This window comes from Salvia hispanica, chromosome 6 (genome assembly GCF_023119035.1).
Source record: "Salvia hispanica cultivar TCC Black 2014 chromosome 6, UniMelb_Shisp_WGS_1.0, whole genome shotgun sequence".
Taxonomy (NCBI): domain Eukaryota; kingdom Viridiplantae; phylum Streptophyta; class Magnoliopsida; order Lamiales; family Lamiaceae; genus Salvia; species Salvia hispanica.
In genome coordinates, this window is record NC_062970.1 from 15,457,303 (window position 1) to 15,520,750 (window position 63,448).

General features: G+C 41.4%; 3 protein-coding genes, 1 long non-coding RNA gene and 1 pseudogene across 4 annotated transcripts; 4 read left to right on the forward strand and 1 right to left on the reverse strand.

Moving 5' to 3' along the window:
• Nucleotides 1-22,876: 22,876 nt before the first annotated feature.
• LOC125192228 lies at nucleotides 22,877-24,013 on the forward strand (annotated as a pseudogene).
• A 4,179-nt stretch (nucleotides 24,014-28,192) lies between these two features.
• LOC125194774 lies at nucleotides 28,193-28,783 on the forward strand. Its single transcript, XM_048092999.1, has one exon. The coding sequence runs from the start codon at nucleotides 28,193-28,195 to the stop codon at nucleotides 28,781-28,783; it is 591 nt and encodes a 196-aa protein (XP_047948956.1).
• Nucleotides 28,784-35,939: 7,156 nt separating this feature from the next.
• On the reverse strand, nucleotides 35,940-36,533 carry LOC125194775 (microtubule-associated protein RP/EB family member 1-like). The gene has a single exon (XM_048093000.1). The coding sequence runs from the start codon at nucleotides 36,531-36,533 to the stop codon at nucleotides 35,940-35,942; it is 594 nt and encodes a 197-aa protein (XP_047948957.1).
• An 11,989-nt stretch (nucleotides 36,534-48,522) lies between these two features.
• On the forward strand, nucleotides 48,523-49,539 carry LOC125193868. The gene is made up of 3 exons (XR_007171651.1): nucleotides 48,523-48,554; nucleotides 48,945-49,013; nucleotides 49,508-49,539. It is a non-coding gene; the product is annotated as an uncharacterized LOC125193868 (long non-coding RNA).
• Nucleotides 49,540-54,874: 5,335 nt separating this feature from the next.
• LOC125192703 (2-oxoglutarate-dependent dioxygenase 19-like) lies at nucleotides 54,875-61,929 on the forward strand. The gene is made up of 6 exons (XM_048090332.1): nucleotides 54,875-55,111; nucleotides 55,191-55,354; nucleotides 60,946-61,023; nucleotides 61,102-61,308; nucleotides 61,493-61,613; nucleotides 61,861-61,929. The coding sequence occupies exons 1-6, from the start codon at nucleotides 54,875-54,877 to the stop codon at nucleotides 61,927-61,929; spliced, it is 876 nt and encodes a 291-aa protein (XP_047946289.1).
• The last annotated feature ends 1,519 nt before the right edge of the window (nucleotides 61,930-63,448 follow it).

The window sequence follows — 63,448 nt, forward strand, 5'->3', positions numbered from 1 at the left end:
AGCTGGGGTAAACTTAACTAGAAAGGTTTTCCTAATTTGGATACAGACAAGCATAAAGCAAAAAGCAGAGACAAGTTTCCTTAAACTACCGGCGTGCTGGAAAAGCATGCAGAAAAGTGAAAGAGACGAAATGGATTCGTGCTGACAGGGTCTAGGAGGATATGCAGAAAAAGTAAAGTACATGCTTTGAAAAGTACTGACATAAAGCGGATCTGGTTCTAACTACCAACAACTTCATCTTCTTCGGAAATCAGACGAGAATAGCAGATAAAACAGAGTTTTAAACACCATGAAAACAGAAGCAGGAAACTTTAGATCTAGACTTAAAACGAGAAATTAAAGCCTAAACTAGCAGATCTACGCTACTAGACCGAAAGGATGCAAAAAAAACAGAAAGTAAATAGCCACACTCATGCACAACGTAAACATCAAACACCAAATATACGAAACTTCACCTCCGAAACACCAAGATTCAACAAATCTAAACATCTCCATATATAAATCCCCGACCTCCAACAACAAACCAACGGATTTCAGCTCCAAACGTCCAACAACAAACAAAGAACGAAAGCTAAAAGAAAGAGATGATCATAACCTCAGAAATATCCAACCAAAGGCAAACATAAACTTCCATAATAACTAGAAATAAGTCTGAATCCAGTAGATCAAAGCGAGAAACTAGAGTTGCGAAACTTAAAAAGAACACAAAGTACTAAACGAAAGCAAATAATATTGTTTCTTCGCCACCACAAGGCGGTATTACACAGCAAAATAACAACGATGACGATGAGAACCACGGTGGCCAGAATCCTCCATGTCCAAGTGCGCAGCAACACGAAATGAAAATTTGAGGTATGGAACTAGAACTAGAGCTAGGAGAGCGTAGAAGTGGCTGTTCACGGTCTGAGCGTCCTCTTTGTTCTTCAAGGTTGAGCTCCTTATATATGTGAGGCTCTGATCCCTAGGGTATCCCTCTGGTGATTTTACGCTCTTGCCCTTGAGTAAGACTCTTTAAAATAATCTGCTCTCGCTCCGTTCTCGCTCTGTCGCCAACTTTTGATTCTCCCGGGTCCGAACGACGACTTCGATTTTTGCTTCAATTCTATCTCTTTTGCATCTACCAGGTCAGGTAACAACAATTCCTGGGTCCGGCAGATTTACTACGCACCTGAACTCAATAACGCACATTAGCGCCCCAAATGCACAGAATTTTAACAATAAACCGATGCATGAAACGAGCCTTATCAAACTGCTCACACTTTAACCATACTTGTTCTCAAGTATAAAGACAAGAAAATGAAATAAGGCAAGTTTCAATGCATGGCTTCCCCTTAACCGACTCTACTAACAAAGAAAAAGACTCAAATTACTAGACCTAGACACTACAAGACTTAGACAAAGAAAACAAATAAAAACACATATTAACACATAGACATTTAAGTGCATAAACTGGTTCATTTTCTAGTAGCCATCCCCACAAGATTAAGGTCAATTCAAGAACCTACAGTCTCCGAATCTTCCCCTTCCCTTCTTCTATCTAATCGGCTTGTCAGTTTGTCAAGATAGCCCCTAACTTCACTAACCGTTGGATTCGCTCGATCACTCATTCCTCACCAGGGATGTTAGGATCGTTCGCTCTTATAGTGCTATACCACTGATGCCTCGGGTCAGTGAGTTCCCCCTGTCTTAGCTCTTATTATAATTTTTTTTTTCTCCTTCTTCCCTGGACTCAGCTTATTCCTCTCTGGACTTCGTCCAGCTTATACCTCCAAATTTTATTTTTATTTATTTTTATTTTTTATTTTTTATTTTTTATATCCGGACCTTGTCCAGTTTATTCTTCCTTTTTAGACCCTAGACTTCGTCCAGCTTATACCTCCAGTACCCTTCCCCTAGGCCCGAGAGGTTACTTCTATCACCAAAAATTTTTCTCCTTCTAAGTTCTTTCCCTAAGCATCAAGTGGCAGCCCTCTCATTTTGTGTTAGTATGAAGTGTTTAAGGCTTATAACTCACTTTTATGGAGGGCTTCACAACTAGAATTAGTCGAGGCATATTCTATCGTCCTTACTTCATCCAAACCGACTTTGATTTATTAAGGAAAAGGGCATCAAAGTTGACATGCATTCTCTCTTCAATCACTCTCACTAAGGGGCTTTGCTTTCTATTCACCAGTTATGCATAAACACATAATTTCCTACTAACTGACTACTACTAACTCCTAGACCTAGTAAACAGACACACATAATTGACACTAACTCCCTCCCCCCTCCCACTTCACCATGCTTGTCCCCAAGCATTTTTTGGTGAAGTGGAAAATAGGGCTAAGTTAGTGCGACACTTAACAGACTCACAAAACACATATTATGTAAAAACAAACTTCTCACACTTAGACCGAGAATCGGGCTAAGTGGGAGAAGATGCACAATTAAACAGACACCAAAGCATGCTTAAAAAAAATAAACTTCTCACACTTAGACCGAGCATCGGGCTAAGTGGGAGAAGATAGCTAACACATATATATAAAAAGATAACACAAATATTCACAGACACATAAAAACGGGCATGCTTTGTAAAAAAGAACTAAAACATAAAAAGACATGAAAAAAAACTGAAATTTAAAATTACTTGGTTATGGGGGGGGGGTGTCAATTCTGGCTCTGGTCCCCCGTGGGACCAGACTTCTTGGGCACCATCTTTGCTTTCTTCTGGCTGGGCTTTGGTTCATCATCCTTCTTGGCCTTCTGTTCCCCTGTCCTAGGGGTATCCTTCTTCACTGGTACGCTGGTGGTGGTCTCGCTGTCCTTCCTCTTCTTTTCTGGTACACTGGTGGTGGTCTCGCTGTCCTTTCTCTTCTTCTCTGGTGGCATTCCCTGGGCGTCGGAGGCTGGCTTCTCTGGGGTGACTCCTGGGGTCAGCTGCCTAGAGTCTGTGGGCAACTTAGGAGGCATGCGTTGCTGCTGGGCCCGGAGGATCTTTTGGTCTACCAAAGTGACCATCTTCATCATTGTCTCCACGGCCTGGGCCATCTTGTCAGCTTGCGCGGCCATCATCTCCCTCTGAGCTACCGCCTCTTGGTGCAGCTTCAGCAAGATCTCCTGTTGCTGCACCGTATTTGCTATCAGCTTCAACATTGTCTCCTCCATTCTCATCTGCCACCCTTCGTTTGCCACCTTCTCATCACCTTCTTCATCCTCTTTCTCGGTCTTTATCCTCACTCCATCAGCTTTCCCCACTTCGTAAAATCTCAACACGCCATCCTTCATTATCGTTAATCCCTTGTAGAAGAAGAACGGGAGATCGAAGTATCCTGGGTCGCTACACATTGGCAGGTTGGCTACCGAGTTGGCTATCTTCATTGACACATTCCTCTGGAGATATGCTCCCAGCAAGTTGCACGTATAGAGATGGCGGTCGGAGTGAGTTCTGACTCTCTGGCATGCATAGGCAGTCCAGAGGTGGACTTTCACGTTGTTCAGCATGCACCACATGAAATACAACTCTGGAGTAGTGAGGGTTGCACCCACTTGACCCAAGAGATTGTACCCGATATATACTTGTGCCAATTGGAGTACAGGGTCAGTGATGTTCATCCCCTTTGATGTGCTTGTCTTGAACTTGGCCACCTTCTTGTGGGCAACCTTCCTCCAGGCCTCCTCAGCATCGAAGCCAGCTGTATACTTGGGTGCGCCGATCTCTCTCGTTAGTCCCAGTCTCAACGACCACTCTCTCATACTCATCTCCATCTCCTCGTTGAATATCCTGAAAGAGATTGTGTCTGCATCGAGATCCGTAGATTGTTTGAAATTGAATGATGTGAAGAACTCCTTTGCCAGAGCCACCGGCACCTCCGCATTGCTGTGGTTGAGAAGCCACTCAAACCCTATGCTTTTGAAGTAGGAGATGAACTTTTTCTCCACTCCCAGTTCCTCTAGGTCCGAGAGGCACAGCTTCTTTCCGGATTTTGCCGACTTTCCATTCGTGGCTCGGCCATCGCACGCCTTCTGCAGCTTTGGGTCCTCAAACGGGACCATGGCTTCCAACAATCTTTTGGTCACAAGGACCTCCATCGTCTCGAACGGGCTCTCCTCCATGGCTGGTATCTCAGCCTCTTCTTCTTCATTTGGATGGGCAAACGGCACACGGATCGCCTCCGGCTCGCTAATCACCACAGTGGTGTTTGCGGGGTGAGATTTCTTCTGTTGGGGCTTAGCAGCATGCTTACCCTTCCTCTTTCTTTCCGCCTCATATCTCGTCTCCAGGGCCTCCGGAGAGATCTCCTCCTCGGCTGGTAGCGTTTCTTGGACCAGGGGGATATCATCCCCAGTCTCCTCTATATCTTCCAGCCTCAGGCGCTTGGACCTGCCTGCCTCTGCTTCATCCACTTGCTTTCTGTTCAGACGGGATTGCCTCCTCGTCATCCTCTCGTCCGTCGGAGTTACTTGGTCATCAGTAGTCGTATCGTCCACCACGACGATGTCAGTCTCGATCTCTTCACAAACTTTCTCGGCATCTTGCTTATCGCCGTCTCTTTCTTCCTCCTTCTCAACATCCACTCCTTTAGCATTCTCTTCCTCCTCTGTCTCCTTCTCAATAACTCCCTCATCAACACTCTCACCATGCTTCTCAACCTCCTTGTCAACAACTGCCTCACCTTCTTCACCTACGCTACCCTCATTACCCTTTTCATCATCCTCAGTCTCCTCAACACCCTGTTCCTCCGTCTCTTCCACATCCCCTGTTTCCTCTTGCTCCACTTCCTCTACTTTGTCCTCTACTTTGGGGGTTTTCGGGGTGTGTGGGTAAGGCTTGTGCAGTGGGTGTTTCGATTAATGTTTGGGGTCTTGGTGGAATTGTAAGTGGGGTTAGGGCAGGAATTACCTCTTCTTGTTTCCGGCATGCCTCCGACATTTGTGTGAAGAATTTGCTCGCCTTCGGCCCTTTCCCGTACTTTCTCATGAATTCTTGTATGATTTCCTCGGGATCTCCGCTTCGTCGGATTTCGCCTCGGCGGGGTTGTCTTGTCCGATGTTTTGCTTTGGTTGCACTTCGGTCGGTATGGGCTGCGGTGGAACTTCCGGCGGAGTGGGGTTTTCTTCTGGTGGTGGCGTGGGTATTTTCTCGGCCGTGGGAGCTGAACTCATCGCCTCCGTTACCTTTTTCGTGGTGTTTCCTTTCGGTGGGTTCTTCCCGCGGGTTGAGCGTGAACCCGGATTTTTTTGCATCTTTGTCTACGGCGGTGTTTTACGGCGGTGGTTGATGGTGGTGGGTTTGAAGGTTCTCCGATCTGCAGAGAGAAAGAAAAGTTTGGGAATGGTAAGTTATGAGAAAATAATTTTAGGTGGGGGAAGTTAATTAATTTTCTTAGGGAAGTTATTTTAGGAAAAAGAAAATAAAAGGAAAATAAAATAAATAAAAGGAAAAGAAAAAGAAAAGGAAATAAAATAAGAAAAGGAATATCATGATTGGCTGCAGGCGAACGGTCGCATCTCTGACGCAAGCAACCGTACGCCTCGCCAGCTTTTTGAAATTCAAAATTCAAACTTCCCCCTAATATTTCTCACTTCCCTCTGACCTGGTAATCCGAAACACTTAGTAAAAATAACGAAATTTGCTGAACGTCTGGGTCAAAGAGATGAGCCTTTCACACTTGTGCATTTCCTCAGACGATCAGAATTTCCAAAAATCTTTTTGGGTTTTAGAAGCATATATATATTTTTGTATTTTCATAAAAAAAACTTATTCATGTTATTTACACCTAAATGTTTAAATATTCTTGGGAATTAATTGGTCCAGTCAGCTGATCGAAAATTTTACCCTATCTACCTGACCCAGTAATTCCCGAAGAATATTTAAACATGGCTTACTAGGCAATAGTGGAAGGTGTGTGGAGTGGAATTTCTTCCACTTCACACAACTCCGAACTATCCCTAAACACTTTCACTCTATGACCGTTAACAAGGAACGGAACAGAGTTAGCATTGACTCCACTGAATTTCCACTGCTCCATGCGGTCGAATGCCTACAATTGTGTAAGGCCCTATCCACTTGGATTTCAGCTTTCCAGGCATGAGCTTGAGCTTTGACTGAAAAAGGAGTACTTTCTGCCCGACCTGCAGCTCCTTGACCCGAAGGTTTTTGTCGTGCCAGAGTTTGGTCCTCTCCTTACATCACATGGCCGAATCATATGACTCTAGCCTCAATTTCTCTAGCTCCTGCAGTTGCATCTTCCTCTCTTCCTCACAGGCATGAGCTTTCATATTCATTTCCTTGACTGCCCAATACGCTTTGTGCTCTATCTCCATGGGCAAGTGGCACATTTTTCCGAATACCAATCTGTAGACTGACATTCCTATTGGTGTCTTGTAAGCGGTTCTGTAGGCCTAGAGGGCATCACCCAGACGCTTGCTCCAGTCCTTCCTTGAGGTATTCACCGTCTTCTCTAGGATGCCCTTGATCTCTCGATTTGAGATTTCAGCCTGCCCATTTGACTGGGGATGATACGGAGTGGATAACCGATGGTAGACTCCATATTTTCTCATCAGTGCTTCAATCGTCCTATTACAGAAGTGAGTCCCTTGGTCTGAGATGATCGCTCGGGGCACGCCATATCGGTTGAATATATTGGCCTTTAGGAACTTTGAGACTTCCTTCGCATCGCTTGAGCTTGTAACCTTGGCCTCTATCCACTTGGACACGTAATCCATAGCAACCAATATATACGTATTTCCATACGAGGATGGAAATGGTCCCCAAACATCAAAGATCTCGCAGACTATTATAGGAGTCTGTGGCATCTCATCTCTCATAGAAATCCCTCCGGTCAGTTGGCACCTGTTACAATTCTGGCAGAACTCATAAGCATCCCTATTCAACGAAGGCCAGTAGAAACCGCTATCCAGAACCTTTCTTGCCGATTTCCTTGGGCCGAAATGGCCACCACATGCTAGTGCATGCCAATGGTTTAGCACGTCTCTTTGCTCCCACTCTGGAATACACCTTCTTATTACTTGATCTGGACCCATCTTCCAGAGGTATGGGTCATCCCAAAAGTAGTACTTGGAATCACTCTTAATCTTCATCCTCTGGGCCCTAGTGATTTCTTGTGCGGTAGGTAATTCTCCAGTAACTAAATAATTCCGCCAGGTCCGCGAACCAAGGCTCGTCATTCGGCTTGCCTTTCCGTTTCTCTGACTCCTCGGGCCCAGTTAATGCTAACACTGCTACCCATCTGATTGGTCTAGTTGATTCCCCTAAGTAATACAAGTGCTCCTCTGGAAAAGCATCGGGACGGCTTCCTCATCTTCTCCCTGGGTAATCCTGCTTAAATGGTCAGTCACTCTATTCTCGGTCCCTCTCTTATCTCTGACTTCCCAGTCGAGCTCTTGCAATAGCAGCACCCATCGGATTAGCCTTGACTTAGATTCCTTCTTGGCTAGGAGGTATTTAATGGCTGCATGGTCAGTGAACACTATCGCCCTCGACCCCAGTAGATATGGTCGGAATTTTTCAAATGAGTACACCACAACCAGCATCTCCTTCTCGGTGGTGTCGTAGTTCTTCTGGGCCTGGTTGAGTGTCTTTGAGGCATAAAATATGACATAACTTTTTCCTTCGATCCTCTGCCCCAACACTGCTCCTACTGCAAAGTCACTCGCATCGCATATTACCTCGAAAGGGTAATCCCAGTTGGGCGAGCGGATTATCGGAGCTGTGACCAGACGATCCTTGAGTAGCTGGAAGGCTTTTTTACACTTATCATCAAACTCAAATTCCACCTCATTCTGGAGTATTCTTGTCAGGGGTTGGGCGATTTTTGCGAAGTCCTTAATGAACCTTCGGTAGAACCCTGCATGTCCCAAGAATCCTCAAATCTCCTTCTGATTCGTTGGGTATGGAAGCTTAGAGATCACCTCCACTTTTGCTTGATCTACCTCGATGCCCCTCTCAGATACAATATGTCCCAGTACTATCCCTTCCTTGACCATAAAGTGGCATTTTATCATAGTTCAGCACTAGGTTCTTTTTCCTGCATCTCTCCAAAACAACATCTAGGTGCCCCAGGAAAGTCTCGAAAGAATCTCCATATACGGTGAAATCATCCATAAATATCTCGATGCAGTCCTCCAGTAGATCCGAGAAAATGCTCATCATGCATCGCTGAAATGTCCCAGGTGCGTTGCACAGACCAAAAGGCATTCTCCGGTAGGCGTATGTTCCAAAGGGGCAGGTAAATGTGGTCTTCTCCTAATCCTCCGGATTCAAATATATTTGGAAGTATCCACTGTAGCCATCTAGAAAGCAGAAGTATTGCTTTCCCGCCAACCTTTCCAGCATTTGGTCGATGAAGGGTAACGGGAAATGATCCTTGCGTGTGGCCGCATTGAGTTTCCGGCATTCTCCACCTCGTGACTAACCTTGTGGGCACAAGCTCGTTGCGGTCATTCTTGACTACTTGTATTCCTGATTTCTTCGGCACCATGTGGACAAGACTCACCCACTCACTATCGGGAATGGAATATATGATTCCCAGGGACAGCAGCTTCAATACTTCCTTTAAGACTTCCTCTCTCATGTTGGGGTTGAGTTTCCTCTGGAGATCCCGGTGTGCCTTGGCTCCTTCTTCCAAACGGATATGGTGCATACATAGATCGGGACTGATTCCCCACTAGGTCAGATAGAGTCCACCCTATTGCTTTCTGGTTCCTCCCCAGCATTTCCAATAGCTTGACTTCCTGCTCCTGGGTCAGAAGGTTGTTGATTATGACAGGCAGAGATTCGCCTTCGCCCAAGTAGGTATACTTCAGACCCGGAGGAAGGTTCTTCAGCTCTTTCTTTGGAGGGGGTACTTCATGTGGCAACGGATTCTTCTCCATTCCTTTCTTGACCAGCTCGTCCAACTCCGGCAACTTTTCCACACTGGCCAGTTGGACTGATCCCTTGGACCCAGGGGATCCTGCCTTGCCACAGAAATCCTCATCAGATAGCCCTTGCTTAATAACTGCTTCACACCACCCTGCAACTTCTTTCCTCATGGATTCGGTCATCTCCAAGGTATCAGCCTGTTCTTGCAATACTTCGGTCTCAAGAAATTCCTGGACCAGGGGGTTAATCACATCAACGAAATGGAGGTTTTCCACGTCAAGTGGTTTCCTCATAGCTTCATCAATACTAAAAGTGAATTTCTCCCCATTGTAATCTAAACAGATGGTGCCATCAAAAACATCAATTATAGTCTTAGCGGTCCTCAAAAATGGTCTTCCTAAAAGAACGCCACTAGACTCAGCAGTTTCGTTTTCACTCATCTTTATCACATGGAAATCGGCAGGGTATAGAAAATCATGAACTTTAACTATCACGTTTTCTAACACTCCCTCAGGGCTAATGCATGATCTATCAGCTAACTGGATCACCACTTTTGTATCAGTCATTCTCGCTCCTACCAATTTTTTATATATGGAAAGCGGTAACACATTAAATGATGCACCTAGATCACACATAGCATGCTCGACTCTGACACCTCCTATAGTGATAGGTAGGGTAAACATACCTGGGTCAGTTTGCTTCGACGGCATTATCCTCTTTTGAATTACTGCAGATACATTCTCCCCGATCACGATCTTTCCATCGGATTTTGCCTTGCCCGCAATGAACTCCTTAATGAATTTGCTGAACGGGGGCAGCTTCATAGCCTCCAGGAACGGGAGATTGATCTCCAGCTTTCCAAAGATCTCCATGAAATCCACGGGGTTGTCCTTTTTCTTCTTGACCCTCTTTATTGCATTGGTCGGATCTTCCTTAGAGGGCTCTTCCGCCTCTCCTTTCTCTTTTTCAGTTTCTACCTCAGGCTCCGGGTCTAAGAAAAATGGGTCAGCCATTCGAGGTAACGATCCTCCCAAGTCACCGGCTTGGATATCATCCTCTGCCCTAACTTCTTCTTTTTGCTGGACCGGGTGGATAACATTCTCGCTCATCGGCACTGGCGTTTCATCATTTACCTTCAGCTTGGGTCCTTCATATGCTTTCCCGGATCTTAGGGTAACTTGGCTGATATTTGCCCTTTCTGGTGGCTTTACTGAGGCTGGAATCTTTCCTTCATTTCCTCGCATGTCGCTCAGGGACGTTGCGATCTTAGATAATTGCTTTGACATCAGATCCATCGCGACCTTGTGTTCCTGCTGAGCATCCTGGAGCTTGTGGACCACGTCATTGTTTGCCACCAAGTTGTTTTGTATGTGCTGTTGAGAATTCACTAGGTCATGGACCATATCATCCAGATTCCTCTGGGTCCGAGTGTTCTGTTGACTGCTACTTGGCCTTTGATAGTTGTTGTTCCTCTGGTGTGGGGGTACATATGAGCTTCCCTGGTTATTTTGGTTCCTATTATTCCAGCTGGATTGATTTCCTTGACCTCCCTGACTCCAATTACCTTGTGCTCCTTGATTCCAGTTGTCCTGCTACCTCTTGATTTCTTCCGGACCAGTTGGGTTGGTTCCCTTGGTTTCCTTCTGAGTTAGTGATCTGGAGTTGAGGGTTTTGATTCCCCTCGGACCACCTGAAGCATGGATTGTCCCTCCATGGAGCGTCTTTGATTCTCCACTGGTTCCAATTGTTGCCTTGATTATTTTGGTTCCAATTTCCTACCGCATTTATATGGGATGGACAATCCATCCCTCCTTGAGATCCGCAATAATTGTAACCATCCTCTGGACCCAGTACTTGTTTTTATTTCTCTGTTAGACCCGGTGAATCGTTCTTCCCTAGGGCAGTTAGGATAGTCTTCTCCAGCTGCTCCATTCTAACATTCATCCTTGCATCCACTCGGGCATCCATCCTTTCTTCATTTTGCATTGTGACTGCATCCGCAATTCCTCTCCTTAGGATGGTACGAGGTGAATCGTATGCCTTTTTTGCATCAATTAATCTTCCCAGTATCTCTCGGGCCTCGCTCACCTTTCTCTTGGTGAAATTTCCTCCACTAGCGGTATTCATCAGATCTTTGGACTCAGGTTTTGCCCCTTCATAGAATAGATAGTAGGTTTCGGCTTCCATCATCCGGTGGTTTGGGCAAGCGTCGAGCAACCCCTTAAATCTGGACCAGTATTGGCTCAACGATTCATCATACTCCTGCTTGCATTCCTGGATCTCCTTCTTAAGAGCATTTGTTTTGTTAGAAGGGAAAAAGTAATCCAGAAATTCCAACTTGAAGTCCTTCCACGTATGGATCGAATCGGGAGGCAACCTTAATAACCACGTGTTAGCCTCCCCCTTCAGCGCAAACGGGATCGCGCGTAGTCGGTAATCCTCCTCTGTTGCATCGTTGGGCCTCTTCTGAATACTGCAAAGCTTACTGAACTCATTGAGGAATTCATATGGACACTCATTCCTCCGACCCGAGAAATTATGTAAAATACCCAGCACATTAGTTTTGATGTCGATCGCCCTCTGGCGCTGGTTGGAGACGATGGCCTGGGCAGGCTCGCCATCTAAATGGGCAGTGAGCCAGCCGATCTACGGATCATCGTCGCCCGCGTTGGCCATACCTTCAACGCTTTCCTCCTCTGTTTCTGAGGTTGACTTTGGTTCTTTCTTTACTGAAGAAGTTGACTCCTCGTCGCTCTCCGAACTCAGGTGAACTGGATCCCCTGTTGTAAGCCCCGATCTGGTGGTAACTGGGAATATCGCTTCCTTGACCCTCCAACTAGTCTGGGCGCTCCTCCAACCAGGTGAGTTGTTCCAGTGTACGAACCGATAGCTCTTGTTCATAAACTGAAAAAAGAAACAAAAGAAAACATAGTAAATAAACTATTTACACCAAAACATTCGCAAACACACAAATAACACCATGCTATCCTCGGCAGCGGCGCCATTTTGACAGAGCCCAGGAGTGCAGTGCAGGTGCGGAGTGATATGTGTCACTCGATCTAACAGGTCCAGAGGATTCGACTAGACTTCAGAGGCTAGAAGATCATGAAACTTATCAGAAAGGGGTCGTTGGGTGCACTCTGTCCCTTCAAAAACCTCAACCCACTATACTACAACTTAGCATAAGGAAGTAAAGGATCGATCCCACGAGGACGAAGGTGCTACGAAACTGCATTTGAGGTTGTTTTGGAAAAAAGGGGTTGGCTGCTGCCACGCAATTTTGTGGGTCGAGAACTTAAGACTACTGGGTCTGAGAGACAAGAGAAACTTTACTCTACCTATTGGGTCTAATGGATCAGAAGAACTTTACTCTACCTATCGGGTCTAATAACTAAGAGCGTACGGAGCATACATGACTTAGAGAAACTGAGATAATTTTAAGTTCTAAAACAGCTAGGGTAAACTTAACTAGAAAGGTTTTCCTAATTTGGACAGACAAGCATAAAGCAAAAAGCAAGACAAGTTTCCTTAAACTACCAACGTCTGGAAAAGCATGCAGAAAAGTAAAAGAGGCAAAGTGGATCGTACTGACAGGTCTAGGGGACATGCAGAAAAAGCAAAGTACATGCTGAAAAGTGCTGACATAAAGCAGATCTGGTTCTAACTACCAACAACTTCATCTTCTTCGGGAATCAAACGAGAATAGCAGAGAAAACAGAGTTTTAAACACCATGAAAACAGAACAAACTTTAGATCTAGACTTAAAACGAGAAATTAAAGCCTAAACTAGCAGATCTACGCTACTAGACCGAAAGGATGCAAAAAAAACAGAAAGTAAATAGCCACACTCATGCACAACGTAAACATCAAACACCAAATATACGAAACTTCACCTCCGAAACACCAATATTCAACAAATCTAAACATCTCCATATATAAATCCCCGACCTCCAACAACAAACCAACAGATTTCAGCTCCAAACGTCCAACAACAAACAAAGAACGAAAGCTAAAAGAAAGAGATGATCATAAACTCAGAAATATCCAACCAAAGGCCAACATAAACTTCCATAATAACTAGAAATAAGTCTGAATCCAGTAGATCAAAGCGAGAAACTAGAGTTGCGAAACTTGAAAAGAACACAAAGTACTAAACGAAAGCAAATAAAATTGTTTCTTCGCCACCACAAGGCAGTATTACACAGCAAAATAACAACGATGACGATGAGAACCACGGTGGCCAGAATCCTCCATGTCCAAGTGCGCAGCAACACGAAATGAAAATTTGAGGTATGGAACTAGAACTAGAGCTAGGAGAGCGTAGAAGTGGCTGTTCACGGTCTGAGCGTCCTCTTTGTTCTTCAAGGTTGAGCTCCTTATATATGTGAGGCTCTGATCCCTAGGGTATCCCTCTGGTGATTTTACGCTCTAGCCCTTGAGTAAGACTCTTTAAAATAATCTGCTCTCGCTCCATTCTGCTCCTGTTGCCAACTTTTGATTCTCCTAGGTCCGAACGACGACTTCTGATTTTTGCTTCAACTCCATCTCTTTTGCATCTGCCAGGTCAGGTAACAGCAACTCCTGGGTCCGGCAGATTTACTACGCACTTGAACTCAATAATGCACATTAGGGCCCCAAATGCACAGAATTTTAACCCTAAACCGATGTATGAAACGAGCCTTATCAAAGCCCAGAGAGCATCATCAAGGCGCTTACTCCAATCTTTCCTCGTAGTATTCACCATTTTTTCCAGAATGCTCTTGATTTCCCGATTTGACACTTCAGGTTGACCATTCGACTGGGGGTGATATGGTGTAGACAGCCTATGATGCACACCGTATTTTCTCATTAATGCCTCTATGGTGCGGTTGTAGAAATGTGTTCCCTGGTCTGAGAAAATAGCTCTGGGCACCCCATACCTGTTAAAAATGTTCGCCTTCTGAAATTTAGCTACTTCTTTTGAAACTACTATTGGAACTTGGGGCATCTCGTCTCTCCTTGAAATTCCTCCTGTCTGTTGACATCTCTCACAACATTGACAGTATTCAAAAGAATCTTTGTTCAGTGTTGGCCAATAGAATCCACTATCCAAGACCTTTCTGGCAGTATTCGTAGGTCCAAAGAGACCTCCACATGCCAGGGCGTGGCAATGATTGAGCACGTCCCTCTGTTATCATTCTGGAATGCATCATCGGATTACTTGGTCTGAGCACATCTTCCAGAGGTAGGGATCGTCCCAAAAGTAGTGTTTGGCCTCACTCTTCAACTTCATTCTCTATGCCCGGGAGACTTCTTGGGAACCTGGCATTTCTCCAGTGACTAAGTAATTAGCCAGGTCAGCGAACCATGGCTCTGTATTCAACGGATGCTTCCCTTTGTTTGATTTTCCTGGACCTGTTACTACCAACATTGTTTCCCAGTTTATAGGTCTAGCAGATTTCTTAAGACAGTAAAGATGTTCCTCGAGGAAGGCATCAGGTATGGATTCGTCCGTGTCCCTTGAAATATTCGACTCAAATGATCTGTGACCTTGTTCTCTGTTCCCTTTTTATCCTTCACCTCCCAGTCGAATTCTTGCAATAGTAGCACTCACCTGATCAACCTTGGTTTCGACTCCTTCTTGGTCAGGAGATACCTAATGGCTGTGTGGTCAGTATAAACTATCACCTTCAACCCTAGTATGTATGGTCGAAATTTCTCAAATGAGTATACCACGGCCAACATCTCCTTTTCTGTAGTATCATAGTTTTTCTGAGCCTGGTTGAGGGTCTTCGAGGCAGAAAATGACATAACTTTTCCCTTCGATCTTCTGACCCAGGACCGCTCCTACTGCGAAATCACTTGCATCACACATTACCTCAAAAGGGTGATTCCTATTAACATTTGAAATGCCTTCTTGCAATCTTCATTAAAGACGAATTCCACATCATTGTGCGAAAGATGAGTGAGCGGCTGTGCAATCTTTGCGAAATCTCTGATGAATCTTCTATAGAATCCTGCATGCCCCAGGAATCCTCTAACTTCCTTCTGATTCGTAGGGTAAGGCAGCTTCGAGATCACATCCACTTTGGCCTTATCCACTTGAATACTTCTCTCCGAGACCACATGCCCGAGGACTATTCCTTCTGGTACCATGAAATGGCATTTTTCAAAGTTTAGGACCAAATTCTTCTCCTGACATCTTCTCAGTACCAGATCCAGATTGGCTAAACAAGAATCAAAGGAATTCCCATACACCGTGAAATCGTCCATAAAAATCTCAATACACGCTTCCAGCAGATCTGAGAAGATGCTCATCACATAACGCTGGAAGGTGTCTGGTGCATTGCATAGACCAAATGACATTCTCCTGTATGCATAAGTGCCGAACGGACAGGTAAAGGTTGTCTTCTCTTGGTCTTCAGGATCCACATATATCTGGAAGTACCCACTATATCCATCAAGGAAGCAAAAGTATTGCTTCCCAGCCAATCTCTCCAACATCTGGTCGAGGAAGGGCAAAGGGAAGTGATCCTTTCTAGTGGCTTCGTTAAGCTTTCGTTAGTCAATGCACATCCTCCATCCAGTCACCAACCGAGTAGGTACCAACTCATTTTTATCGTTCTCAATCACTTGTATCCCTGACTTCTTTGGCACCATGTGAACTGGGCTGACCCATTCACTATCTGGAATGGAGTAAATAATACCCAAGGATAGCAGTCTTAGGACTTCCTTGAGAACTTCCTCTCTCATGTTCGGGTTCAGCTTACGTTGCGGGTCTCTATGAGCCTTCGCCCCTTCTTCCAGTCTGATGTGATGCATACAAAGATCAGGGCGGATTCCCACCAGGTCTGAGAGAGTCCATCCTATGGCCTTCTTGTTTCTTCTGATTACCTCCAGTAGCTCATTCTCCTGTTCCGCTGTTAACTGACTGTTGATTATCACCGGGAAGGTTTCATCTTCCCCAAGGTAGGCATACTTTAAGCTCTCGGGCAATTTCTTCAACTCCTTCTTGTTATTTCCCCAAGTCAGTTGCCTCGTCTGGGCTTTTTGCTTGAACAGAACTAGTTGACTCAAACGATAATGGTTGGTGGCAGAATGCCATGATCGCTTCATTGATCTGTTTGTCTGTCATGTCCCGAGTCAATAGGGTCTCGCACCACCCTGCTACCTCCTTGTCAACAGAGTGACTCAACTCTGAATTGTTGAACTGTTCCTGCATTAATTCGGTCTCAAGGTATTCTTGGACCAGGGGGTTAATAACATCGATAGCATGCAAATTTTCAACATCCAATGGTTTTTTCATCGCTTCATCAATGCTAAAGGTGTATTTCTCCCCATGATAGTCTAGGCAGATAGTTCCGTCAAACACATCAATTATAGTCTTTGCGGTGCATAGAAATGGTCTTCCTAATAGCACTCCGCTAGACTCAGTAGATTCATTCTCACTCATTTTTATCACATGAAAATCAGTTGGGTACAGGAAATCATGCACCTTAACTATCACATTCTCCAGCATACCTTCGGGTGAGATGCATGTTCTATCAGCCAACTGAATTACCACCTTCGTGTTAACCAGACTCAACTCAATTAACTTCTTATATATCGAAAGTGGGAGTACATTTATCGAGGCTCCTAGATCACACATTGCATGCTCAATTTTAAAGTCTCCCAAAGAAATGGGCAAGGTGAACATACCTGGGTCTGTGCATTTTGATGGCATTCTCCTCTTCTGTATCACAGCTGACACGTTCTCTCCAATCACTATCTTCCCACCAGGTTTGGTTTTTCCAGCAATGAACTCCTTCATGAATTTGCCAAAAGTAGGCAGCTTCAGAGCTTGTAGGAATGGCAGATTGATTTCCAACTTGCCAAAAATCTCCATGAATTCTTCTGTGTCATCCTTCTTCTTCTTAGCTTCCCCTCGGTGAGGAAATGGCTTCATGCGCTTCAACGTTCCTGCTGAACCCCCAGTTGAAGATTCTCCAGTCTCTTTCCTTATTTCCTCAATCTTTACTTCAGGTTCTGGGTCTAGGAAGAATGGATCGGCCATACGAGGTAGCGGCTTCTCCAAATCACCTTTTTGGAGGTCACCTTCTACTCTGGTACTCCCTCCGTCCCGGATAATTCATCCCAGTTTTCCATTTTGGTCCGTCCTACATAATTTGTCTCATTTCACTTTTATCATTTTTGGTAGTGGACCACATATTCCACTAACTCATCCATACTCACATTTTATTATAAAACTAATATATAAAGGTAGGACCCACATTCCACTAACTTTTTCAACCCATTTTTCATTACAATTCTTAAAACCCGTGCCCGGTCAAAGTGACCCGAATTATCTGGGACGGAGGGAGTACTTCTTATTTCTGTATCCCTTTGATCAGGGACAGGACTTCCTTCACCCTTTTAATCATGGGGGGTACACTCTCATCATCCTTCATCATGGGACCTTCATAACCACGTCCTGACCTTAGAGTGATCTGACTGATGTTTGTCCTATTGCTCCAATTGGGCTGGTCCCCTTGGTTACAGTAGCTCCAGTTGTTCGGCCCTTCCTGGTTCTTCCCTGACCAGTTCGAGTTGTGTTGTGGCCGCTCTTGATTACGATTAGGCCAATTCTGCTGGGTTTCAGCTGGACCTGGGTTTTGAAATTGAAGCTGTTGATTCCCATCAGCCCATCTGAAACAGGGATTGTCTCTCCATGGGCCCTCCTTAATCTTCCACTGATTCCAGCTTGTATTCTGATTATTCTGATTCCAATTCCCCACTGTGTTCATCTGGGCTTGGAATTCTCCATCAGGTGGTGGACCATAATAGAGCTGGAGTTGATTTTACTCCTGACCTGGCGACTTCTCCTAATTTTTCTTTTCTATAGCGCTTAAAAGTGCCTTCTCCAGTCAATTTATTCTATCTCCAACCCCTTCTCCTTCTTGCTCCTTTACTGCATTAGCTGAACTTCCCCTCATGATTGCACGTGGGTTATCATACGCCTTTTTTGCATCGATGAATCTCCCTAGAATCTCACGTGCTTCACTTGCCTTGTTCTTAGTGAAATTCCCCCCGCTCGAGGAATTCATTAAGTCTTTGGATTCAGGATTAGCTCCTTCATAGAATAAGTAGAACGTCTCAGCCTCCATCATCCTATGATTAGGACAAGCGTCTAGCAGTCCTTTGAACCGAGACCAATATTGGCTCAAGGACTCATCGTAGTCCTGCTTACATTCCTGAATCTCCTTTTTAGGGCGTTTGTTTTGTTTGACGGGACAAAATACTCCAGGAACTCCAGTTTGAAGTACTTCCATGTGTTGATCGAGTCAGGTGGAAGCCTCAGCAGCCATGTGTTGGCCTCCCCTTTTAGGGCAAATGTGACTGCACGCAGACGGTAGTCCTCCTCAGTGGCATCGTTGGGCCGCTTTTGGATGCTGCACAGCTTACTAAACTCATTTAGAAACTCGTAAGGACATTCATTCCTCCGTCCCTAAAATGAAGGTAAAACGCCTAGCACGTTTGTCTTAATATCAATAGACCTCTGTCGCTAATTTGAGACTATGGCATGGGCGGGCTCACCGTCCAGATGCGCGGTGAGTGAACCGATCTCAGGATCAGGGTCCACTAGATTCGCCATATCTACGACTGCCTTCTCCTCGGCTTCAGAGTGCTCTGTTTCAAAAGATGACTTCAGGTCCTCTCTCCCCGACGAATTCCACTCTTCCTCACTTTCTGATTCGAACAGAAATGGATCTACTGTTGTAAACCCCGACCTGGTGGTGACTGTGGATGTTGATTCCTTGATTTGCCACCTGACTTGAGCGTTCCTTGATCCAGACGGGTTACTCCAGGTTCCAAACCGTGAGCCTCTGCTCATAAACTGTCGAAAGAAACAAGTAAAAGACAATTAAAACTATATACGTCAAATATGTGAGCACGTGAACAAACTACGCCATCCATCCTTGGCAACGGCGCCATTAGAAAGAGTAAGGGTAGGCTAAGACAAGTGTGAAGTGCAAAATAAAATTCAGATTTCTTAGATCCAGAGAATCCTCTAGATCACAGGGTCGAGGAACTCAAGGAACCCTTGAAACCTCGGTCATTGGTACAAACAAATCTTACCCCTCGCTTTTCAAAACCCTCAACCCACTATGCTAAAAAGGATTAGTACAGGGAAGCAGGGATCGAATCCACAAAGACGGATGCAAAAGTAAATATGCTAAAAGACCTGGACACTATTTTTGGCTGCTGCCACACAATTTTCTTGGGGTTGAGATTTAATTCCTACACTCGGAAAATGAAATGCTCTACCCTAACAACTAGATCTAGGCAGAGATAACAAAACATGCATAATAATAACCAAACGTGTTTGAAATGACTACCAGACCCGGTAAACGACTTCCTAAAACTGGCCTACACAGAGGAAAAACAGAGCGTGGGGACCATCTCCCAAAAACAGCAGAGTACGAATGAAAAAGCTGCATATTAACTAACTAAAGGCTTAACTAACAACGACATCATCTTCTTCAAACTTTGATCACGAAATGCAGAGTAAAGCGAAGATCAAAACAGGGTAAACGAAATTAAACCGATTATGCAATTAACTATCGAAACTAAAGCAGATCCACTATTACTAGACGAGGTAAACAAGAAAACAGAATTTAAACATCGCAACCATGCAAGCGTGAACAGATCCAAACACTGGATGCTTCATCCACTCCGGATCCAAGCCATCCACAACAAACCAACAAAAATTCCATCTTCGATCTCCACAAATTTAACCAAATTCAGCCGATCAACCACAAATCTCCATGCAATTTAAACTCCAACTCAGATCAATCACCAATATCCATCAAAGGCAAACAGAAAAGCAGCAATAACATGAAACGAAAATAGAATAACAACTTCCATAGCTAATAAAGTGCGGATCCAGCAGAAAGTTAACAAAACACGACCGACCTTCGAATGACGAAGTCTCGGGAAATTCAGGAACATAAACGAAAGTAGGAAAACAGATTGTATCTTCGCCTCCCGTGGAGACGGTGTTACACAACTTCAAATGTATTTTCTAACGTGAACCCCCAACAAATTTTCCCCCCCCCCAAAAAAAAAAAAAAAAAAAAAAAAAGTGCGTGTGTGTAGAGAAGTTGAGCTAAGAGCTAAGTAAAATGATAATGATGATCCCTCCCGTCATGTAAGTCGCGTGCTCTTATTTATAGGCACAGAGCTTCTAGATTCTTCTTTGTAATTCCCATTCTGCCCTTGTCTAGAACGCTCCTTCGCCTGGTAAATTCTCCTTCTTTTCTACTCGCATCCTCTGCCAACTTCCTTCTCCAGGTGATTCTCTCCTTCTTCCTGGACCTGGCAGTTTCTCAACACACCTGGCTTATTAAACCTTATTAGGCCCAGGAAATGACAGAATTTAACTCCATAACCAATGCACCAAATTAGCCTTATCACTAAGTTAGAATAATCTTATAAATAGGAGATATTGTATTCTTCTATTACATTGAGAAATATCAGTTATCCTTTTATTTTATCTTTACGCTTTTATCGTATCATTCCAGATTTGATCGACCGACAAAGCTCCGACGACTACCTTTTATCCTTAAATTTGACGCTGGAATAATAGTCGGGCAACAGCTCCCGCGACGTTTGGCGCAAATATTCGAGTTAAGGACTTTATCCTTAACAGTATACACGCATGTACTGCCTACATCGCAACCTTACCTACGGTACACACACATTGCATACATCGCACACACATGACACTCATAATATATATACTTGCACGTACAAAGTACTCCATATAGAAAAATAGTGTTACATTACAAACTAAAATGACTTAAAATATATTAAGTTAAAAATTAATGTCAAGATATTGATTTTTATTATTTACCAAACAAAGAATTTGGAATTAAAATAAATTTTTACTCCTTTAACTTTACTAAATACTTAATAGAGAATTAAAATTGAATTAAAATAACTTTAAATTCAATGTTGAAATTGAAAATAAAATGTACTCCCTCCGTCCTAGATAATTCGTCTCAGTTTTCCATTTCGATCCGTCCCACATAATTTGTCTCACTTCACTTTTATCATTTTCGGTAGTGGACCCCATATTCCACTAACTCATTCCTACTCACATTTTATTATAAAACTAATATATAAAGGTAGGACCCACATTCCACTAACTTTTTCAACCCACTTTTCATTACAATTCTTAAAACCCGTGCCCGGTCAAAGTGACCCGAATTATCCGGGACGGAGGGAGTAATTAGTTAGGTTGATTAGTATAGTTAGTTAGGATTAATTAGTTTGTTTAGCATTTAGTTTATAGCCTATATAAGGCATCTCATTGTATTTTGTAATCACCAATTAATAAAAATGTAGTCCATAGTGAAATTTTCCCTTTTCCTTCTACGCTCTCTCTATCGATAGTTTTCCCCAATTTCACAATTTCTTCATCCTCCATTGATGGAGGTTTCTTCATCCAATTTCTTCTACATTTTTAACACGGCATCAGAGTGTAAAATCCGCTGCGTGCCTCTGATTACCTCTATCACCTATATCCTTTTGTTGATTTTTCGTTTGATTTCAATAGATCTAGGGTTGGTGTTTTTCGGTATTCTGCTTTGTCGCCGGAGAGTATGTGCTCGGCTCACTGCAGTTGTTGTTTGGTGAGGTTTGCTGTAGAATTTTCCCGCTCTGCATTTGCGGTTGATCCTTTTTCAGGTTCTGATATTTCTCTCTTCAAATCTCTCTGATTTTTCAATTCAGATGTTTGAATCGGTTCGTTGTTTGAATTGGTTATGTTTTGCTTCTCATTCTCTATTTTCTCTCTTTTCGGCGTTAATTTCCGCCGATCTGAAATTTTGGATCTGTTTTCTGTCTCGTTTTCGTTTACTCATTGGATTTGTATGATCCAAGTTTGCATCCTTTGTTTTTGGATTTGTATGATCCAGGTTTGTATCCTTTGTTCATTGGATTTGTATGATCCAAGTTTGTCTCTCTCCGATTAAAATCGGTTGAGTTTTTCGTTTTGAGAATATGTTTTCTCAAATTTGTTGTTGAATCTGAATATGTTTTCAGATCCATCTCTCTTTTCCAATTGTGTCGGATGATTTTTTTTGGTTTTGTTTGCCCCCTCGCCGTATACAGCTCATCTTAGGAGAGGTTTTAAGTAGGCATCGCTGCGACATTGCATTTGTGTAGCAGATGTCAGCCGATTGAACTTTCGTAGGCGGCAATGTCTTCATTTCACCTTCGGTATCGAGTCACCGTTTGTCTCTGAGATTGAGATGTGAGGTGGTAGGGTTGATATGCTTGTAAGAGCCTTGGCTCTGTTTGATCCCTCTTGATTGGTGTTTTGGAAGGACATTTGTTGTGTTCATGGTAAATTTTGCAAGAGTCATGGTATAGCATTGGGAATTGGTTTCCTGTGTAGAGATTGATCTGGTCGTTTGGAGAGAGGTGATGAGCCTACTCAAGGATTGAAGGCATGTATCTGTGATGCTTTAGAGAAATAATGTGTTGGTTATATGTTGGTAGTGTGAATTTCTGGAAAGAGACGACTATTAAGGGGGAGTTGGTATAGAATTCATTGAGAAGTATGCATTATAGCTGGATGCTCAAGATGGAGTTTCTGCCGAAGAGGAGTTGAGATCAACTTTTGAAATTTGATCAATCACAAGCTGCTCCACCTCAGGTCCTCAACCATGCGTGGAATTTGGGTGAATTAGTTTTGTAGTTTGATGCATCATTTTGATGTTTCATGTAGTTTGATGTTTGTTGTCAAGATGGTAGCCATTGTTTTGCTTCCATCTTGAGGGGGACTGTTGAAATTGAAAATAAAATGTAATTAGTTAGGTTGATTAGTATAGTTAGTTAGGATTAATTAGTTTGTTCAGCATTTAGTTTTTAGCCTATATAAGGCATCTCATTGTATTTTGTAATCATCAATTAATAAAAATGTAGTCCATAGTGAAATTTTCCCTTTTCCTTCTACACTCTCTCTATCGATAGTTTTCCCCAATTTCACAATTTCTTCATCCTCCATTGATGGAGGTTTCTTCATCCAATTTCTTCTACATTTTTAACATTCAATTTCATAAATTTGCAATTACAATTCCAATTGAATTTCATTATACTAAACACATCCTTATATATTGTGATGAATAGCAGGGAAATTGTGATGGATTACAGTAAAAGAATCCGAGAATTGTATATGAAGATAATGGAAACAGCAGTTGAATATCTGGAATTGGATAAACATTATGTATATCGAGTTTTGAAGATGGATTCCATGGCACAAATGGTTGTCGGAAATTGTTATCCTGCATGCCCTCAACCTGATCAAGCCATTTGCATCCCGCCGCATACCGATCCAGGTTTCTCTCTTTAATTTCTTCTTCTTCTACTTGTGCTTCTGCTTCCATTCTCCCTCTTTTATTAAACCAACCAATACAAAAATCAGGTTTGCTGACATTTCTGATAAATAATGGTGGAGTTGAGGGTCTACAAATTGAGTATGATGGTAAATGGTTCAACGTCCAATCTCCACCTAATTCCATTTTGGTCAATGTAGATGACCACCTTGAGGTATGTCATTATCACCGTTAATTTTTTTTATTTTAATAAAAGGAAATATCCATTTGATTAAGATGATTCGAATAAATGACTAGTGGTTTTTATTTTTATTTTTTAATTTTCTTAATTATTTTTAAATGAATACTTCCATGACTTTTCTAAGAAATTGCTAGAAAACTTGTTATGGTAAAAGAGCTAAGTTTCATGTACTTTTTGCATGTAATATTGGACAGATATTTACAAATGGAAGGTTTAAGTCTCTAAAGCATAGAGCTGTGGTGAATAAGGAGAGAGAGAGAGAGAAGTTCAATCACGGTACTGAATGGCCCGGCATGGGACGCTATTGTTGGGTCGGCTGCGCTACTAGTTGAAAAGGATGGCTCTGCAATCTACCATTATATGGAGTATAAACACTACTTGGAATCGCAACTCACCAAAACCAGATCCGGCGGTAAATCCTTTTTCGAGCAACAAGTCATAATTCAAGACAACTAGATCTTGGCTAATTCATGTGACATTTAATAATAAATTTCCTTATCGATCTGGGAAGATTTATAGACTCGTGTTATTTGGAATATTTGAAGGAGATTTAAATCGTATGTAATCCATGTCATTGTCTTGAAATGTTGTCATTGTGTTTGGCTTGTTACTATTAATCTATTTTCTTTTGTTTTGGGTTGCATGTATTTATATCTACTTATTCCATCCCATAGAAATAGGCTATATAGGGTTGATATATTCAGGTTTTAATGCGTAATTGGTAAAGTAAGAGAGAAAGAAAAAGAAAATATAACTTATTTCTATGGAATGAAGAGAGTAAATGACAACCAGTGAGACGCAACCACTATAGGGCCTTGGGGGCATTGGGCCCCCAGCTTGTACAATTATTACTATATATTTAAAAAGACAAATATTGTGATTAGCACAGTTGGTTTCAGCCCAACTCAGTGTCCTAGCTTACCCGAGTTTGAATCCGACAGCCAGCTATTGGTCTTTTTTCATCCTTTACATAATTTTCTTACATTTTTTGCTCCCAAGTTCGACTCCCCTTAGCCTAAAAATCAATTTGTTTTCCTTGCTTTATTTTCTTATACTCTTATGTCTAGGAGTTTGTTTTATGTTTCCAAAGTTTAATTCCTTCAGTCACAAATCATTTTTTTAAACACTTTTACTTTCAAGAATTTGTTTTATTTTCTTACAGTATATTTTTATGTTTCCAAGTTCAAATCCTTCAGTCTATAAATAAAATAAAAAAATCTTTATTTTATTTTCTTACACACTTATGTCTAATAGTTTTACTCTCATTGTTATTTTATTTGCATATTGACATACTTGGATTTTACATGAATTTGTTTTATTTTCTTACAGTATATTTTTATGTTTCCAAGTTCAAATCCTTCAGTCTATAAATAAAAAAAATAATCTTTATTTTATTTTCTTACACACTTATGTCTAATAGTTTTACTCTCATTGTTATATTATTTGCATATTGACATACTTGGATTTTACATGGTTTTAGAGGGTGGTTTTGTATGAATTGAACATATTTTGTTTATTATTGGACGTGTTTATATCTACTTCTCTATTATGTTGGTATGTTGACCATTTTGTTAAGAATGTGTAGAAAAAGGTATAAAAATATGTGGAGGTGCAACAGCCTTGGTTTGAGACAATTTTAACTGGAGATTTTGAAGTCCAATCAGCCTCTAATACATAATAATATCTTCTTCTTTGAAAGATCTTCGCGTGGGTATCTTGCACACCTCAATCGGAGTTCGGTAGAAGAAGTTATGGCCGTTACAAGAACACCGCGCTGTCCAGAAACTTACACGCGGCCGGGTGAATTATTACACTGTAAATTCACCCGGCCGGGTGCTGTAATTTTGCGACGAAAGAGTCCGAAAGGGGTGGAAAATCTTCACGCGGCTGGGTGAATTTACAGTGTATTAATTCATGCGGCCGGGTGCATAGTTTTGAGAAAAGAAAAAGAGGAAAAAGGCTAGGGTTAAGGATAATTATACACGTACCACCTCCAACACTCACACACACCCCCAAGAACACTTTGAGAGAGAGAATTGAAGATTGAAGACTTCCAATAGAAAGATTGAAGTTGTCATTCCATAGATTCATTCTCACAGGAGTATCTTAATCTTTTCTCCATGTATTTCATAGAATCTTTTGTTTCAAACATGGTTTTATTGAAGAACATGAGTAGCTAAACACCTTTTTGTAGAATTCTTGGTGATGATGCACTAATTCATAGTTTTTATCCAATTAATTTTGTTCTTACCTTGCTCTTGTAGTTATTTGATTATTCTTGGATTTATTCCTTTCAATTGTTTCAATCCTAGCACCTAATCTACAGGTTTCTCACCTCGGGAGGGGGTTTAATCTATAATTGTGGTCGACTTAGTAATTCTAGAGACACCAAAAGGTAAGGCAATTTGATTGGATAAGAGCTTGGAATTGTGCATCGGATCCTTGAGTTCTACAATTTTCTTCATATTATCTTTTCACTCCGTGTTTACTTGCTTTTATTTGTTTATTTGCTCATTATATGCTTTTCGTAGTGTTAGAAAAAAAACTAAACCTTTCCCGATTCTCTAGATAGTAGTCAACATTTGTTCGTGGTAGTTAAGTAGATACAAATTTGTCTCTGTGGGATATGATACTATTGCTTGCTAATTGCTACACTAGCCCCGTACACTTGCGTGTATCACTTGTGTTAAAATAAGTCGAGTCAAGTTTTTGGCGCCGTTGCCGGGGACAATTTTGTGTCGTTAGAGCTTAATATCGTGATAATAATTGAGATTACTAGTCTAGATTTTATTTGCTTTATTTTCATTTTTATTTTTGAGTTCTCTAATCTTGGTGTTTCTTTTCACAGGTTGTATGCGCACTCGTTCTAAAGGTCCACCTTTAGAACCTATCGATCCCGAAATCGAAGCATCCAACAGGAGGAGGAACGCTCAGAGGAGGTTGAACCAGAGGATCCGCATATCTTCACCGGGTCATAGGCGTCCACCCTCCCCCGTTCAGAGAACTCCAGTACCTACTCCTTCTCCACCTCTGTCACCAATACAGTACGAGCATAATTCTCCAATCCTAATGGAGAAGGAGGAGGAGAACAACAATGAGAACCACAATGAGAATAACAACAATGAAAACAACAATGAGGATCCTATTATTCGTCTACTCCGTGAGAAGATGGCCAACATGCAGAGGCAGTTGGATGAGCAGAACACGAGACCACCAGTTCAGCCCGTGCAGAATCTGTATGCATATAGACGGGTTGCTAATCCACCAATCAACGCCGGGATTGCGGCCAACAACTTTGAGTTAAAGCCGAGATTGATAAACAGGACAGAAGCACATGCATTTGATGGAACAGGTTCGGAAGATGCCAACAAGCACTTGACCAAGTTCATACAAATCAGCAACACGGTGAAGGCTAATGGGGTCTCCGATGATCAAATTCGCCTCAGATTATTCCCCTTCTATTTGAAGGATGATGCCAGGAATTGGTACGATAACATGGATCCTAACTCGGTCGCTACTTGGGATGCGATGGTTGAGCTTGTCTTGGATAAATATTACCCACCTAGCGAGGCACTCAAGCGCGAAGCTGAAGTCATCTCTTATGCAATGCAGCCTTAGGAAAATATTCAAGAGGCATGGAAGAGGTTCAAATACCTGATGAAGAGATGCCCCAACCACGAGTTAAGCCCGGGGCAACAGATCTTAACTTTCCACAGGGGAGCCACTCCGGAGGCAATACGCGAGTTGAATATGAGTGCAGGGGGGTCACTCCTTAAGTTGGGAGAAGACGATGCATTAGAGGTGATTGAGAGGGTGGCCTCCAACGATGATGGGTGGAAGAATGAGAGAAGAAAATCCTACAGGGTGGCATCCGCATCTGATTTTGATAGGATGGACATGATGTCCAAGCAGTTGGACTTCTTAACTAGCAAGCTTGGTTTTATGGGAACAGATCCATCCGGGCTCGAAAGCCGACAAGGGGTTGAAGATGTGAACTACATTCACCAAGGTGGCAATAATGGAAACTTCAACAACTACCACCCCAACCAAGGGGGTGGTAATTACAACCACTATGGGAACAAGGTGCATCCCAACTTGTCTTACGGGAATGCCAACAACGCCCTGCAGCCACCACCAGGATTCCAAGTGTCTAATGACCAAGTCAAAGAGTTGAAGAAGGCCGAGCTCGAAGAAGTCTTGATGACTTTCATAAAACACACAGGCGAATGTATGACACAATCTAATCAGAGGCTGGATGAGGTAGAAGTTAATGTGGAAGGTTTGAACATACACATGATGAGCATCGACACTCAACTCAGTCAGATTTGCCAAGTTATGGGAACTCTACCCAAGCCGGGGCAATTTCCTGGTAATATAAGTATTGATCCCGTCAAACACAAAGAGTACAAGGCCATCTCAGTGAGCATTCAACCCGATGAAGTGGAAGAAGGGATGGATAAAGAGATTGCATAGGATAGTGCTTTCGAGGAAGAAGAGAAACGACCTGAGCCACCTCGATTAAAGCCATATACTCCTTAAATACCGTTCCCAAGCTGGATCAAGAAGAAGATTGTGGATGAAACTTTTGAAAAATTGTTGGACATCTTCAAGAAGGTAAATGTGAATATCCCACTAGCAGAGGCTCTACAACAGATGCCTAAGTATGCAAAGTTCCTAAAAGACGTGATCTCCAAGAAGAAAAAGTGAGTGGAGTACGAAACTGTGAGCATGTTGGAAAATTGCAGTGTCATAATCCAGAAGAAATTTCCTGCAAAGCTCAAAGAACCTGGAAGTTTCAACATATCATGTGTTATTGGTGATGACAAACACATGAAGGCACTTTGTGATTTGGGGGCGAGCATCAACTTGATGCCCCTATCCTTCTTTTGGAAGATGGAAATCGGCATTCTCAAGCCGACTAGAATCACGCTCCAAATGGTCGATAGATCCGTCACCTATCCTGAAGGAATCATTGAAGATGTGTTGGTGCAGGTAAATGACTTTATATTCCCCGTTGATTTTGTTGTGCTTGACATGGAAGAAGATATGAATGTGCCGCTTATTCTTGGTCGTCCTTTCTTAGCGACGGGGAAAGCGTTGATTGATTTGTCAAGGGGAGAGCTTACCATCCGCATGGGACCCAAACACCATATCTTGTCCATCTACAATGCCATGAAGAGTTCTGAGGTGGAAGAGATTGCTATGAAGAAAGAGTGCAAAGTTGTGCACGTTGTAGAGGTTCAGAAGGCTGAAGTGGCGAAGCCCAAGGTCGAGAACATTTCCTTATCACAGTGTCTATTTGGCTCATGTGGTGGATGAACTCATTGCAAAGGAAGACAGAGAGAGCCCAAGAAGGCGAAGGAAAAAGAAGCAGGAATATCGATCACACCGACAGTAGAGCTCAAATCAAATGATAACATAGTGAAGAAGACTTGGTGGAAGAAGAGGTTGGCAAGAATGTACCTGCTTGAACATGAAGAAGAAGCCAACAATCCCATTGATGCGGGAGTGAAATGATGAAAGCTGTGTGAAGACGTCGAGCCAACGACGATAACCAAAGGCACTACAGGGGAGGTAACCCCTAGTAGGTAACTTGTAGATTATTTTCGCTTTAGTTTGCCTATGATATAAGTCTCCCTTCTCCATCAACTTTTCAAACTTATTCTTTGCATAGCCTTGAATAAGTTTGGGGGGTGATATGGTGGATAGTGAGCCTTATGAGGTATTTTACTGCTTTATTTTTGTTTCAAATTGATTAGTTGTCTTTTATAGCTTTTATTTATGTTTTAGGGTAGATTTGTTTTGCTTTAGACCTCTGTGAGTTGTTTTTGGTTTTGGTTTTTGTGGAATTGAATTTGAACTTGTTTGAATTTTGGTTTCTTGGGGTAAAGACTAGTTGTTAATGATAAAAACTTCATCCATCTTTTAAGCTATCATGGTTTTTGACTTAATAGTTTGAGTAATAGGTGCATAAGTAACGAATTGCTTGTTTGCCTTGATTCATGCTATTACCCGAGTGAGATTTGAGCCAAAACTTCGTTTTTGTGTGATTTTATCACATGCTTGTTGTTGTTTCTAGAACTTGCTCCTAATCATATAAAATCTACATAGTGAATGTGAATTTAGGAGATGACGTTAGGTATTCTTTGTTCTCCCCTTCACAAGTGTATATATTTTTGTCTTAATCCCTAGTTTGCCCTCCTAGCCTTAAAAGTGTCACAATGTCAAATAATTGTTAAATCACCGTCAAGAGTGATAAGCCTACAATCTTGGAAGCACATATGGAGCGTTGTAAAAAAATAAAATAATAATGGAGGTATAAGCTAGAAGAAGTCTAGAGAGAGAAAAAAAACAATAAATTTGTGGAGGTATAAGCTAGACGAAGTCTAGAAGAGTTATTGCTTGGGTTTCTAAATAGGTGGGGACTAGATGAGAGGAAGAAGTTCGACAAAGTCTTACTTATCTGAGATTTGTATTGGGAAATGGTCGTTTGTTGGGAGTTGTAGTATGTGGGTATTTGTGCTTCTTATACTTTTCAGCCACTTAAGCCTAAATTTTCCCTACCACCCAAAGAGTCACGTTACAACCTTAATAAGTCCTTTCTGGTTTTAAATTCACTTTCACATTCTAGTAGAGGAGATGTTTGATTTTAAGCAAGCCTACGGTAAACACTACTTGTATTTTATTTGAGAGTATTATTTCTTTACATACACTTTTGAGAGTGAGATACACATACACATATCTTGAGAGAAGCATGAATCCAAGGTGATATACGAGTTAGTAGCAAAAGTGCACTCGGCGGCTTGACTTGATAGAATGTGTATTGTGATATGCTCTTTTATTCCATACCCTTTGAAACAATGATGATGTCTAAACCCCTTTAAATCCAAGTCTTCTATTAGTTCTATTTCTTCATTGCTCGAGGACTAGCAATTATGTAAGTTTGGGGGAGTTGACATACTTGGATTTTACATGGTTTTAGAGAGTGGTTTTGTATGAATTGATCATAAATTATATATTATTGGACGTGTTTATATCTATTTCTCTATTATGTTAGTATGTTGACCATTTTTTTAAAAATGTGTAGAAAAAAGTATAAAAATATGTGGAGGTGCGACAGCCTTGGTTTGAGACAATTTTTACTGGAGATTTTGAAGTCCAATCAGCCTCTAATTCATATCAATATCTACGTATTTGAAAGAGCTTCGCGTGGGTACTGTGTACGTCTAAATCAGAGTTCGGTAGAAGAAGTTATGGCCGTTACAAGAACCCTGCGCTGTCCAGAAACTAACACGCGGCCGGGTGAATTATTACACTGTATATTCACCCGGCCGGGTGCTGTAATTTTGCGACGAAAGAGTCAGAAAGGGGTGGAAAATCATCACGCGGCCGGGTGAATTTACAGTGTATTAATTCACGCGGCCGGGTGCACTGATTTGGCGAATTATTTTGAAGAAAACACGATTTTTGAGAAAAGAAAAAGAGGAAAAAGGCTAGGGTTAAGGATACTTATACACTTACCACCTCCAACACTCACACACACCCCCAAGAACACTTTGAGAGAGAGAATTGAAGATTGAAGTTGTCATTCCATAGATTCTTTCTCATAGGAGTATCTTAATCTTTTCTCCATGTATTTCATAGAATCTTTTGTTTCAAACATGGTTTTTGTGAAGAACATGAGTAGCTAAACACCTTTTTGTAGAATTTTTGGTGATGATGCACTAATTTCCTAGTTTTTATCCAATTAATTTTGTTCTTACCTTGCTCTTGTAGTTATTTGATTATTCTTGGATTTATTCCTTTCAATAGCTTGATCACCACTTGATTGTGTAGGATTAATTAGATTAATCGAGAGATGAAAAAATTAATCTGGAAATAAGAATAATTCACACCTTAATGCAATAAAACTAGGGAGAGTTGAGGTTTTGAGTGAGGTCTCTGACCTAATCGAGCTTTTGGGAGTTAGGGGTTTTAGGAGTAGAAGGGGACTTCAATCCTAGCACCTAATCTGCAGGTTTCTCACCTTGGGAGGGGGTTTAATCTATAATTTTGGTCGACTTAGTAATTCAAGAGACACCAAAAGGTAAGGCAATTTGATTGGATAAGAGCTTGGAATTGTGCATCGGATCCTTGAATTCTACAATTTTCTCCATATTATCTTTTCACTCCGTGTTTACATGCTTTTATTTGTTTATTTGCTCATTATATGCTTTTTTTAGTGTTAGAAAAAAAACTATACCTTTCCCGATTCTCTAGATAGTAGTCAACATTGGTCGTGGTAGTTAAGTAGATACAAATTTGTCTCTGTGGGATATGATACTCTTGCTTGCTAATTGCTATAGTAGCCCCGTACACTTGTGGGTATCACTTGTGTTAAAATAAGTCGAGTCAAGTTTTTGGCACCGTCGCCGGGGACAATTTTGTGTCGTTAGAGCTTAATATCGTGATAATAATTGAGATTTCTAGTCCAGATTTTATTTGCTTTATTTTCATTTTTATTTTTGAGTTCTCTAATCTTGGTGTTTCTTTTCTCAGGTTGTATGCGCTAGAAGGGTGCAATACTGCTCACACTTACCACATGCTTGTCCTCAAGCATGAAGACAAACTAAAAGAAATAAGTCGAATTCGAGCCCGGTTACTCCCCCCTGGCCGACTCTACCTAACCTAGACACAAGACTCTAGTCTTTGACGCAAAGAAAAAAAAACAAACAACAACACAAACACATAAACACATAAAAACAATTTAAACACATAGAAAATGCTATATTTTCAACCATCCCTCCCCTTGGGATCAGGTGCAATCCGGCCTTAGGCAGCCTTGAACTTCCGCCGCCCCTCTTTTCCTCCCCAGTCAGTATATCCGCTTGTCAGGATAACTCAACCCTAGGCCAAACACTGGATTCACTTAGTCACTCATTCCTCACAAGGGAGGGGATGTTAGGACTGTTTCCTCTCAATGCTATACACAGATGCTTCGGACTCAGATCTCACGCGCAGCTCCTGAAGGTCTTTAAGGCTTGTAATGGGGCTATTGGTTTGTAATGTTGGGGTGGATGTTCCTAAGGCTCTAAGGTTTAAAAACTAACTATTTATTTTGATGTGGGGGAACTGTGTGCAGTTAAGCTTCTGCCTAGTGCTTCTCTTCTGCTGGACAATTTTTGATATTGGCCTCCAACTGGTCAGTAGCTTCCTTGTGGCTTCGCCACCCTTATTTCTTCTTTCTCCCCCTTTTTTTTTGGTCACGTCTTTTCGACCATTTTCTTCGATTTATTTCTGCGGCTTTGCCACCCTTATTCCTTCTTATATTTTGGACATGGAATTTTTCCAGATCAATTTTCTCCTTCTTTCTTTGACTTACTTTTCTACAGCTGGTTCTTTTTGTATGTCCTCCTGGGCAGTTGCCTGCTTGCCTTATGCCTTGCACACACAGCCCCTACTGCCTTCAGGTTTTGCTACACGCGGTCACCTTGCCCTAGACATCATGTGGCAGCCACTCTTCTTTTTTCTGTGTTTAGTGGGAAGTAGTCCCACTTTAGGCTTCTAACTCACCATTTTAAGAGGGCTTTCGTGTCTGACCTAAAGGATGGCTTTTTTCCTTCATACTTGCATCATCTATACTGAATAGGAGCTACTAGGGGGGGCGGTTTTCGTTTTCCAGCATGCCTTATCTCCCTCGATTCACCTCACCGTTAGTTTCAGGCAGTTGAGTTTTAAGCCCATTCAGAAAACACATATAAATCCTAGACCTAAACAAACCCTTAAAAAAACTAACATGCACTAACTTAAATAACACATATATACATGTCATACTGGCCATTTGCTCCCCCCTCTCTCTTCACAAGTGTCTGCCCCAGATATGGTCTGTGAAGTGAAAAATAGGAATGGCTAGTATGACCGACACACATTTATAACAAACACATACTATATCTAAAAACTTCTCACACTTAGACTATGCAATAGGCTAAGTGGGAGAGTTTTAGATACATACGTAGGCTAAGTGTGAGTTGGCATGTATATTAAAGAAACACACAAACATAAACACATGCGCCAAAGATATCAAACCCTTTACTTCTCACACTTAGACTATTGGATAGGCTAAGTGTTATGAATGGGGTTTGCTCATATCTTATACACATATAATTCTACCTACATAACAAAAGTAATACTCCATCCGTTTCTTCATAGTTGAGGCGGAACTTTTCGGCACGGAGTTTTAAAAATGAATGTTGGGTGTGTTAAATAAATAGATAAAAAAGTAAGAGAGATGAAAAGGTTGAGAGAATAGAGTATAAAGTGAATAAAGTAGAGAGAATAAAGTAAGAGAGAGTAAAGTAAGAAACTTTTCGAAATAGAAAAATGACTCAACTATGAAGAAACGGAGGGAGTAATTAAAAAAATAGAAATAAAAGAAAAACTAAAAAACAAAAAGAAAACTAACTGGTCAGTAGGGGGGGTCGATCAGACATTCCCCCTGCTCCTCCTTGTTGCAGGGGTCTGTGCAGGTGGTTCCTTTGGTTCTTCTTCAGTGGAGTCCGGTTGGTTGTACTATGCTTCCTTGGGTCCATCACTTTCTTCCTTCTCTGGTTCGGTTGGTTCATCATCCTGGCCTCCATGGCCACTCGGTCCAGCTCCGGTACTGTCTTTTCCTCTCGCTAACTCCTTAAGTACACTTTCCATCAAGTTTGTCAATCTCGCCATCTCTGCCCACGATTGCATGTTCTCCTCTGCTAGCTCCTCTACTACCCTTTCCAGATTTGCTTTCCTCTGTCCTTGCACTTGTTCGTTCTGCCCAACTCGTCCCTCTTGGCCTTGTTGTGCCCTCCCACCAGGGACTCTTTCTCGGTAGTATACGATGTTGGTGCGGACGTAGAAGGGGATATCGAACAGGCCAGGAGAGTCGACCATATACATGGGAGATAGGTCATCTGCCTCGGTTATGATTATGTTGTTGTACACGAAGGCTCCTAGTATGTTGCAGAGGGACAAGTTTCTGGCTGGGTGGGTAGCTATCAGGTGGCATTGGTAGGCTGTCCAAAATCCCAAGTGCAACCTCCTTCCACGATGCACCACACCATGTACAATTCGGTCATAGATGTTCTGGCGGCTGAATTAGTCTGGCCTAGTAGGTTGTAGCCCAAGTAGAGTTGTATCAGTCGGAGCATGGGGTTGTTGAAATGGGTCGATCTGGAGATGGTGGAGGCGAACTGACCAGCAGCGGGGTGGGTTAATTCCTCCCAGGCTTCTTGGGGTTCAAATTCTACGTGCCTCCTTGGTATCCACCTCTCTCGGCTTCTCCATTCTGGTCATATAGCTTCCTCTAGACTACACATCCCCAATCGCACATTCCACTCCATTAGACTCATGGACAACTCTCCACCGAATATCCTGAAGGAAATTGACACCTCGTCTAGGTCCGTTGTGACTTGGAACCTAAACATAGTGAATAACTCCTTGGCTAACATTACTGATATCTCCGGGTCCCTATTCTCTAACAGCCACTCAAAACCCAATGTTTCCATACTGGCCAGGAAAGAGTCACGCACAGATAACTCATCCAGAGAGGGTATGTGGAGTACCTTGCCGCATTTAACTTGCTTTCTGCTATCCTCCTTGTCGTCAAAGGCGTCTTGAAGCTTCTTAGTGTTTTAGTGCTTCATGTCCTCCATCAGCTCATCGGTAAGCTCCATCCGCCACCGTCGGTACACAATCCTCTCCACTGGAGGGTGGACAAGTTCTTTGTGGTTGTCGGGGAGCTGCTGCTCATGGCACTCTTCCCCATCTAGAGAGATATCACTCTCGGACTCCGACTCCACACTGGAAGTGTAGTCACTGTCGTTCAACCTCTTTCTCTCTTCTGGCTCTCGGATCACTATGCTGGTGTTAGTTGTTCGTTGTTTCTTTGCGACCTGCTTCTTCTTGGCAGGGGCCTTTCCTTTTCTCTTCCTTTCCTGGAGGTACTTGTCTTCACCTTCGTCTGCCTTATCTTCCTCCTCCGCTAGTGATGAAGGTTCCACTTGGGCAGTAGGCTCGGTCACCACGCAGGTACTGGTATCGTCATTTATCGCCTCCTCTTGATCTACTGACTCAGATGCGAGGTCCAGACCCTCAGCCACCTTGTCAGCCTCTTCCTCCTGGTTATTTGGCGTTGATGAAACCGTCCCTGTTGCCATTGGGGCTTCCTTCTGGCTAGTTGTCGAGGGCTCCTCCCCAGGTTTTGTAAGAGTAGTCCTCTCATCTTCACTAGAGATCTCCACTGCATCTGCTGCCGTGTTTGCTCCTTCCTTGTTGGACGTCCACTTTCCTAAGCATCTCTGTGACACTCTCTTGGACTTCTGCCGTTCTGCCTTGGGGTCGCTTTTCAACACTAGTTTTCGTTTGACTGACTTTGGTTTTGACACGGTTGGGGCCATAGTTTTCGGCTCCTCAGGTTGTACTTCGGCCTCTTCTTCTGTTTCTTTTTCATCCTCCCTTACTACTGACTGGGGGTTTCTGATTTCTGCTTTTCCTCTTCAGGCTGCTTCACTCCTTCGGTTTGTTCTACTCCCATTCCCTCCACTGGCTGGTGGACAACACCCTCTGACTCCTCTGCTACCATGGATGCTTCACCTTCCCCTACTGCCTGGGATGCGAGGTCCAGAACCTCAGCCACCCCCTCAGTATTTATCACTATCCTGTTTCCCCCACCTAAAACCGACTGGAATTCATCATCAGTCATTAGCCCTTGCTTCTTGGCCATTTTGTTCAGATCTATCTCCCTTCTCTCTACCTCTTTGATTATGGGTTCTGCGGCCGTTGTTTCCTCTGATTTATCCTTCTCTCCTTCGCTTTCCATCCCTTCACTGTCTTTTTCCTCTGTTTCCCCCCAGTTGGGGTCTTGATAGGCGGAAAGTGGGCTAACGTCGAGTGGCTCTGTTTGTTGGTGTTTGGGAGAAGGGTTAGAGGGTTCCGACGGTGCAGTTATCGTTGGAGAGGTTTTTTCGGATGTGGGATTTGAGGAAGTTGGGGTGGTGGTAGGCAGGTTGACGGTGGTCGCAATTTCTGGGGTAGGGGTCGGTATCGCCGGCATTCCTCCGGCCAGGCTAAATCCAGTCAGGGTCGCCGTCCAATCCTTGTTCTGGGTCTTGCTGCCTGAGATACGCCGCCAGTGCGTCTAAAGGAACCATCGCCGGAATTTATGGCGTCGGCGTTGGCTGCGATCGTTGCGGACTTGGCGGCCGCGTATCTGCTGTTGTTCGAACTTCTGGGTGGTTTTCGTCGGTGGTAGAGGTTGGGTTGTTGGTTGCTTTCTTCTTTCCCATGGTTTGTATCGGTGGTGGTTCTCTGTTTCCGGTAGTGGTTCACGGTGGTTATTTGGAGTGGGGTGGTGGTTGTCGAGAGCGGTTGTTTTGGGTGAGAGAATGCAGGTAAGGGTTTGTAAAGTGAAGGGAGATAGGCGGTTGGGGCCTTTATAGAGGGGTGGGCAGTTGAGGGTTTTGACCGGTTATAGGCGGTTCCAGGCGCGACATTTCGGGAGGGAGGCGGTTGGGCGTTCTCGCTGCTGATTGGACATCCCCTGTCACATCTCTGCCCACGCGCCCTCCCAGTCACTTTACTCGCCTGCAAAGCTGCACCACGTACCAAAATTCAAATTTCCACTCGTTTTTCCCTCTCAATTAGCTAAAAATAGAAATAAAGTAAAAAAAGGAACTCTTAAATATAATTTAGAGTTTCACCAAATTGGTATCCTTGTGGTCAGTACGAACTCCAAATTAATATTTAAGATCCGAAAATCTTTGTAGTATTTTTAATATCTTCCTACTTACTTAAAATTAAATCACTACATATTCACAATATTTACATCATTACTAAAGGCATTTGAAATTCTACCTGGTCAATAAGCACATATCATATAAAGTTGGCCAGGTGGAACTCCAAACCCCTATCCTACTGATCATTAGACGCTATTAAAGTGTAGTGGAATTTCTTCCACTACACACATCTCTGCATTTTCTCTATATATTTTCAGCCTATGTCCATTTACGACAAAAGGTTCAGAGTTGGGGATACTCCCTGAAATCTCTACCGCTCCATTAGAACGAAGTGCGGTGATGATGTAAGGTCCTGTCCATTTTGACTTGAGTTTCCCAGGCATTAGCTTCAGTCTCGACTGGAAGAGTAGTACTTTCTGGCCAACTTGGAGATTCTTGGTCCTCAAATTCTTGTCGTGCCACATCTTAGTTTTGTCCTTGTACCACATGGCTGAGTCGAATGACTACAATCTGAGTTCCTCCATCTCCTGTAGTTGCAGCTTCCTTTCCTCCTCACAGGCTCTAGCATCCATGTTAACTTGCTGAACTGCCCAGTACGCTCGGTGTTCAATTCCCACTGGTAAGTGACACATCTTCCAAAAACAATACGGTACGGGGACATCCCTATAGGCGTCTTGTAGGCTGTTCGATACGCCCACAGAGCATCTTCCAACCTTGTGCTCCAATCCTTCCTGGAAGGGTTGACCGTCTTCTCCAGGATGCTCTTTATCTCCCTGTTTGAGATCTCCGCTTGCCCATTGGCTTGAGGGTGGTAGGTGACTAGATAGGCGGTGATGGACCCTGTACTTTTTCATCAAGGCTTCAACTGTACGGTTGCAAAAATGAGTTCCTTGATCGGATATGATTGCCCTTGGTATCCCAAATCGGCTGAATATATGACTCTTGAGGAACTTAGCAACCTCCTTGGATTCACAAGTGCTCGTGGCCTTGGCTTCTATCCACTTTGATACATAGTCGACTGCCACCAGGATGTAGGAATTCCCGTAAGATGAAGGGAAAGGACCCATGAAGTCCATGCCCCAAATGTCGAACACTTCACAAACAATCACTGGAACTTGCGGCATTTCATCCCTCGCGGAGATCCCACCGGTCAGTTGGCAACGGTCACAGCCCTTGCAAAACTCGTATGCATCTCTTTTAAAGTTGGCCAGTAGAATCCGCTGTCCAGTACCTTCCTTGCGGTCTTCCTAGGACCAAAATGTCCTCCACATGCCAAGGAGTGGCAGTGTATCAGTACATCTTGTTGCTCCCAATCAGGAATACATACTCCTTATAACTTGGTCAGCTCCTGCCTTCCACAAATATGGATCGTCCCAGAAATAATACTTGGCTTCACTCTTGATCTTCATCCTCTGAGCCCTTGTCACGTTTGGCACCATTGGGAGCTCTCCCGTCACTAGATAGTTGGCCAAGTCCGCAAACCAGGGTTGTCATATCCTGACCAGTAAGCCTCATTACTTCTTCCCAATCGATCTTCCTTGCGGAGAAAATCACCTCACATAAATGCTCTTCTGGGAATCGATCATGCACATCTTCACTGTTCCCTTCTTGCACTATTCTGCTCAAATGGTCCGCTACCTTGTTTTCGACCCCCTTCTTGTCTTCTACTTCCCAATCAAACTCTTGTAACAGAAGTACCCATCTGATTAGTCGGGGTTTTGACTCCTTCTTTGCAATGAGATACTTAATAGTCGCATGGTCGGTATAGACGATGGCCTTGAATCCTAACAAGTACTGCATGAACTTCTCGAACGAATAAACAACAGCCAACATCTCCTTCTCGGTGGTGTCATAGTTCCGTTGGGCTTGATTCAAGGTCTTAGATGCATAGAATATCACGTACCTCTTCCCATCGACCTTCTGACCCAGTACGGCCCCAAGGCATAGTCACTAGCATTGCACATCACCTCAAAGGGGTGATTCCCAGTTAGGAGCTTGGATGATCGGTGCAGAGATCAACTTTTCCTTGAGATGGTTAAAGGCAGCCTTGCAATGCTCGTCGAAAACGAACTCCACCTCATTCTGGAGGAGTCTGGTAAGAGGTTGGGCGATCTTGGCGAAATCCTTGATAAATCTTCGATAAAATCCAGCATGCCCCAGAAAACCTCTTATTCCCTTCTGATTAGTAGGGAAGGGTAATTTGGATATGACATCCACCTTAGCTTGATCCACCTGGATTCCTCTTTCTGACACCACGTGTCCTAAGACGATTCCTTCGGTAAACATAAAATGGCATTTCTCAAAATTCAAAACCAGATTCCTTGCTTGGCATCTTTCTAGCACTACATCCAAAGGCTGTAAGCACGAGCCGAAAGAGTCTTCATAGAACGTGAAATCATCCATGAAGATCTCTATGCAATCTTCTATTAAATCTGAGAATATGCTCATCATGCAGCGTTGGAATGTGTCCGGGGTGATGCATAGGCCGAAGGGCATGCGTTTATACGCATAGGTTCCAAACGGGCAGGTAAACGTGGTCTTATCCTGGTCCTCGAGGTTCACGTAAATTTGGAAATAGAAGTATTTCCTCCCAGTCAGTCGCTCCAGCATTTGATCGATGAATGGCAGGGGGAAATGGTCCTTCCTGGTTGCAGTGTTCAGCTTGCGGTAATCTATACACATTCGCCATCCAGTGACCAGTCTGGTGGGCACTAGCTCAATCCTCTCATTCTTAATCACCTGGATTCTGGATTTCTTGGGGACCATATGGATCGGACTAACCCATTCACTATCGGGTACCGAGTATATAATGCCTAGCGAGAGCAACTTCAAGATCTCCTTCAGTATCTCCTCGCGCATATTGGGGTTCACCTTCCTTTGCGAATCTCTATGTGTCTTGGCTCCTTCCTCCAACCGAATATGGTGCATGCATACATCTGGACTTATCCCCACCAAGTCCGTAAGGCTCCTTCCAATAGCCTTCTTGTTTTTGCTCAGCACGGTCAATAGCTTTGCCTCTTGTTCTTCAGTTAGCCTGCTATTGATGATCACAGGGAACGAGTCTTCCTCCCCGAGGTAGGCATACTTAAGGTTTGCTGGCAGCTTCTTCAACTCCACTTGTGGGGGTAGTGTGTCTGTAGGTAGAGGGTTTTTTTCAGAATCCTTCTCTTGCTCATGTTCACCATCTGAGTTCTCCTCCATACTGGCTGGTAGTAAAGCCCCTGCGGCTCCCGCGGATTCCGAGTTCTGACAGAATTCTGTAGTTGCTCCTTCAATTTCCTCATCAGTTAACCTTCGGCTACTGATCAGATCACACCATGCAGCTGCCTCCACATCAGCCTGTGCATACACATCCAAGGCTTGGAACTTCTCCTGCAATAACTCGGTCTCAAGAAATTCTTGGACTAGGGGGTCAATAACATCAACATAGCATAGATTTTCAGAATCTATCGGTTTTTGCATGGCTTCATTGATGTCAAAAACAAATTTTTCACCATTAAAATCAATGCATATTGTTCCCTCAGCCATATCTACAATTGTCTTAGTTGTTCTTAAAAATGGTTTCCCTAACAATATCCCGCTAGACTCCCTAGTTTCTGGCTCGCTCATCTTAATCACATAAAAATAAGCAGGATAAGTAAAGTCTTGTATTCTGACCAACACATTTTCTAACACACCCTCAAGATTTATACACGACCTATCAGCCAGTTGGATCAACACCCTAGTGTTTGACAACTTTACCCCCTTCAACCGATTATAAATGGATAACGGCATAACATTGATAGATGCTCCCAGATCACACATTGCTTGCTCGATTTTTACATCTCCAATTGTTATGGGTAAAGTAAACATACCTGGGTCGGCTCTCTTGGGTGGTAGTTTCTCCTGCACAATAGCTGATGCTATCTCTTCCACCATGATTTTTCCATCCTCCTGGGCTTTTCCGGCTATGAACTCCTTTATAAACTTCCCCAGAGGGGGTAGTATCACGGCTTGGAGGAATGGTATGGTAACATCCGGCTTCCCGAAGATTGACATGAAATCCACAGGGTTTTCTTTCTTTCTCTTCGTAACAAACCGATATGGAAACGGTTTCTCCCCTTTAGCCTCTTCAACAAGCCTCTATGGACTTTTTTTTGGTGCCTCCTGGGTTCGAGGCCTCGACGTGGGTATTGTTTCTTCAGGTTTCTCATTTCTAGACTGTGTTTCTTCCTCCTTTCCTTTCCCAGTATGCTCCTCGTCCAGAAAAAACGGATCTTCCATCTGAGGCAGAGGTCTCCTGAGCTCTTCCACTGAGATGGTGTTGCTCAGCACCCTTGCTCCACTAGACTCCCCAATAGGGTTTCTGAGTTGAGGTCCATTATAGGCTGTTCCGGACCGCAGTGTGATTTTACTTACATTGGCCTTTTCAGGTACATGGACTTTAGACGGGAGTTTCCCTGAGTTCCCTTTCATTTCACCCACAAAGTTTGCGAGCTGGGCTAACTGTTTGTTAATCATTTTCATATTAGCCATATGCTCCTTCTGGGGGCTTTGCATCCCTTGCACTGCTTCATTATTGGACTGCAAGTCATTTTTGATACTTTGCTGTGAAGCGAGCATCTCCCCCATCATGTCTTCCATAGACCTTCTTGACCTGTTTGGGTAATGGAATTGATTTGAACCTTAGTGTTGGTTATAATGGGGTGGTGGTGGGTTTTGCTGGTATTTTGCTAGTTTTGGTTTGGTGGGTACTAATTATACTAGGCAGGAGGGTTGTACTAGTTTTGGTTATGGGACTGGTTTTGGGTCTGTTTGTTTTGGTAGTTCCTTTGGTGGGGGGGTACATATGCTGTTCGGATTTTGGTTTTGGGGGTTTTGGTTCTGAGGTTGCTGGTCTCTTCCTACCCAGTTCGACTGGTGGTCAGGATTCGTTGGGCCACGCTTGAAATTTTGGTTCGGGTGGGGGTTGGGCTGATTCTGACCTTGATTTTGGTTCTGATTCTGATTTCCATCTCCCCATCGGAAGTTTTGGTGATACCTCCATGGTGCGTCCCTCTACTTCCCTAGAATCCAATTCTCATTATAATTGTAGTACCCTGTGGAATTAGCTTGCTCTACATCGTCGTTTGGTTGATCATATGGTAGCTCTGGAGCCTCTTTGCCACCAGTCGGAGAAGGTGGTGGAGTGTTCTCTTTGATTGCGGTCAGCAACTCCTTCTTTAATTCCTCCATCTTCAGATCCATCATTTCCTCCTGGTTAGTAGCCGAAGCACTTGCTACCCTTTCTCTATTGTACCCATTCCTTGCGTTGTCGTACGTCTTTTTTACATTCATCAATTTGCGTAAGACCTTCTTGGCTTCACTGATCCTCAACTGTGTGAAATCACCTCCGGATGACGAATTCGCCACATCCTTTGTTTCCTTGTTCATCCCCTCATAAAAGGTGTGGTGCACCTCTATCTCCTTCATGCGATGGTTAGGGCATGACTCCAGAAGACTCATGTATTTCTCCCTATACTCGCTCAGGGTCTCATCGTACTCTTGCCTTGTACATGATATCTTCCTCTTCAATGCACTCGTCTTTGAAGAAGGGAAGAACTCATTAAGGAAAGATGACTTGAAATCGCCCCATGTGTTGATGGAGCCGGCTGGCAGGCGCATGAACCAGGTGTTGGCCTCTCCTTTTAGGACAAACGGCAGAGCTTTCAATCTGTAGTCATCCTCGCTTGCCCCTGCTGGCATCCTCTGTGCTTTACAGATTTTGCAGAACTCCTTGAGGAACTCGTAGGGTCCTTCGTAGCTTTTCCCACAGTATGTAAGTAGAATTGCAATAACGTGGGGTTTTACATCACAGGCTGTTTGGCCTGGGGTGACCACTATGGCTTGTGGGGGATCTTCGGCGGCATGCGCAGTAAGCGTTGCGAGCTCTGGGTCGTCCTCACCTTGGTCAGCCATCCTCACTAGTGTTCTTACTGGTTGGGGTGGAAGCTCAGGGAGTTGGTACTCTATGTCTTCTTTCTCCTCGTCGCTACTCGTGCCTAGGTCGGACAGTGCTGTCGACAGGCCAGAACGAGTGGTCACGAGTATCATTCCTCAGGGAAGTATCCTTGGTCTCCACTGGCCAGGAGCCGAGCTACTTCTCATAAACTGAAAATAAAAAGAAAAGGAAAATTATAAACAATATATACACCAAAAAAATCACACACAATAACAGGTATGAAAGCCATCCATCCCCGGCAACGGCGCCATTTTGATAGTGTATGTTTTTAAGGTGTCGGGTGTGTTAAATTAAAGGAGTGCGTCCAACTGATCAGGATGAAAATGCCAAACTAGCTGAGTCGTTGGCACGACAACCGGAACCTGGTATCAAATAAATTTCCTCAACCCACTTCTACTGGTTAGTATAGTTGAGGTAAGGGTCGAATCCCACGAGACATGTGAAAAGTAAACAGTTACTAAATAAGGAAACTTAGACGGCAGGGCATATCTGGTGGCTCGGTGGCTTTCTGACAGGTCTTGGATGGTACAACTGGCTAGAACGGTGGGATGATGACTTCTACGGCAGACTTCTGGACGTCAGGTGACCATGGTTGTGGCGAGGAACGAGAAAAAATGGACAATGCTGAAGGAACTGATCTTCTAGAGAGAATTCTAACTAAGTGTGGTGGTTGGACTTTCGAATTGCGAACTCTCTTCTCTCTCTCCAAGTGGTTCGTTTTATAGGCAGGCTTGCCCTTGCTTTTAGGGTAGACTTCCTTCGCAATTTGACTTTTCTGCCCTTTTTTCTGATCATCCCATCTATCCTTCTTCTCCATCTCGAGCCTTTTCTCTGGCATGCATCCTGGTCAGTATTGCACCCTTCTAACGCTCTTTTCACCTGCGACGTCCGAATCGTCTCCTACTGACTTGGATTCCTTAATCCCGCACACTTAAGCAACTGTTTTACGATAATACATGTAATTAGGGATGTCAATCGGGCCAGCCCACCGGGTTTCGGGCCAACCCTATTCGGGTTGCGGGTCAATTAGGTGCGGCTAATCGGGCTGTGACTTTTTGGGTTACAAAAGTTCAACCCTAACCCTAAAAGCTCGGGTTTCGGGCTAGCCCAGCGGGCTAATCGGGTTGCTACCGATAAAATTAACATGTGTTCAATCCTATAAATAATAGTGAAAATTAGTTATATTTACAGAATGTAAAATATTTAATTATGATAAATTTGATATATATGCTTAAACTCAAACATAAACATGATCAAATACTTATATTTGAGATTTATGTACAATAAAACATAAACATCAAGAAATATTAAAGCATGTTTTAGAAATTAAATATATTTTGTAGTGAATTTGAAGTTTCTAATTTATATATCTATTATTATGTTAATAAAAATTTAACATATAATTTATATATTTAATATATAAAAATAAAAGTTATTTTTTAGTAATCTATATTCTAAAATAACCAATGAAGTGTCGAATTAGAGTCAAACAAATAGAACGATAGAAATTTTATCGGGTTTTCGGGCCAGCCCATCGGGTTTTCGGGTCTGGCCCTAACGGGTTGCGGGTTAATCGGGTGTGGGCTAATCGGGCTGTAATTTTATCGGGCTAGAAATTTTCAGCCCTAACCCTGGAAATTTGGCGAGCTATTCGGGCCGGCCCACGGGTTATGGGCTACATTGACATCCCTATATGTAATTCACGACATACTGACCAGTAACCAAGGCTTAGAATACGACTTATCAACCATGTAGATAAATGCATTATTATAGTGAATATTTCCCTTCATGTATTAATATGTACGAACCAATTCCATATTATTCTAAATTTATGAATATTTTCTTATTTTGGCGGATCATATCTTGGTCATGTAGCAATTCCAATATCAAATTTTACAATTCAAGAGATTAGGAATTTGTAGGCTAGCTATTACATGTTTACTAGGGAACAAGAGATCCATATGTCCTCGTTTGTTTTATTTTATCTGTTTCAACTAAGTTGAGTTTTATTCATTTTTGGAATGTCCTAATTAAATTGAGTCATTTTTTCTTTAGACAAAAAACAAAGCAACCAATCAATATTACTTTATTCAAATACATACATTACTCTCTTTTATCCTTCATACTTTATTCATCTTTTTTACTTTTCAACATAATTTCTTAATCTCTGTGCGCAAAAATTTTGACTCGATTAGCTGGGACGGAGGGAGTATTAGCTTTCTATTTTATAAATTAATATTATGAAAGTCTCCATTTGTGTGCTATACTCACTGCACGTTATATCAATTAAAATACCCTATTGGCGTGCTACGCGCTACTCACTAGCATGTGGATTTAATATATTCAAGTTAGCTCGTGTTTATTTTATTAACGGTTTGCATTGTGAAGTTGCCCCTGAAAAATAATTACTTCCTCCGTCCGCGAACGACTCATCAGAGCAATTAACAACAAAGATAAGTAATGGTGTATGTATTTGATGATAAAGCTCAACTAATTGATCAAACGCTTCATTTTCAACCAACTGTACCTGAAAATTACTCCATATAATACCATCAGATAATGTATAATTCAATAACGCTAAGCTATTAATTATTTTTTGCACGAAAGTGTTTGTGTTATAAATACGAGAGAAATAAGAACAAGTTATTTTCCTAATTCTTTTGGACTTTAAAAGAGAGTGAATTGATTTATTGTGAACTACAAAACAGGTACCTAGAAAATGGAGTTTGCACTCAATATTTATAAAATTATATTTTTAGTTAAAAAATATTTAATATCAAATTCAGTTCTGATTTTTACTATTCTATCATTTAGACCTTGAAAGGTATATTTGTTCATTTAGTTTGATTTAAGGACCAAACTTGGGATTTTTTAATATTTCTGTACTTTTTTGTGATTTTTTAAAGATAAAAAATCTTTGTAGTATTATTAAATATTTGTATTTCTCAAAACAAATTATTTAAATCTTTGTGATCCAATCCCAAATAATCGTATATCCGTATGCATTTAGAAACGATGTGTACATCAACTTTTAGCCGTCAACGTCATGTAAAGTTTACATGTAAAGTTGATGTGTGTTATTAAGAAAACAAGATATACAAGATACATAGACACTATTATGTACTTCCCATGTCCTATTTCTTTTTTTTCCGTATTAAAGATGAAATATTTTATAAAAATGGAAACAACTTCATCTTCACTTTTTCATCTTCTTACTTTATTCTATCCTAATTAATTTACAAAACAACATTACATAAAATTTCATGCTGAAAAGCAAATATTTTATTTTTAAGAGCACCCGCAACAGTGTTTGCACGGACGGACACCGTCCTTGCCGAAGGAGCGGCACGCTGCTATCCGCCACTGCGCTCTCGCCGCTGGCACGGTACTGCTCGATGCATCGAGCACGTCCGTGCCGCTGAGCAGGCTGACGTGGCGGCACGCGATTGGCAATCTCTATTTTTTATTATTATTATTTTTTAAAAAAAATTGAATTTAAATTAAAAAAATATATTTTTACGCTTTCCAATAAATTATCCATTTTCTACCCATTTTTAATTTATTTTTCAATTTTTTTTCCCCAAAATTCACATTTCCATCTATAAATACCCCCACTTCCACACAAAAAATTTCCCACTACACTACACAATTCTCATCTAAATTGTCTTATCAATTCTCAATCTTTCACTATTAAAAAACGGTACTGCTCGATGCATCGAGCACGTCCGTGCCGCTGAGCAGGCTGACGTGGCGGCACGCGATTGGCAATCTCTATTTTTTATTATTATTATTTTTTAAAAAAAATTGAATTTAAATTAAAAAAATATATTTTTACGCTTTCCAATAAATTATCCATTTTCTACCCATTTTTAATTTATTTTTCAATTTTTTTTCCCCAAAATTCACATTTCCATCTATAAATACCCCCACTTCCACACAAAAAATTTCCCACTACACTACACAATTCTCATCTAAATTGTCTTATCAATTCTCAATCTTTCACTATTAAAAAAAAATGTCCGGCTCCGGCGATCACCCCCGACTCCCACGGTTGGAACCACGAATGGTTCGGCTCACAACCATTCCCTAGTCCGGAAACTCAATTCTCGGCCTCTCCTCAAACCCAAGGTTCTCAAGTTCCGGGTGGCTACCGACCTTACCCGGTGGACGACCAAGATGCCCCCATGGGGAATACAGGTGGGCACCCGATGTAACACCCCGCTTTTTCGAACACTAATTTTTGTGACGTGGAAATTTTTGCATTAAATGCTTTTAATGCTATGATATGTGAAATTAAATGATAAGTGATTTATTGCAATATTCTTTGTGACCTAATTGCGATATGGAGTCGAGTTTGAGTTGAATAGTCAAACATGTTGAATATGTGACGTGGCTATTGAATAGTCAACATGGTGGAAAATATGACGTGGCCGTGGAATGGTCAAAGTCGTTGGAAAATGTGGAATGGAGGTGGAAATTCGAATATGTGAATATTTTGATGTGGGAAGAAATAATATTCGTGGTGAATTATTTTCCTAAGTGATGAGTGAGAATTTAATAGGAGCATTATTTAATCATGTGGAATTTTCGACCTCCCTATTTATTGAAGAAGAAATCCTATTTTCTTGGATTTAATTATTGCTTGGGATAATTATCCAAATTAAATCCAAAGTCCGATTATTCCTATTTTAATTGATGAAAATTTCGAAAACCCTATGTTGGTCTAGAGGGATTTTTCGAAAATCCTTATTATGGGAGAATGGATTATTTTTATTATATTATTAGATCCCTTATTGACTCTCTTCCATAATTAAATTCAAATATCCTAGCATATCTTGCCAAATCTAAGAAGATCTTGCCATATCCTAATTAAATTAGGATTTGATTTTTATTCCTTGTGAGAAGAGGAAAAAATCGCCTATTTCCTTTTATTTGGAGGGGATTTAATTATATATTTTCTTGCTCCGTGATATATTATTCTACTCCGTGAAATATTTGAATTAATTATAGGCTATTAAAATAGCCTATAATTTTCGAAAATCCCCTTACTTCTCAACTAAATCAACGCCATTCTCTACTATCAAATCTCACCAAATCTTCCAAATCTTAATTTATTTAATTATTGGATATTATTTTGGCACTCTATAAATACATGTGAGAAACCTAACCCTAGCACTACAGAAAACCGCCCCCCACTCCCAAAAATCTCGACATCTCTCTTTCTCCCACTCTCTCAAATTTCTCTTCTACTTTCTCTATTAATTCTTCATCTTTTGGAGAAGAATTGAAGCTGCAATTCAAGAATTCATTGAAGAATCAAGATTCTACTTGTTTCTACCGTTTGTTTTTGCAAGAAAAGGTACTTCTATTATTAATCTTCTCTTCCTCTACCGATTAATCGGTATTTCTGAGACCACATGCATTTAGAACGAGTGAAGGGGAAATTAATCGGTGAAATTGGATGCATGTGTGTGTGTGTGTGTGTCCGAGAGTGTGTGTGTGTATGTGCATGCCTCGGTAGGCGTGCACATGTGTGTGGTGTGTGTGCGTGTGTTGTGTGGAGAAAAACACTCATGTGTGACACGAATGGATGATAAATCTGGAGTTGTTGTGTGATAAAAACGATATGATAATCGTACTTTGATTCTGATTGTTGATTTTGAAAATAATCGAAGGGAAAAGGGAAACGTGAGATCATGCATAATTTTAATCCATGATTTGAGACTTATTTGAAAAATATGAACTAAAGGTGATAGTTCGCGTTCCCGGTGGGATATCAAGAAGAAGTGCATTTTTGTTGAACTCGAAAGAAATCGAGGTGGGCTTTATTCTAAACTCTCTTCTATGTGCAAATTATGATGTTGGAGAAATAAGGGTGGATTAAACTGTTATGCCATGCCTATGAATTATTTTGGATATTGTGAGTGCCTGATGCCTAGATTGTGAGTACGCTCCATTAGGCTACAGTGGCTATGATTAAACGAATTCGGGTCTGAGTATGGGCCGCAAACCCTACCAGGCTGTGTACATGGTGGGATCGGGAGCCGTCCTTGCTAGTCGGCCGGTCTCGTGGGCGAAAAGTGTGGCCACACTTTCGTCGCACTATGAAATGTTGATTGATGAGAAAATGGGAGGTATTATTTGACTGACCAGTCCATGATATATTTTTGTGATACTCGATGCTTATCTTTAATTAAATGCAAAACCTCGAGTTCACTATGGTAAGGGTGGCATAACTATAAAATGTTTTGGCATGAGTTCACTGAGTATGTTTAAAATACTCAGCCCTGCATGTGTTTTCCCTATGTGCAGGTTGAGCGGCGATGGGCGGTCGGTGGTGTTGAGAAGATTGATTCGAATAAAATGGATGTTTGAAACTATAAGTGTAGTCGTGTCTTCATACATGGCTCCGCTTTCTCTTGATATGCTTCCGCTGAATATTTTTGGAAAACTTATTATTTTTGGTTATGGTGAACTTAATTCTTTGTTTTGGAATGAGGGGAATTATTGCGTTTTGTTGGAATTATGCTAAACCTTTGACTTTTGAGCCTAATCTATTAAGTCTTGATTCTCGTAAGTTAGCCGTTGACTTATTGCCTTGATCTTCATTAATTGCTAGGGTAAATCTCTTTAATTGAAACCCTAGTCTCTGTTCTTGTTATTTTTAAGTTCGCCTAAGTAGCAGTCGTCGCATTTATTATACCCTAGAAATGCCGGGCTGTTACACCCGAACCCGGCTCGGGAGGGAGCGGCGGCTCTACTCCTACTCCTCCTCCTCCTACTCGTGGTGTCCGCACCCCATACACTCCTCCCGAGATGGATCAGTTATTCAAAGCCTACTTGGCAGTCTCCGAAGATTCAGATGTTGGCACGAACCAGAGCGGGGATAGGTTTTGGTGGCGCGTCACTCGTCGGTACAATGAAAACTGGCCTGATGGAACTACCATTTTCAGAGCCAACGACGAAATCTGAAAGTTCCAGGGTATTACCTCTAGGAAGAGCGGTCGGCTAGGAGCAGCAAGAGCGAGCTCGACATCATCTGTAACGACCGCCCTTCTAGGGTATAATAAATGCAGCGATCGCGACCTAGGCGGACTTAAATGCAACAAGAACATAGGCTAGGGTTTCATAAAAAGGGTTTGACCAAAGTAATTAATGAACTATTAAAACAATAAGACAATGGCTTAACAAAGAAACCAATGATGAATAGATATCATAATTTGTGCTCAAAAGACAAGGGTTTAATATAATCCAAAATACATCATATCTCAATATTCTAATCCAAATGGAATAAGTTCAAACTCAATCAAACGATAAGTTCATGTTTCAGCGGAAGCAACCAAGAGAAAAGTGAAGTCATGTATGAAGACACGGCTCCACTCGATGTTTCAAAATGATCATATTATTATTCAATTTACTTGCTCAACATCGCCAACCGCTCGTCGCCGCTCAACCTGCACATAGGAAAAACACATGCAGGGCTAAGTACTTTAACATACTCAGTGGACTCATGCCAAAACATTTTAATAGATATGCCATCCTTACCATAGCTCAAGTTTACAGTTATAAAAGAATTTCATCGAGTATCACAAAATAATTTCATAGACTGGCCAGTCAAACAATTCCTCCCATTTTCTCAATAATCAACAATTTCATAGTGCGACGAAAGTGTGGCCACACTATTCGCCCACGAGACCGGCCGACTAGCAAGGACGGCTCCCGATCCCAACTGTGTACACTAGCCTGGTAGGGTTTGCGGCCCTACTCAGACTCAAATTCGTTTATATAGCCCTATAGCCTAATGGAGCGGACTCACAAACTAGGCATCAAGCACACAACATAATCAAAACAATCACAGGCATGGCATAACATTTTAATCCACCCTTATAACACCATAATCAATATTTTGGTAATAACAGAGTTTAGTAAATAAAGCCCACCTCGACTCCTTAGATCACAGGTACACTCTTCCTCTTGCTATCACGCCGAGAGCGCGAGTTATCACCTTTAAATTATGTGTATCACGAGTAAGTCTCAATCATCTACTCAAAAACACCGATTAATCGGTTGGATGAGAAAAGATTAATATAAAAATACCTTTTTCAATAGAACGAACAGTAGAACAAAGTAGTATCCTTAATTCTTCAACAATTCTTGAGTTTCAACTTCAATTCTTTTTAAAGAATGAAGAGATCTTGAATAAAATAGAAAACAAGTTGAAGGAGAGTGGAGGAAGTGGGAGGCGTGAATTTGAGAGAGAGAGAGAGGGGGCGGTTTTTTTTTATTTAGGTTTAGGGTTTCACTCTTATTTATAGAGTGCAAGATATAATCACATAATTAAATAAATAAAAATATTTGAGGAGATATGGGGAGGAGAGTGGCGTTAATTTTTGAGAGAAGATAGGGTAAGGTTTGAATTTTATGCTATTAATTAGCATATGATTTAATTTGGATATTTTACGGAGTAGAATAAAATATTACAGAGCAGAATAAGAATAATAATCATCCCAAATACTTAGGAAAGTGGCGTTAATATTGATTCCTCCACAAGAAATAAATTTCAAATCTTGATTAAAATAGGATATGGCAAGATCTCCTTAGATATGGTAAGATAAGCTAGGATATTTGAATTTCTTCATGGAAGAGAATAAATAAGGGATCAAATAATATAATAAAATAATTACTTCTCCCATAAATAGGAGATTTTTGAAAATCTCCTTCGAATAAACATGGGTATCGATTTTTCTCATGGAAGAATAAGAAATAATTGGACTTTGGATTTAATTTGGATAATTATCCCAAGCAATAATTAAATCCAAGAAAAATAGGATTCCTCTCCAATAAATCATGGGGGTCGAAAATTCCAAATAAATGTGTATGATATTTATGAAAATCCTATTTAATCTCACTCATCCCTTAGGAAATAATTCGTCACGATATATCCTACCCCGCATCAAAATATTTACACAATCACATCAAAATTTCCAATCTTTACCATTCTCACTTCATATTCTCAACGCATTGACTTTCCAACGGCCACGTCATATATTCCACATCTTTGACTATTCAACAGCCACGTCATAAACTTAACATATTTGACTATTCAATCAATCACAACTCCAAATCGTAATTAGGTCACAGAGAAAACATGCAATTAACTCACTCATCATTTAATCCACATACTCTTAGCATTAAATGCATTTAATGCAAAAATTTTATGTCTCGAAAATTAGGGTTCGAAAAAGTGGGGCGTTACATTATCACTGCCGCCTTGGTGACCTACCAATCCATGATTTACAAACCGTTTAAGTACCTCAGCTCTTGGTAGGAGGTGCACCATCATCAGAAGTATAAGGGTGGCGTAATATCCTCCTCCAATAAACGGTCAAGGTCGGTATCCCTATCCGACGCCGACGAGGATGAGGTGGCTAGTCAGCCTGCCACAACTAACTTGGGTAGCCCCGACGCCGGCCCGAGCAGTTCCCAACACCGGTCGCATGAAAGGAAGAAGGCGATGGCCAACCGCCGTCACGCCGCGACATCATCCGCACCGCTCCCTTTGTGCCACCTCAACCCCCCACCAACTCGTTGTGGACCATCTTAGCTCAACTCAATATGGCCGATAGGTCTTGAATGACTCCCGATCAACTTGATTTACATGTTGAAAAGATACGCGGTCTCCGAAGAACATTGGGGATAGAGGACTCATCTTCCATGGGGGTATTTTTTAGCCTTTAATTATGTAATTTTTAATTTATAGGATATTTATTATGTATTTTTTTTATTTTTTAGGATTTTAATTATGTATTTTTATTTTTTAGGATTTTAATTATGTAATTTTTATTTTTTAGGATTTAATTATGTAATTTTTGTATTTTAATGTATTTTTATATTGTAGAAATATTTTTAGTAATTGAAGTATTTAAATTAAATAGTGGGATGGTGGGACCCTTGAGCTTGTCCTTGCGGAAGAGCATGGATGTGGGTGTTGTGCTCTTGCCTAAAAACAGGGAGCAAAAAATGAATAAAATGGCCCACATCCGTGCTCTTTGGCAAGAGCACGGATGTAGATGTGAGATGCTCGGATTTTGCACTGTTTTAAGACCATTATTTGGTCCGTTTTTTATGTCAAAGTCACTCTATATGTCCAATAATTGCATACTTTATAAATTTTGATATTTTGACGTGTTTTGTGAGAAATGTGCATATTTGAGCCGAAAAAGGGAGTCAAAACGCAAAGTCTGGAAATCTGGAGTTCAAACGGCGACTGCCGCAAGGCGTACCGGCGACCGCTGGCGCCCAGCGGTCAGTGTTATGTAGCGGCCCACCTCGGAAATTTACGCTTGGAAATGAGTCTCGCCCAGCGACCGCCGGAGGTCATGCGGTGGCCCGCCGCCGAAGGTATCGAGACTCTGGACTGCAACGCGGCGACCGCCGGCCAATGTGCGGCGGCCCGCCGGAGAAAGGCGGCAAATCCGAATTGCCCTAGATCTCTCCATGATTTACCATATTTTGAAGATCTTTTCCTTCTACAATGAGGATTGACTTTCCCCTATAAATAGGACCTCAAGCTTCATCAAATTAGAGCTTCTTTTTGCAACAAAAAATCCCAGAGATTAAAAGTTAGAGTACGTCAATGTGCAAGGAGTTGAAGAAAGATTTCAAGAACATCAAGAATGACAAGGATTCAACCTATGAGTTTTATTTGCTTTAGTTTTATGTTCAAATTGTCTTCCCTTCAATCTATGTGTTTAGCTTATTTCATTATGTGTAACTAAACTCATAGGATTCTAGGGATGTGTTAGTAATGACTTTGGTTATACAATTCCAGTTTTCTATTTAATATCTGTTTGTTTTTACTTTGATTCTTCCCTAAGTATTCGTGATGCTACATGATTGAGTGACACAATTATGTATGATTTAATATAACTTGCTTCATAACTGTGAGAGAGTTCTAGCGAGTTAGGTTCACTTAGTAGACGCTACAGTTAGCTTCCCTTAAAACGGCACCGTTAATTGAGAGTGAGGACTATTCAAGGTTCTTAGGAGCTTTTTGGAGTTACGTGTTAGGATTGACAACCCTAATATTGTAATCAACATTTGTATCGCATAAGCATAAGCTGGTGACTCAAAATAATAACTGTGCTAGGATATTGTAGTTTGGAATTTGTATAACCATAACAGTGAATGCACATCCCTAGAATTCCCCTTATCTCTATAGTTTATCTATGTTTTTTATTTGCATCTAGTTGTTATTTGCTTTCAAATATTTTCAGCTTTCAAAAGTTTTCAAAATCTCTCGGTTCTCCAGATAGTAATTGAGTTTTAGTAGAGGATAGACACTTTATGTTTGTTTTCCCCGTGTTCGATATCCGGTACTGACCTTTAGCTATACTATATATACTCTGTATACATGCAGGTATATTTAGTACTAAAAAATAGTGCATCAAGATGCTCTAGTGGGACTGATGAAGTCAAATAAATGTGGCAAGAGCACGGATATGGATGCTCTAATGGGACTGATGGAGTCAAATGAATGCATAGAGATTGGTGTATATTTTAAATATTTAATCTATGCACATGCATAGACTTCTGAGTTCTGACTTCCAATGGCAAATTAGTCTTCCCTTCCTTTCCCTTCACTCACATCGCCGAAAACCACCAAAGGGAAGAAGAAAAATGGCATCACATTCAGTTCATCATTTAGAATTTGAGAGAAGCATAAAGGTCATAGCAGATTCTTCAAATCTGGAAGTCGACCCTTCCAAATTCAACATTGCTAATGACTACACAGCTTTATCATGTGATTCACTCCCTCACCTCGATTTCTCCTCCCTTATCTCCGGCAATCCTCACCAACGCACCAAATCCATTCAAGATGTCGCGGAAGCATGTCGAGTTTGGGGCTTTTTCATCGTAAGAACATATGTACTACATTTTCCCCAAATCAATTCCTCTAATTATGTGATTGATAATGATTATAATTAAATTGCAGCTTGTGAATCACGGGATACCAGAAAGCTTAATGAAGGACGCCATTGCAGCTGTGAGAGAGTTCTTCGATTTGCCAGATTCTGAGAAGAAGCTTTACAAAGCAAAAGTTGTGTTAGATCTGATTCAATGCGGGAATTTCACCATTGCAAACACTTCTGTTAAATGGTGTAGAAAACATGATTGAAAGGAAAGAAAGGTAGAGAACGATTATTTTGAATGGGATGATTATTTCATTGTTTAAATAGGGTGCAGGAAGCAATGTACATGGTAAGATCATAATTACAAAATATTATGTCAATCACCTAATTGGAGTAATTGATTCCAATCAATCTTTTCCTTTTCTAACACTCCCCCTCAAATTGAGTGGTGGGGTCTCCAATAATCAATTTGCAAAGAACATCTTCAAAAACTCCCGTGTTGACTGCCTTTGTCAAAATGTCGGCAAGCTGATCCTCTGAGCGAACAAATGGTAGCTCGACAATACCCTTTTCAATGTTTTCCTTGATAAAGTGTCTATCCACCTCGACATGTTTGGTTCGATCGTGTCGAACCGGGTTTTCTGAGATGCGTATGGCGGCCTTGATGTCACAATATAGTTGACACTTCTTACTAGGAGTGAGACTAAGTTCCTTCATCAACCTTCTTAGCCACATTATCTCAGTCAGTCCACTTTTAATCCCACGAAGCTCTGCCTCAGCACTCGAGAGGGCCACCACTTTCTGTTTCTTACTTCTCCAACTTACCAAGTTACTTCCAACAAAGGTAAAGTACTCAGCGGTGGACCTTCTATCATTAGGATTACCCGCCCAATCAGCATCCGTGTATCCATGAATCTCAACATTACCATTTTTGGAGAAAAACACTCCATGTCCTGTTGTCCCCTTTAGATATCGACAAACCCTGAGCGCTGCTTCCATATGATCTGTTTGTGGTCGATGCATAAACTGACTCATGATCCCTACAACGTAGGCAATGTCTGGCCTAGTGTGTGATAGGTAGATAAGCTTTCCAACTAGTCGTTGATATCGACTTCGATCTGTCATCTTGGCCTTATCATTAATTTGCAATCCATGATTAACTACTATAGGCGTATCTGCTGGCATACACTCTAGGAGACCCGTCTCTGCTAGGATGTCCAAAATGTACTTTCTATGTCTTAAAAAGATCCCTCTGTGTGATCTTAATACCTCAATCCCAAGGAAATACTTGAGGTCCCCTAAGTCTTTCATCTCAAACATTCTTCTTCAAGCTCTCAATCTCTTCCAAGTCATCACGTGTGATAATCATGTCATCGACGTAAATAATCAAACAAGTGATTTGTATCTCCTCTTTTCTTCAGAAACAGAGTATGATCGAAGAGTTTATACCCATAGCGGATCATTTCCCCGGCGAACTTCCCAAACCATACCCTTGGGAACTGCTTCAACCCATATAGAGTTTTCCTTAGCCTACATCCTTCACTCATCTTGAAGTCTGCTGCTAACCCTGGAGGAGCCTCCATATACACCTCTTCTTCCTTCTTCAGCTCACCATGAAGACTCGGATTGTGTTCATCTTGGCCACTAGGAAGAAGGTTTCTGATTAATCTATCACATATGTCTGAGTATAGCCCTTCGCAACTAGTCGTGCTTTGTTCCTCTCAACTAAGCCATCTGGTCTCCTCTTGATAGTGAAGACCCATCGACATCCCACAGGTCGCTTCCCTTTGGGTAAAACGCACGTTTCCCAAGTGTTGTTTCGAATCAATGAACCTATTTCTTTTTGCATCGCCTCTCTCCAGTGCTTATGTCTCATAGCCTCTTTCCATGACTGTGGGATCTCTTCTTCCTCATACAGTCTCATCTCAAATGCTTGAGCCATTTCCGACAGGTGACTCGTGACTAGGCAAGTGACAGAGTAGTGAGTCTTCCTGTTAATCCTCTCAGGTATGTGCCTCTTTGGTGGAACTCCCCTATTCGTCCGATGTGGAAGGATGTATCCTCCTGTGTCGGGTTCAACTCCTTCGGCTTCTTCTACTTGACTAGCTTCTTTATCTGTGCTTTCCAAACGGGCTTTGTTTCTTCATCCAAAGTTACATCATCAGTGGTAAAGGAAACTGGAGGAACATGATTATCAATACTTACATTGGATAGCCTCAACAGAGAAGTAGTTGGCTGCGTGTCACCTTCAGGAACGGACTGTCCTACTTCAGAGACTTGCTCAGCGGAGCCGCTTACTGCTGTATCTGTTATGCCCACTTCGAGATTACTTGGCATTGGCATTGGCGATGATATCCAACTTAGCGGGTCCTTAATAATATTCTCCCCCTGACCGCTGAGATGGGTATAGAAGTATTCAGTTTCAAGGAAATTGCAATTCATGGTGACAAACATTCGATGGTTTTAGGATCAAAGCACCTATACCCGTTTTGGTTTACCCCGTACCCCACGAAGACACACTTAATTGCACATGGGGAACGTTTGGTTCATTCATGTTTCGGGGTATGAATAAAAACAGAGCACCCAAAGACTCGTGGTTCAAGAGTTAGGGATAGTGGAATTTTGGTGAAGGAGGATAGGGCTTGGAGAGGCGTTTGGTGTTTGAGGATACTTGTGGGTAATCTGTTCAAGAGGTGGGCTGAGGTGGCAATAGCTTCTGGCCAGAAGTGTTTCGGGGCCTTTGATTCAATGAGCATAGAGCGGGTCATTTCTAGGAAGGAACAGATTTTTCTTTCGGCTACACCATTTTGTTCAGGAGTATAGGCACAACTAGTTTGGTGAATCAAACCATTTTCTTGAAAAATTTTTGTCATGGAAAAGTTAACGAATTCCCTCCCATTATCTGATCTTAGGATTTTTATAGAGTGTTGGTACTGGGTTTTGATAAGGTTAAAAAAATGTGAAAAATGTGTATAAACCTCGAATTTTTGTTTCATGAAATATACCCATGTCATGTGAGTGCAGTCATCTACAAAGACTAAGTAGTATCTAAGACCCTGTCCCTAGTAAAGGGTGCGGGCCCCCAAACCTGAGAGTAAATTAAGGAAAACGGGAAATCAACACGAGTATTATTCAAAGGATAAGAAGTTCGGTGGCTCTTGGCCAAAAAACAGGTTTCACAATACTCATCATGTTTAGAAACAAAATCGGGAAATAATAATTTTAAGTAACCGATAGACGGATGTCCCAAGCGCCGATGCCAAAGCCAAGCTTTCCTATCGGTAGACCCGTGAGTTAGCATGGCAGTCCATTTTTGAGCTATCTCATCTACATAGTACAATCCATCACGTTCAATGACACGTCCAATTATTTCCCCGGTTCAGATATCCTGCAGTAGACAGAAATGTGGTTGCATCAATTAGGTGCAATTTAATTCTTTTGTGACATGGCTAATAGACAACAATTTGTTAGGCATCGAAGGAATGTAAAGGCAGTTAGATAATTGAAGAGTAGGTGACATTTTCACTGTCCCCTCTGCGAATTAAGGACATATTAAAGAAATTCGAGTTAAATTTTTTTTAAACGAACGAGGTGAGCTTTCGAACTAAAGTTTAACTGTGAGCTTTCGGTTTAAATATGAATTTCATGCCAAGTCTATCTTATATTAAAATTTGTGCTACGTGTGTGCTTTCTATTTAAGAGATGTCCTTTTGAGTGTGATTGGAATTATTATTTTTAATCCATGATGATGTGATATATGTGCTTAAAGTGGAAGTGATTGTCATGTGTTGCTATGTATAGTTTTTGAGTGAATTGTAAATCGCTCGGCTTTGCCAATATGAGGAAAGGAGGATACAAATATTTTGTCATGCCATATTTTATTTTGAGAAATGTCTATCTGTTTGTCTAGCAAGGGGAGTGTCCCTACTAGACCAACTATAGTATAATCGAATTCGAGTCTAAGTGTGGAGAGTATGTCCACCTAGGCTAGTGTACACAACATGTGGATCGGGAGCCATCCTTCGAGTTGGCTGGTCTAGTGGACTCGAAATGTGGCCACATTTCCAGTCCATGTACAGTTCAGATGTGGTCTATGGGACCTATCTAAAGTGGTTGTTGCCATGCATGGTTAATCAAATTCGGGTCTCAGCGTGGGTAGCGTCCCTACTTTGACTAGTGTACACCAGAGACCGTAAGTCATCGAGCGGGTTGGCCGATTATTGTGACCGTGGGAGGTGGCCACCTTCACGGCACCAGAAATAACAGATATGACAGTTTTTCAAAGAACTCAAGGATTAGTTGAAGGTTTATGATTTTGATTTAATGAGATGGTACTTTATGGAAAAAACTAAAAGCTCAGTCAATTGATCCTATTTTACTAAATGAAATAATTTTAGTGTACTCGGGCCTTTTTAAGACAAAACCCCGAGCTCACTCACTAATGGCTTGACATGACCGTTTTATGAAAATGTATTTGGCTTGTGTTCATTGAGTACTTCAAGTACTCAGCCCTGCATGTGTTTTAAAAATGTGCAGGTTGATCAGTGATGATGATGGGCGGTGTTGAGCAGAGACGGCGTATGTTCTTTGATAGAATAGTGATTTGGATGCATTGTGTCTCCATACACGATGTCATTCGCTCTTGGATGCTTCCGCTAAAACAGTATTTATTTCGAGTTTATGTAATTGATGAGACGATACTCTGATTTTATTCAAGTCATTTCTATGATTTCGAGCCAAGTCCAATTATACAGTTGTCTTCACGCTTCTTACCCGCTTCTTATATCCCACCCTAGTCGCGATAAACCGTTCTTTCTATCCTTAGAAATGGCGGGCGTGACAGGAAGTGGTTCCATTTTAACTATCTCCCACTTTGTTGATTCGTATTTGCCATCAATGGCAGTCAGGAAGGTGTACAATCTCTGTTCTTGGATCCAATTGTTGTGTATTTCTATATCCTCAGGATACTTCATAGGGTTTGTTCGTTTCTGATCTATTGACATCCATAGATCTTGCAGGGTGCTCCATACCTCTTCCAAAGATTGATTTCCTTGTTTCACTATACTGGCTTTGATGTGCAGGTCGTAGATTTGGAGTTTGTCTCTTCCACTCCCGTAGGTGACCGCCAATGCATCCCATATATGTTTGGCAGTCGGCTGCTTCAACACTCGGCTAACCAGCCGTGGTTCGATATTCCATGTAAGCCATGTAAACATGTAATGATCGGCTTGTTGCCATTGCGGGAAGGCTGGATCTGTTCGTGGCGGGGAAGGCGGCACTCCGGTAACGTGAGATACCATTCCCCTACCACTTGTAGCCATCTTCATCAGCACGGCCCATTAGGAGTAATTGTCTTCATTTAACTTGCTTCCTTTGATGTGGAGAGGTTGTGTATCAATTTTGTACACAATTTTTTTTTTCTGGTGGGGGTTTCTGGTTTGGGTATTATCATGGCAAGACTTCTGTTCATGATTTCGGCAATTTGCCAAGCAATTTCATCCGACTGGGATGAACTAATTTTTTAATCGTTTTCTGACATGTTTGGAAGTTTTTCTGCAGGTTTTGGCTAAAGGTCGGGAAGGGTTTAGGGACGATGATGAAACTTTTCTGAGTCGTGCTCTGGTACCATGTTAAATGGTGTAGAAAACATGATTGAAAGGAGAGAAAGGAAAAGAACGATTGTTTTGAATGGGATGATTACTTCATTGTATAAAGGACCCTTTAAATAGGGTATAGGAAGCAATGCACATGCTAAGATCTTAATTACAAAATATTCTGTCAATCATCTAATTTGAATAATTGATTCCAATCAATCTTTTCCTTTTCTAAAAACCAGAGCTTCACTTTATGGAGAGATTACCTCAAGCTCTGTGTCCATCCCGACTTTCACTGCCCTCACCATCCACAACTATTGAGGTAAAATCATCTAGATCTAATACTCCTATAATTAATTCATCCCGACTTTCACTGCCCTCACCATTCCCCACGATTGAGGGAAGTTGTGATGGATTACGGTGAAAGAATCCGAAATTTGTTTATAAAGCTGATGGAAGCTGCTTCGGAATCTCTGGAATTGGATAAACATTATGTGGATGAAGCTTTGAAGATTGATTCCATGGCACAAATATTTGTTGGGAATTACTATCCTCCATGCCCTCAGCCTGATCAAGCAGTTGGCATCCCACCGCATACCGATTCAGGTCACCTCCAACCAATTAATATTTACTTCAACCTTCTTTTCGGCACAGAGATAGACATAAAATATGTTTATCATGTTAAGTAAAGATAATAAAATAAGAGACAAAATAAATTTTTTTAAAAAAATTGTACAGTAATATTTATTATCGCACATGGAATGACGACTAATCTATGGCAGTAGAACTGATTTGATGACATTTCTGATAAATAATGGAGTTGAGGGTCTACAAATTGAGCATGATGGCAAATGGTTCAACGTCCAATCTCCTCCTAATTCCATTTTGGTTAATGTAGATGACCACCTTGAGGTAAATCACTATCACTATTAACATTTTTATTTAAATTAAATTAAAAAGGGAATATCGATCCATTTGATTATGAATCATGATGCTTCAAATAATTGACTAAATGAATATTTCCTTACTTTTCTAAGAAATAGAAAACTTGTTATGGTAAAAGAGCTAAGTTTAATGATTTACTTGCCTATTTCAAACAATATGCTAAAAAGTTTCAAATCTGAATATATATGTACTTTTTGCATGTAAAATTGGACAGATATTTACGAATGGAAGGTTTAAATCTCTAAAGCATAGAGCTGTGGTGAATAAGGAGAGAGAATTTTAATTCGAAAAGGATGGCTCTGCGATCTACCATTCTATGGACTATAAACACTACCGGGAATCGCAACTCACCAAAACCCGTCTCGGTGGTAAATCCTTTTTGGAGCAACAAATCATTATCCAAGACAACTAGATCTTGGCTAATTCATAATGACATTGAATAACAACTTTCCTAAATCTGGAAAGCTTTATAGACTTTGTTTGAAGGATTTGAAATCGTGTGTAATCCGTCTTGTTGTCTACAAATGTTGTGATTGTCTTTGTCGTTTTACTTCTAAATTATTCTCTCTGTTTGGGTTGCACGTATTAATTTACAAATGGCATGCAACTATATTTGGCGTAGTAGTACTATTTATACATATGAAGACGTTAGAGGGCACACAATGTAATCAAATGCAAACTTTAAATATTGTACAAACTTCAAACTATAATTTGGACCGTTAAAAAACATTAAGAGATTACAAAATAATAACAACAGAAAATATTAACACAGTGTCAACAGTTGACACAGTGTTGATATTGTGTTGATACTGTGTTGAAATCAAAATCTTTAAATTTTACACTGTATTGACATTGTGTTGACGTTGTGTTGAAAAGTTTGGAGTTTGTACAATATATGAGTTTGCATTTTATCACTACCCTCGAGAGCACACCGTAGAAAAGCGTAGGTTTATATTATCATGTATGTGAAATGAACTTGCATATGTGTCTCTTTAATAGGGACAAAAAAGGATCTCCTATGTATTCGGAAGGTAGGGATATGATCAAATGAAAACTCTAAATATTGTACAAACTTAAAACTATGATCTGGACTATTGATAAATGTCAACAGATCATAAAAAAAATATCAATAGGAAAATGTCAACAGAATTTCAACAGTAGTCAATGATGGATGCTATGTTGATATTGTGTTGATACTGTGTTAACATAAAAATCTTGAAATTTTATACTGTGTTGATATTGTATTAAAACTGTGTTGAAGCTGTGTTGAGTAATTTTGAATTTGTACAATATATAAGTTTGCATTTTATCACTACCTCGGAAGATATGTGTATATCAATATCTGATAAATATTAATTATAAATTAATACCTATCAAAGAAATTATTTAAAAAATGATAGAAGAATAGAGAAAAAAATCGTAACTTTTGAAGAAAGATAAGAGAAATTTTTCTAGAGAACCGTGAGAATGATAAATCCAGCTAATTGGGAGGTAAATCCTTTTCTGAGCACCAAGTCATAATCCAAAGACAACTAGATCATGGCTAATTCATGTGACATTGAATAGTAAATTATCTGGGATAATTTATAGACTCGTGTTGTTTGGAATATTTGAAGGAGACAAAAATTGTATGTAATCCATCTCTTTGTCTTGAAATGTTGTGATTGTGTTTGTCTTGATACTTTTAAACTATTTTCTCTTTTCAGGTTTGCACGTATTTATATATAAATGGCAAGTTTATTTGAGTTTAACGTGACCTAATGAATTTCTCAACAATGAAAAAATTAATATCTCCTTAAAGA

What these genes read in the sequence shown, in the direction of transcription:
- LOC125192703 (XM_048090332.1), top strand. Translation starts at nt 54,875, where the DNA reads ATGGCATCACATTCAGTTCATCATTTAGAATTTGAGAGAAGCATAAAG. An exon ending in GAGTTTGGGGCTTTTTCATC is followed by an intron (nt 55,112 to 55,190) that starts GTAAGAACATAT and finishes ATTAAATTGCAG; the next exon opens with CTTGTGAATCACGGGATACC. An exon ending in CACCATCCACAACTATTGAG is followed by an intron (nt 61,024 to 61,101) that starts GTAAAATCATCT and finishes CCCACGATTGAG; the next exon opens with GGAAGTTGTGATGGATTACG.
- LOC125194775 (XM_048093000.1), bottom strand. Translation starts at nt 36,533, where the DNA reads ATGCCGGCGATACCGACCCCTACCCCAGAAATTGCGACCACCGTCAAC.
- LOC125194774 (XM_048092999.1), top strand. Translation starts at nt 28,193, where the DNA reads ATGTTGGAAAATTGCAGTGTCATAATCCAGAAGAAATTTCCTGCAAAG.